The 70436-nt window shown below is 40.5% G+C and overlaps 7 protein-coding genes across 11 annotated transcripts in view; 5 read left to right on the top strand and 2 right to left on the bottom strand.

The window, feature by feature from the left end:
* Positions 1 to 3342, top strand: part of LOC137806827 (acetyl-CoA acetyltransferase 2-like) — a 5547-nt gene extending 2205 nt beyond the window's left edge. For 4 of the 5 annotated variants that reach the window (XM_068607128.1, XM_068607129.1, XM_068607130.1 and 1 more), the window contains 9 exons: positions 270 to 347; positions 441 to 506; positions 1012 to 1097; positions 1275 to 1374; positions 1458 to 1568; positions 1640 to 1681; positions 1833 to 1919; positions 2392 to 2477; positions 2621 to 2819. In XM_068607128.1, the coding sequence (XP_068463229.1) occupies positions 270 to 347; positions 441 to 506; positions 1012 to 1097; positions 1275 to 1374; positions 1458 to 1568; positions 1640 to 1681; positions 1833 to 1919; positions 2392 to 2477; positions 2621 to 2651 (687 nt within the window). In that variant the 3' untranslated portion in view covers positions 2652 to 2819. Of the gene's footprint in view, positions 1 to 269; positions 348 to 440; positions 507 to 1011; positions 1098 to 1274; positions 1375 to 1457; positions 1569 to 1639; positions 1682 to 1832; positions 1920 to 2391; positions 2478 to 2620; positions 2820 to 2944 lie in introns of those variants that run through there. The other variant, XR_011080425.1, reaches the window with a different exon arrangement.
* A 1381-nt stretch (positions 3343 to 4723) lies between these two features.
* LOC137806826 (WEB family protein At1g12150-like) lies at positions 4724 to 7380 on the top strand. Its single transcript, XM_068607127.1, has 3 exons — positions 4724 to 4882; positions 4993 to 5171; positions 5361 to 7380. The coding sequence occupies exons 2-3, from the start codon at positions 5019 to 5021 to the stop codon at positions 6936 to 6938; spliced, it is 1731 nt and encodes a 576-aa protein (XP_068463228.1). The 5' UTR covers positions 4724 to 4882; positions 4993 to 5018; the 3' UTR covers positions 6939 to 7380.
* Positions 7332 to 11540, bottom strand: LOC137806828 (phosphatidylinositol/phosphatidylcholine transfer protein SFH2-like). Its single transcript, XM_068607132.1, has 11 exons — positions 11251 to 11540; positions 11089 to 11117; positions 10395 to 10478; positions 10247 to 10300; positions 9997 to 10074; positions 9756 to 9809; positions 9570 to 9629; positions 9393 to 9488; positions 9039 to 9140; positions 8821 to 8901; positions 7332 to 7853 (listed from the first exon to the last, which is right to left on the bottom strand). Exons 1-11 carry the CDS (start codon positions 11303 to 11305, stop codon positions 7572 to 7574), a joined length of 975 nt encoding a protein of 324 aa, XP_068463233.1. The 5' UTR covers positions 11306 to 11540; the 3' UTR covers positions 7332 to 7571.
* A 23542-nt stretch (positions 11541 to 35082) lies between these two features.
* Positions 35083 to 36515, top strand: LOC137805828 (U-box domain-containing protein 35-like). Its single transcript, XM_068605738.1, has 4 exons — positions 35083 to 35411; positions 35666 to 35790; positions 35876 to 35991; positions 36073 to 36515. The coding sequence occupies exons 1-4, from the start codon at positions 35135 to 35137 to the stop codon at positions 36293 to 36295; spliced, it is 741 nt and encodes a 246-aa protein (XP_068461839.1). The 5' UTR covers positions 35083 to 35134; the 3' UTR covers positions 36296 to 36515.
* A 10135-nt stretch (positions 36516 to 46650) lies between these two features.
* Positions 46651 to 51546, top strand: LOC137806825 (U-box domain-containing protein 33-like). Its single transcript, XM_068607126.1, has 4 exons — positions 46651 to 47161; positions 47525 to 47643; positions 47776 to 47891; positions 47985 to 51546. Exons 1-4 carry the CDS (start codon positions 46705 to 46707, stop codon positions 48256 to 48258), a joined length of 966 nt encoding a protein of 321 aa, XP_068463227.1. The 5' UTR covers positions 46651 to 46704; the 3' UTR covers positions 48259 to 51546.
* Positions 48106 to 51546, top strand: LOC137806824 (DEAD-box ATP-dependent RNA helicase 21-like). Its single transcript, XM_068607125.1, has one exon. It carries the CDS (start codon positions 49131 to 49133, stop codon positions 51366 to 51368), a length of 2238 nt encoding a protein of 745 aa, XP_068463226.1. The 5' UTR covers positions 48106 to 49130; the 3' UTR covers positions 51369 to 51546.
* Positions 51547 to 63710: 12164 nt separating this feature from the next.
* Positions 63711 to 64835, bottom strand: LOC137839284 (uncharacterized). Its single transcript, XM_068648404.1, has one exon. It carries the CDS (start codon positions 64833 to 64835, stop codon positions 63711 to 63713), a length of 1125 nt encoding a protein of 374 aa, XP_068504505.1.
* Between the last annotated feature and the right edge of the window lie 5601 nt (positions 64836 to 70436).

Here is a 70436-nt window from a genome sequence, read left to right as displayed (position 1 = left end):
TGTCCTATGAAGGTGGTGGAGGAGGCCATGTTCCTTTCCTCCTCTACCCTCCTTTTAATTGTTCTTGGAAAACAAGAATCTTGTGGTTGTGATCTTCCTAATTTTGATTTGAAAATTATACCTTGTTGTCCCATAACATTAATGCCCCTTCTTGAACAGTTTTTGGAGCTGAAGCCTGAAGAATGTTTTATTTTTGAACTCCTTTCAGTCTTTAGTTGAATGAAGTATTTGTAATTTTGTTCTGTTTGGCAATGTATGTTATTTTCCAGGACTCTTACGCTATTCAAAGCTTTGAGAGAGGAATATCTGCACAAAAGGCTGGTCATTTTGCTTGGGAGATAGTTCCGGTGTCATAACAATTCCTACCTATATCTAATTCAGTTGATAACTTATGCAGTGATGTTGATTTGATTCTCAATTAATGTTTTTTGTACATTCAGGTTGAGATTTCCGGCGGAAGAGGGAAACCTTCCACGCTTGTTGATAAAGATGAAGGTTTGGGAAAGGTAAATAGACTAATTTACAAATCCTAACTAATAGAAATTGATCATGTGGTCTGTGGTGCATATTAGGAGATTTTGGGTTTAAGTTGTTATTCTGTGTGAGTGGGACTGGGTATGTGTATGCGAATAGTAAATGGACCTGAATTACTAAGAAATACAATTTTTTTAAGGTTCTTCTATCACATTTTTTGGCTACTGCTTTACTTGTATGGAGCTAGAAATTGGTTACGCAAATAGATTGAATCTGTATACACAAGCTTTTGGATTTCTTTTGTTGTCTAGTTAGAGGCAGGGAGTGTTTGTTAATTGGTTTTAGTGTCAGCCACTTCATTTAGCATTCCATTATTGTCATGGTTCTTGTCATGTTGAATACAAAACTTTAAGACATTCAAATATCTTTTGTCATTTTACAAGTTCCTGATCGAAATCTTACATGAAATTTGCGTGCTTCATTTGTATTATAGTTGAAATTCCTACATTTTCTTAATATTTGTGTTTGTGTTGTCAGTTTGATGCTGCAAAATTAAGGAAGCTTCGACCTAGCTTTAAACAGGTTGGGGGTTCTGTGACTGCTGGCAATGCTTCTAGCATAAGGTTCCTCCCTTCCCTTGTGTTCATTGATACCTGAATTCTAAGGGGGTTGTTCTTGCCCCTTCTTTCATTCACTAAAAAATTGATATCTGTGTCATTCAATATAGGGTACCGTAATCATAAGGTTCTAAACTGCTTAGTCTTCTGTTGATAATGGGATTGGTTTATTGATTTTGCCAGTGATGGTGCTGCTGCATTAGTTCTAGTGAGTGGAGAGAAGGCACGTGAGCTTGGACTGCATGTAATTGCAAAGATTAAAGGATATGGGGATGCAGCTAAGGTGCTGTAACAAGTTAATGTTAACCTGCTTTGGTCTTGATTAATATGAGCATATTTAAAGTTAAAGAATAAGTGTTTTTGCAGGCACCGGAATTATTTACAACAGCTCCTGCCCTTGCAATACCAAAAGCTATATCAAATGCTGGCCTTGAGGCTTCTCAAATAGATTATTATGAAATAAATGAAGCTTTTTCTGTAAGGAATACGACACATATCTTACTCATTCAAGTGAACACGCTAATGATGCCCCAACTTCTTCTGTGCAGGTTGTGGCTCTTGCAAATCAGAAGCTTCTTAGTCTTAATCCTGTGAGTGTTCAAGTGCCTCAATTCCTTGACACCTTTTATTTAATAAAATCATTTTCTGGCCATCTGACTGCTTCGGCATTTTGATTCCTCCATCCTATCCTATAACAATGCCTTAAGAATAGATAATTCATGTACTTCCTACCAAATGCAGGAAAAAGTTAATGTACATGGTGGAGCTGTATCATTGGGGCATCCCTTGGGTTGCAGTGGAGCTCGAATCTTAGTCACATTATTAGGGGTAAATTGTCACCTTGGTTACTTATCATTTTCTTTCACCCTTGGCACTTGTAAATCATGCACCTGTTATCCATTACATTTTATAATTCTGGTGTGGTCTACACTTCCCAAATTTTTGTGATTTGTAGATATCTATCTTGGAAGAGTTATATATATATATAGACTCAGCACAAGAAACATAAAGCTAAATAAGAGTTGAATCTCATCCTTGTTTAAATCACGAATTAGTTCCTCATAAACTTGAGTCAATGATTCTATACAAAATTAGAATTAGAATTTCAACACAATAACACATTACTAATCAGCTTGACCGAATCAAAATTCAAACGCAAGCTATTGAAATAAACTAAAGGATAAATTCTACAAAGTGTAAGCACAAGAAATACAAAATACAAAAAATAAGAAACCAATAACATCTTCTCTTGTCATATTTCCCGATACTCATTGGATATCTTATCCAAGTTGTATTTCAGGTATTGAGACACAAGAGAGGGAAGTATGGTGTTGCCGCCATCTGCAATGGGGGAGGAGGAGCATCTGCTCTTGTCCTTGAGCTCATGTAAGCCTTTTCAATTTGGTTAGCCATAGTTCAGTTCTCTAATACTCTGCAGTGCAGTTAATCCTGCTTAAATTACATGAGATCTGAGGTTTAAAAGTTGTAATTAACTAATTAATTATTCTGAGGTTTCTCCAATTTTTCAGGCCAGTTGCTGTGGGACGTTCTTTATTATGACAACGATCTCCATGCATCTTACTACTTTGCAACACCAGTACAACTATTTTCTCTTGAAAAGGACAAAACATGTAATAAGTTTGGTCAATGAAAGAGACGGTTTCAGTGTGTTTGCTGTTATCATGTTAATTTTAATAAAAAAAATCATTTTAAATTTGATTTATTAAATAGTTTTGAAAATTAGCAAACTTGGTACACATACATACTGTAAGTGTATTATAATTAGTTATTTTGATACTTGATTGATTCTGCATGGTAGTTAATATATGAATTTTTGTGAGCTTTACTTGTAGGTCCTGCGCATATGTTTGATGGGAAAAGATCTTTGAAAAGTAGAACAAGATGAAATAGAGGCAAAGTGTGTACAAAGTCTTTAAGGAGTGGATTTACACTTTCCTTTAGATTAAATTCACACCCATTAAAACAAAGACTTAGCTGCAACTGGGGTTTGATAACTAGTTTCCTTCTAATGAAGAACCAAGTATGTCTTGCACTTTCAAAGCTCAAGCTGTTATAAAAATGTTATTTATATAATTTTTTGTTTTGCCTTTTGTGCACTAAAGGCAAAACGCAATTGAATTTTTAATGAATGTAGAGAATGCTTCATTGATAAACACTGTGTCTATTAGATGGACTAACTTTTAAGGTGGTGTTCAGTTAATACAATCTCATACTTTTTTTTACTGTCTAATGAGTTATTCTTATTTTTACTTGTTTATGAATACACACATCTTCCCAAATTAATTAAAAACAATGGTAACTCTTCAATTCTTGATATTAAATGTTATAGCATTGTTTGTTTCATCATATCGATTGGTTAATGGCTTCATCATTTTACGTGTGTAAATAGAAAGGGTTGTACCTTAATTAATAGTTTTCAGTTTTTATATTTAACTGTAAATTTCAAAATAAAATATTTTTGGTTAAGATTGAGTTGATTTTTTTTTTAATTTTAAAGAAATGGTAATTTTAGTTTTAATTCTAGAAATAAGTTATTCAACAATTTCATCTTTCTTCTAAGATACAATTTTATTCAATAATAATGATAACTTATTGTTATCATTTTTATTACCATTTATTATATCTTATGTTTCGAAAATTAGTTCAAAGGTTTATTGGTCAAATCACGAATGAATTAATATTAATAAAATAATACCAATAATTAAATTATGGATAAAATAATATTAAAAAGTTATAATTTCATGAACCAAACTGCAACATGGGAAAGTAACTGGGATCTTGTACAAATGGTGTAGGATAAGAAGATATGTTGTAGGATGATTAATAATAGAGCAAACAGAACAAATATACCAAATATTGCATTAGTTTACCCATTTTCCAGTTAAAAGGGAAGCCTTTATCTTAATTTATGCAATATTCATAGGATCACTTTCATTGTTATTACTTTGAAACTAAAATGCAACAAAACATAAATAAAAGAATAACAATGAAGGTAATTTTATGAAAATGAGACCTCTATTTAACTAAAGCGCCTGAAACATGTTGGCTTCCTACAAATAACAGTTTCTTCCAGCATCTCTATATATTATTTTGGTACCCTATATAAAATATGAAAATATTTTTTATCCTTATTGTGACACCTCTATATTTTGGATTATATAATCCAGAATGTTATTTCGAAATAACTTTTACAATTTAATTTATATATAAATTATTTTTTTTAAATATTTTATTTTATTTTTTTCTTAAAAAGAAAAACTTGTGCAAAAATAGTCGTTGATAACATAATATGTGCAAAATTTAGCAGGGTTGATGATAGTCCTAGAAAGTGAGATACAGAGGCAGCAATAACTAACTAACTAACCAACATCTAAGAAAACATCATGGAATAATGTTTCTGGTGTTCCGCGTGTAGCCTAAATCTAATGTTTTTTTTTTTCATAATTACAAAGAGGAAAAGGTCCTTTTTGTATTTGATCACCCTGTTTGGTTGGTAATTCGAATGGTGCATACTGTGAGCCTCACCAGAAACCTCTCTGTACCTAATCTAAAATAGGAAAACTAATTCTGCATCCACCAGATTTATTCAACCATTATCCCGGATGTTCTTTTCAAAGGGACAGACTTTTCAAATGGAAAAAGTTGGACTCAGGGAACCTTTGGTTTCATCAGGGTTCTTTTGAGTTCCAACACCTTTCCTTTGGAATATTATTATATGACTTTTACCTGTTTTACACGCCCTCCTCTGGCTTCATCTTTGTTTCTATCACGTAACACCTTTCCTCCCCGTTTTTGTATCATAAAATATCACCATCTTTATTGAGTTTCGCATATGCCCTTCATTCATACAATTTGATCTCATTGCAATCTATCTTTGCAGAAACCATCTAGTTTAGATCAAAGAAAATGACTGGCATGAAGAAGTTGAATTCTCCAAGGGGAGAGGTTGGAGAAATTGACACAAGGGCACCATTCCAATCTGTCAAAGCTGCTGTCAGTTTATTTGGGGAGGTAGCCAACCCAAGAGACAGATTTTCTGTCAAGAGGAGATCATCAGAGGTATGCATCCAACATTAGTTTTTTATATCCTTGAATCGGGAGATTGATGTCACCACGTTAATGTATGAGAAAGTTAATAAAATTCCAGTCAATGTAATAGGGAAAATAAGATGCCAATGGCATTGCATGAGACACGTTTGCATGTTGTCGTAGAAAATGGTTTTCATGTTTTTATTTCAAAATTTGCAGAATGTATTTGAAAAGGAGACGCAGCTTATATTGGCCCAAAAGGAACTAGACAAGATAAAGAAACATGTGGATAATGCTGAGGCCGTGAAAGCCAAAGCACTTTCTGACCTTGAGAATGCCAAGGAGATACTTCAGAATTTGACAACCAGGCTGACCAACGTAAGAGAATCCAAGCAATCCGCAATGGAAGCTGCTGAAGTCGTGAAAACCCAGAGCAAGCGATTTGAAAAGACGCTATCCCTAAAAGCCGTGGGATATGAAGCCTGGAGACAAGAACTAGAACATGCAAGAAAGGAGTACATCACCACTATAACTGAACTTGATTCTTCCAAGCAAGAACTAACCAAAATAAGGCAGGATTTTGATGCAGTTATGGGGGCAAAGCTGGCAGCATTGCAAGCAACAGGAGAGGCTCAACGTTCAGCAAAATTAAACTCAGAAAGAATCGGTGAACTCTCATTTGAAATCGAGACCATGAAAGCATCAATTGAACAATTGAAACTCGCCGCTGAACAATCCCAAGAAGAAAGTGAAGCCCAACTTATGAGTTATTACAAAAATGCCAAGGAAGAAGTACAAAAGAATTTGGACTCCTTGAAGAATGAATATGAACCAGAGCTCATGCAAAATCTAGATGTCAAACTTTCCGAAACTAGTGCAGAGATCGAGGCTCTTCAAGAACACATTAAGAAGCTGCATGCTTCTAAGATGGATTCTGTGAAGCTTCTAATTTCAGAGCTTAAAGAAGCCACAAAGACACTTGAGGACGTTGCTGAAGAAAAGAACTCCCTTAACAAACTGGTGTTTTTTCTCAGAACAGAATTGAAGCAAGTGAGGAATGAGCAAGATGGAGTGAAGGAGAAGGAACATGCAGCGGTAGCTCTCGCTGCTAACCTCACTGGTGAACTGCAAGGGAGAATGGGAGAGGCAAAACCTGCACCAAGCACGGTAGAGGACTTGGAAGCTGATATCTTCTATGTACAGAGTAAGAAAATTGAGAAGCTACAGTTGGAGACGGAAGGTGCAAGAAGAGAAGCTGAAGAGATGAGGAGAAAAGCCCAAGAGCTGAAGCAAGAAGCGGAAAAGTCCCGGGCTGTGGCTAAAGAAGCAGAGCAAAAACTTGAGCTAGTTCTGGTGGAGGCTAGAGAGGCAAAAGCTGCAGAACAAAGAGCCTTTAAGGAGATCAAGATTTTATCTGAAGTGGCTAAAGTTCCGAACTCAAAATTCAGTGGTAAAATCAAGATTTCAAATGAAGAGTTTGAGGCAATGAGAGCAAAGGCCAAGGAGTGTGAGGATTTGGTTGAAAAGAAAGACGCAATTGTGATGGCAGAGCTTCAACAAATCTATAAAAGAAAGCATGAAGTGGACAGAAAGGTGGAAACTAATCTAAAGGCCATTGAAGAAACAAAGGCTGCTACAGAGACGGCCCTGTGGAGTGCAGAGTTGGCAGATTCATTTAAGGTGGCAATTGAGATTGAGCTGAAGAGGTCGCGTCAACAACGACAAAAAGGGATATCCGATGATGCTTCTCAGAAATTGGAGCATTCTGTAACACCAATCTCGTTGACCACAGAATAGAAGTCAAAATCTTGGACATGTACATGGGAAAGGAAAAGGAAGTACTTGTTATTGTGTTGCCTTTTTCTACTTATATCTTGGAAGCCGGGCCATATCATCAACTCTTTCAGTACGCCGGATACTGTGTTGATGTTTCCATCTTTCGAAAACAAATTGAATGCGCAAATGCAATTTCTTATTGTCAACAACCTGCATTTTTTTCTTGTCCCTAGGGCCCTTCATAAACAACTTTCTGGCTCCTATACATTCAAGGAAAAACTAAGAAGAAGCTTTTCTTTGTGCAGAATAACTCGGTTGAACAATGTTTTCAAGTGCGGGACATAAATCATACGATGTTTCACTTAAGCCGCTCAATAATGCTTTGAATACAAATTAGTATGAAGACCAAAAATGTAAAAGAAACACGAGGATATATTATATTTGATATTGATGCCTTGCATTATGACACGATGTAAAGCTGGGATTTGCAATTAACATACCCCTTAATTTCTCTTAACATACGTAAACAACACTAACTAATTAGGCCGATTCCTGATAGAAGTAATTCTGATGTAGAGTACTTCTACATTGGTTGTACAGGCAAAAGATCTCTGATTTAGAGGTCTCAACAGTTATCTAAAAGAGAGTATTGTATTAGACACCATTGCCGTTCTCAAACTTGTGTAACTCTGACTCTATAGTCTTGGCGATCTCAGATTCATCATCAGGAGGTTCGGGAAAATCCACGTGAAACGAGCCGTGTTTGATGGGTTCAACAGTTTCACGTTGCCTGGCTTGCTGCTTGATGTGGTTATAGAGCTCTTGATGGAAGGGGTGATCCAAGGAATAACAATTTTCACTTCCCGTTTCTGAATGTTTGGATGATCCGGAGCCTTCTCTTTTACAGAAATGTGGTAGCGACGAGTAATCCATGACCTGCACACGAAATTTAATTAGTTAAATTCATTAATACAAAGTAAAGAGATAACAGATACCAGACAAGCCTTCAATTTTCCAAATCACGAACATAATAAAAGGAATGAATATAAAAGTGTTACTCGTTAGGAAATTGATTTTTATTAAATCCATCAATTTAAGTATAACAGATATTATGCAAATAATGCTTGTAAAATTGTAGGAAATTTAAACAAAAATAAGTAGGATATGAAGTGATGATATTTTCTTTTAAAATCATTTTCTACATAAGATATTTTGATAGGTACAACAATAATTTAATGCGTAGATAAGATGCAATAATACTTTTATTAAAAAAATCATCCTATAAAATATAATTTCTTAGAGAGATTGATTTATATACAGACAGCAAGTTGCGTTAGGGATCCGCAGACAGAACTCTTCCCTAGTCTTTTGTTATGCCCTGCAATTCTGCATATGCAATAAATTTATTTATATATTTTTTAACCGCTGTTGGTGTTTCAAGTGGTAGGAAGTTGGAAATATTCCGTTCCAACTAGTTTCAGAGGCATTGTGAATGTGTAACTGTGTAATGTGGTCGAAAGAAAGGCCAGAATTTCAAAGATAAGTTTATGGCACAGCAAAAAATGCCTACATGGCATATTTGTTGTTCTGCTAATGTTCTTTGTAGACGGGTCTCTTGTCTGATAAACAACCACCTGGGTTTTTTTTCCTAATGCATTTTTCTGTTCGTAATTGTGTATTTCATTCTTTCTTGTTACCTTTAAAAGGAAAAGCAATTGTCTACTTTTGCAACTCTCTCCCTTATTAAATTAGTAGATGGTCCTGGAATATATGGTACCACGACTGAGATCATGATAATTGGCATTTTTTTTTCTTCATCATGGCATAATTTAAGTTGATGGGCGTATGCACTCCAGCAATCTTGTTCAAAGAAATAAGGACAGAACCAAACAAAAGAACTTACATTCAACAGCTCATCTCGACCACAACCGGGTAAAACCTGTATTTTTCTTCTTGTTCTCTCTTGTAAAAGTGGCTTCACAACCTGCTAATGCTGAGTGTTTAAACATCATGCTGAGGTCTCAATAGGAACTCAACAGAAACTGCTATATTAAATAAAGATATCATACGGGAAGCGAAATCATGAGGAACAATATCTTTATTTAATGGTAGAAATCTCACCTTCCAACAAGCTGAAAATATGTATGGAGCATTTGCAATGTAATAAGTATTTGTCTTCTCGGGGTAATTCAGATCATCAATGGATGATATAATAGTTAACAACTGCATCAGTAGGAGCAAGTTATATAGAATATATATGAAGCAGATGGGAAACAAGTGAACCTCTTCCGCTTTTAAGTTTGGTTTCATGAAGCAATAATAATAACAAATATTGACCTAAACAAGTAAAACGACAAATTGGAGTACCATTTTCAGTTTTGTGTATGTTTACAGATTATCAATACATTAACTTCACAATTAATCATGGGAATGGCGATGCTGCTGGATCAAATAGCACAATGAACTAAAAGGTACCTTAATCTGATTCAGGGCTGATAACTTCAGACCGGTCATGTCTAAAACCTTTATACATGTGGTAATAGTCCGCTTATGCTTCTTTGATGCAGAAGGCTACAGATATGTATGTGTCAAAACAAATGAACAAAAAAGTTCAAGTGGTTAATGAAGATGACTCTAACGGCTAATACTCACCAAGATTATACGGTCACGATATTCATTAATTTGAATGTGTGACTGCACGTAATAATGGACCTGCAATCATAAAAAAACACAAAAATGTAAGAAGGATATCAGAGTACACAGCTTTAAGAAAAAGAAACAGATGGTGCTCCAAAGAGACAACAATCCTTTTTCCTCTTTTCCAATAATTAAACTTACAGATGCTTTGTCAAATGTGCTAAGCCCAACACCGATTGCAAAGACAGGCAGACCCTGGAAGGAAGACAGAGCAAGAAGAATAGAATTAAAAAAAAAAGATAAAAAGGAAAAAATCATCTAAGAGCTAAAATTCTCAGCAATATAATTAAAAATGCAGTTGCATTTCCTAATAAACAAACACTTATCATGCATAACTACAATGAAATGGAATGAGGAGAGTATTATGTGGGAGAATGAGCACCTCTTTGGAGTAACCAGACAATCCTATGAGCTGTGAATCACGCACTGCTGTATATAAATCAGCGGGAACAATTGGTTTCTGAAAACAGATCACCGAACGGACATATTTCATAAGATACAATATGTTGCCATTATTTTCAAAATAACAAATCTCAAAAGGAGCAAGTCTCTTAAATTATAGACAAGAACCAAGCATAAAAAAATGTATTGACAAAGAAATCATGCAAAGGATCGGCATAATAAAAACTCACAGATAATATATGGTCAATCTCATTTTGCACTCTCCAATTTAAACAGTCAACCAACTGAAACATAATACAGGCGTCAGTTAGCGAGTAACAGTGAATATAGCGAGCAAAACCTTAAACAAAAGGCCACTTGCATGATATATATCTTTACCATTTTATAGGCCTTGGAAGGATCCCAGTCCCTTGCTTTTAGGAACCGCATTAAAGTTTCGGTGACATATCCTTGATGAACATTCTGGCAATTAAAGTTATGGAATCCAAAGGAGAAGAAAGATATCAGTTTTAGGAATCAGAATGCAAAAAGGTAAATGGAATCCACATAAATTCAGTACTTAGAATTTGGGCAGAAGAGTTATTAACGTTTGTAGTTAATAATTATATTCAACAATTAAATTTAGTAGCAAGAACTTATCACCACGGTTGTGCTGAGATACTCTAGTTTACAAAATAGGTGAAAGCGTGAAACACAAGAAAGATTATATGGTTAAAACAATTTGATAAAGAGAAATGAAATCAGATCTCCATTGAGAGACATTACGTGTAAAATATCCCGAAACATTAGAAGTGCGGAGTCCATAAAATGAGTCAAATATTTAGAAATAGAAGTTAGGAGAAGTTGAAGGTTATTGCAAAGGCCACGGTACCAAAAAAGTCCATTGAAACGTGAAATGAATACATTGGAGGTTCCCCACAAGGCATCCCAAGTCATAACCCTACCTACCCATACATACACGAACCAAATAATAGAATAGAAGGGAATTGAAGCAGATCAAAGCGGTGAAATGCAGGAGCAAGAGTGAAATGTGTTTGAGGCGAGATGTAATGAGATCAACGAAAATGCTAACCTGAAACGTTCTTCGCAAAGGCTCCTCGACTACCATTGTTGGAAATTCAAAAACAAGAAACAAAAAACAGTGAGAAAAAACAGCAAAAGAGAGAGATGAAGAATATATATTTATATATATATATATATATATAGAGAGAGAGAGAGAGGGGGGGGGAGAGACCTTGGTCAATGAATGCCTGGAACTGCTTGATAGCATCCTGGGAACCAACCCCCATTTGTTGCTGTTGTTGTTCTGCAACTCTTAACTTCACTTTCCTTTCTTTCTAGTTTTACTACAATACAATACAATACACACACCTTGAAGCAAAAGGAAGATGAAGGAGGAGAAGGCTTAACCATATAAATATTCAACAAAAAAGAGCAAGTAAGAGTATTCAACAAAGACGGGCCTATCATCACCAAGTTCTTCCCAACTACAATTTCCACCCTTTCTCTCCTCTCCTTCTAAATTTTCTTTCCCTTATTTATTATTTATATTAATATTAATTTAAATTACATTACTTTTTCTTTTTCTTTTTCTTTTTTTATAATTACCATATCATACAGAAACGCAGTATTATTTAGTAAAAAAAAGGAGTGCTTTATTAAAAATTAAAATGAAAAGGCAAAAATGGAAGCTTCACAGACAGTTCAGAATCTGAGGAGAATTTGAAAATTGAGATACCCAAACATACACTTTTCAAACAGTAAAACCATTTCTTATTTTTTATACCATTTGTCTGTTTTTGGTAAGACGTTTTTATATTAGTTAGTTATAATAACTATTTTATGATTATTGAGGAGTCAGTGCACCATTATTTTCGGGGATCCACTGCCGCGATCTATTTTCAGCCGTCAGATTTTAATCTCAATTGTTTTTTTTTTCTTGGCTCAGAGTTTGTGCCAAAATGGATTAGGCTTGTTAGACTGATTTAAACTTTTATAATCCTATCCTCCTCCACTGTTATGAGATAATTTTTTTTGTTTTTCCTCTTATAATTTTGGGTTGGAAAATTTTATTAATAAATATATTTTTCGTTTATATAATATAATAAGAAGGAAACTATCAATTATTATCACTAATTTTTTATATAATAAATAAATTTGTAGTGTTAATTTTACTATAATCTTATAATATTTATGTTAGTTATAGATTAATATAAAATATTTTGATATTTTGATTTATGTTAAAAATATGTTTGTTACGTAAAAAAGCTGATAAAGATTTATTTCAACAATTTTCTTATTATAAATAATTAAAAGAAAATATTTTTGAACTAAAATTAAATAAATTTAACATAAAATAAAATGATGGAAAATATATTTAACTCAAATTTTAAAGCATTAAAGAGATAAGAAATAGAAGAAGTTAAAGGTGTTTTTGTTGTAATATACATGTTTGTTGCAAATTGGATGGTTGGTGGACATGGTTCCAACAGTGGCTAGTAAAGAAGAAGCGATGGCAGGATGAGGCCCCAACAACTTCTTGAGTGACACTAATCCGAATCATGCACTATTGTGAAATTAACATCACAAGGTGGGCAAAAGAAAACAAAGAAAAAGGTTATAGAACGCATGCACCTAAAAAGAAAAAAGGCAACTAAAACATGCACCTTATTAGATATCTAATCTAACACTGCCTTTATATTTGGGGAAAAACTCTATTTTGGTTGCCAAAGAGAATAGTTTCTTTAAAAATGATCTTTGATGGAAAGATAAGTAAAATTCAAACACATTGGTCCTTACCTATCTCTTTCTGCCCCCCCACACACACCAACGTACACGCACAATAATACTTACCATCACTACGTGTTTGCTTAGGAATTCATGGTTGTTGATCATAATTCGTCATAGCTTTGGGTACCCTACGACTCTACCACGCGTTAACATGCTCACCTTCTTGCACTAATTTAATGATGTTCAAATAAATACTTGCCATTTATTAGTAACAACTGCTATACAAATTTAATAATAGTGTGGATATAGTTGCACGTTTTATAGAATTACTTCATATTTAATATGTGGAATGAGTCAGAGAAAAAGTAAGTCAAATAACAGAGGATTTGGAACCAAGGAAACTAGCTTGTAACCTTCCAACAAATTACAAGCTTTGTTTTCATTCACATTTTGCATCCAAAACATTGACGAATCCCGAAAATAAGAGATGTATTTAGGACATACAAAATTCACCTCAAAATATATTTAGGTATTTTTAACAAAAAAAAAAAACTTCATTTTCACCTTGTTTTTTCTTTTCTTTTATTATTTTTTTAAATTTTGTTGGTACAATACAAAAGAACGACCGTAGATTTTTATAGTGTGGAAATTAGTTGAGTTTGATATTATTTTTGTGATAATAGAAAGGAATGGTAGAAGGAAATGGGTGTGGATGGGAATTTTGAATGGAATACATTTTGACTTTTCATAATTTTTTCCATGAATTATGCCACAACTTGTTTTATCATTCAACAAACTGATGCAAGAAAAACAATACAGCAGAACCCCATGTCATGCCACACACCTCTACAGAAAAAATTACACATGTATATAAAATATTTGTTTAGACCAAGTATTACTTTTATTTATAATTTAATATAAAATATATTTTTATTGAGGCCACCTCATTTCCAACTCTACATTAATTTGATTAAAAGTATTATTACTTTTTAGTATACTAAATGACACCAAGGTAGTTAAATTATTCGTATATTTTTTAAAAAATATATTACTTTAATACTCATTAACAAATTAGGCATCGAATTATTTACAATAAGAACTTGATCTGTTACAACTAAAAATTAATTAATGATTGCACAACAACTCAAAAAATTATGTGAATACATCACTGCAGAGATTCATCATTGACTGAAACCAAACACTTATAATTAATGCCGATAGAATAAAAGAAAAGTAAAATATTGAAGAGACATTTACACAATGTTTAGGACATAACGTTATAATCGTTTTTTAGTTTATATAATCACTTTTTTCTTTGTTTTCGATGGTCAATCCATTCTTAAACGGTATATTACATTTTTTTTTTGTCTTATATATAAAAAAGTTAGTAATTTAATATTCTTCTAGTGTCTTTTTATTTGTTTAGTTTTAATTATTTAAATATGATTCAATGATCTATGAACAGAAAAAAATGCATAAATTTAAGTGTGAAGGGAAGGTTTAGGGTTTCAATAAAAACGGAAAAAAATAAATTACATATAAATCATAAAACCTTCAAATTATAATATTATAAATGCAAACTCGCCGTGGATGAGTCGTCAACCCATTTGATAATTTTTTTTATCTTAAGTAATTATGATATATAATATAATATATTAATAATATTATTAATATTTTATTGAGAAAAAAATGAATGAAGATTGATCCTACCGACAACTCAAACGTGGAGGAATCGCTTTGTAGCACTCTCTGTCCCGTCTACGCGACTGTGTTCTCTGCAAAGTCACCCTCAGAACCTTCTCTTGGATCTCCAAACGCGACCTGCAAAACACACAGACGGCGCCTCTAGCGGCCGTTTGCACTCCGACGATCAAGTTAGACCACAGAACCACCAAATGAGAAAAACTAGTAGTGCGTGTGAAAAACTCTTGCTCTCTCTGTTCTCTCTCACCCTGATTCTGTTTTATGGCACCGCCTGCATCTGGGCCTAACAGAATTCTGTTATGCTTTCTGGCATGTGTCAGAACCCTGTTATGCTTTTCTGCGACAACGTACCTCCAGAATCAGTAGAGTGTGAGTGTCTGTGCGTGTCCGCGCGTCTCTGCGCTTTGACTGCGCTTGTCTGTACCTTTAGTGGTACGGAGTACACCTTTATCTGGGCCGCGCCCCTCTCAGATGGTGACACGTGGAGGTATGTAACTCACATCTAACCATCCACGTGTCACTACTCAAAGGGCTCTAGCGCTTCTCTTTGTGCGCCTAAGTTATTCCCTTGCGGAGTAACTTAGGATATTTCTTCCACCTGGGTAAATCGCATACTCTCAGGAGAACGCCGGGTGTGGCTGGTCTAGGCACACTCACCAAGCGTGGCTCTCTGCGTAGACGGCTTACCCTTCACGCACGTAATGGGTTGAGGGAATCACCAATCACTGATCGGTTTACTAGCTCCCTCAGGCCACTCTCGTGCGCGATTCCCTGACATGTGCTCATGCGCGGTCCGTGTGTAACGCTCTCGCTGGGAACCTCAGTCCCAGTTTAACTGTGTGTAACACGAGACCCCGATGTCCATGCTCTATTGCTTCCCGCGTTCTGCTCCCAGGCGTTCATCTGGGAACTGGTCTGTTGGTGGCCACTTGGTTACTGACCACCGATCACCGTTCTGGGTGATCTGTCCCCTGACTTCGCTGCCGCCTGATCTGTCGGTGGTCATTTGGTTAGTGACAACCGATCTACCTGTCACCTGGTCCGCGTGTCACCTCGTGAGTGGTCCACGTGGTTCTCTGCTGCTGACGTCATCGACTACCGATGACCGATCGGATCAAAGATGAATTTAAAATTAGCTTGAAATTGTGTATTTTTATTTAGCCACTTAGTAAATTGTATTAAATGATTGAAAATTTATAGGTATGTTAAAGGTTTTTTTGTACTCATTTATAACAGATTTTTTTTGTATATAAAAATAGTAACGAGAGGATTAATCCTTTTTATTGGTAAACGAGAGGATTAATCTGCATTGTCATCTTTTAATTAATAGTTATTTCTATTTTTAAAATAAAATAAAAATATAAAGTTTAAATAAAAAAATTAAATACGTACCATTTATTTAAAAATTCGAGGTTTTATATATTAAAATACAATAATAATACAATTTTAATTAGTTAAGAAGTAAAATAGTTTTCCTAAAATAAAGAAGTAAATAATTAAAAAAATATGGAGACAAATATAAATACCATCTTTATAATTAATAGTTATAGATATGAATTGAATACGGTAATAAGAAAAAACTATGAATATCTTAATTTATAGGTTTTATATAGCGATGCACTTCGTTTAATTAGTGAAGTTAACCCGTCATTAAAGATTAGGTAATGTAACCCTAAACGAGATCTACTCCGCTAATCAGGTCTAATAAAGTAAGTCTATTAAAATAAGATAAATAGCACACATCCCAAGGAGAAAGGTACGTCATTTATTACTGTACACCTACCTGAGTATCTATCACCCGCTTTACTGACTTGAGCGTCGGAGTGCCTTCCGCAAGTACCTCCGCATTCGGTGTTCGCCTGAGACCGAGTGCCGAAGGAGAAGCACAAAGACGAGAAGGATCCCAGTTCATCACCCAGTAACCTACTCGACCGAAGGAAGAAGACGAAGACTTCAATAGTTTTCTATGTCCCATCTCTCTAGCAGGAACAATTGGCGCCCATCGTGGGGCCGAGAGAAACCAGCTGAAGAGAGAGAGTAGATGGTCTCAACCAGAAGTATGGAGAGAATGACTGAAGCCGACCAGACGATGTTGTTGTTGTCTCTCTAGAGAGAGATGAACGAGATGAAGAGAAAGACTGAGGAGACTGCTCAGAAGAACGAGCAAGAGCTGCAGGTTCTCCGTAGGGAGAACAAAGAGATGAAAAAGAAGCTGGGGGAGGGAGGACCTTCTGTCATACCGACAAACGTTTTCAGTAAGTCTTACACCTCCCCCCCAACCCAGATATGACCGAGGGGACGAGAGGTCGACCCCTTCCACGGGAGATCGAGATGGACGACGAGTCATGCCTGGTCAGATCCGCCTGGACAACCGTGACGGCCGACTCGACTTGCCAACATCCTTTCACTAACACCATCTTTGAAGTCCCACTGCCTGAGAAGTGGAAGGGTTTCAACCGAGACCGTTATGATGGGTCTATCGATCCGGACTAGCATATGGACGCTTACACCACCCATATGAGTCTCTACACCTCAGACGATGCAGTGTTATGCCAAGTGTTTCCCACATCACTGAAGGGAGCAGCCCTTAGCTGGTTCACCAAGCTCCCACCCAACTCCATTGACAGCTTCGCCACCCTCATGATGAAGTTCGAGACCCAGTTTGCCACTAGTAGGCCACACCACCTGGCATCCATCGCCCTGGTAGGCATCAGCCAAGAGAACGGAGAGTCCCTGAGAACCTTTGTTGATAGATTCAGCAAGGTGGCTATGAGCATCCGGAACTTGAGCTCGGACGTTGTCATGCATCACATGCTGACAGCCCTACGTCCATGGCTCTTTGCTGACAACCTATGCATGTAGCCGACTGACAGCCTGGATGAGCTGAGGAAGAGAACTACTAAGTACATGCAGCTGGAAGAACTCAAAGAGTTCTGTAACCAGGCTCGTGTAGAGGCCACTAGGAGAAGAACAAGGAAGAGAAAGACCGCCAAGGCCGGCCGAGTCAAAGAAATGACCGGCGTCGGGACAACCGGGACCAATCAATCCGATTCTTGAGATACACACCCCTGACGACCGAGAGGGGAAGGATTCTGGACGAGGCCCTCAACGCCAAATTAATCCCTCCTCCAAGGAAAGTGGCCAACCCAAACAATACCGACCGAAGGAAGCAGTGTCGATACCACCAAAACAGCGGGCACTCGACCGAGGAGTGTCAGGCTCTGAAGGATAAGATCGAGGAACTTATCCAAGCTGGACATCTCCGCCAATTCGTTAGGAACAACCGAGATCCGCCCCGCCGGGCGGAGCCACCCAAGCGAATGAGGTCACCCCAGCGCGGTCGAAATGACCGAGATCACAGAGACGATCGACAGCCTACAAGGGACGATCCTCCCCAAAGGGACGACCCTCCCAGGGACGCCGACAAAAGAGGTAACCGGGAGGTTATCAACACCATCGCCGGCAGCTTCGCCGGGGGAGGAAGCATCAACAACGCCCGGAAGAAGCACCTGCGGGCGATGCACCAGGTAAACACGATGGTGTTTCGACCGAGGATGCCACCCATCACCTTTACGAATGAGGACTTTAAGGGCGTAGATTATCGCCAATAGAACGACCCGATGGTAATAGCAGTCGATATAGACCGATTCACCATCCGGAAGACCCTCGTGGACCAAGGAAGTTCAGTAGACATCCTCTACTGGAAAACTTTCAAGGCCATGAGGATAACCGAGACCGAGATGATGCCCTACGACGATCATGTAGTAGGGTTCTCTCGGATGAGAGGGTAGGTACCAAAGGCTACATTGAGCTCTATACCACTTTCGGCGAGGGGAAGAATACTAGGACCATCAAAATCTGGTACCTGGTCATCGACGCCAACACCTCCTACAACATCATCCTCGGCCGACCGTCCATCAACCGACTGATGACCATCGTATCAACCCCTCACCTGGCAATGAAGTTCCCTTCGAGGACGGGAGACATTCTCACGATCCACGTGGACCAGAAGGAGGCACGAGAGTGCTATGCCGAGAGCCTCCAGGTGAAACCCTTAAGGAACGAAACCTCTCTCGTCCGGGTGAGAAAGTCCTCTCGAAAGGACCGCTCACCCAGGAAGGCCCGACCGATGTCAGTCGAACCAACCGTTGCGTTGGTGGACCTCGATCCTCGGGCGACCGAGGATAGACTAGAGGCAAGAGAAGAGTTGAGGAGGGCACCCCTCCTCGACGAAGAGCACATCTCCGCTGTAGGAACGACCATGGCAGCTGCCAAGGCCGAGATCATGCACGCTGCGCTGAAGAAGAATATGGACATGTTCGCATGGACACCGACTGACATGCCAGGGGTGAACCCGGATGTCATCACCCATCGACTGTCGATATTTAAAGAAGCCCGACCGATCTCCCAAAAGAAGAGGGATCTGGGTGATGAAAAACGCCTAGCGGCGAAGGAAGAGGTTGAGAAGCTTCTGTCAGTCGGATTCATACGGGAGGCTCGATACGCGACTTGGCTGGCCAATGTCGTCATGGTCACCAAGCTGAACGACAACTGGAGGATGTGCATCGACTACAGAAACATCAACAGTGCATGTCCGAAGGATACCTATCCCCTCCCAAACATTGACCGCCTGGTGGATGGGGCGGCCGACCACAAAATTATGAGCTTCCTGGACGCTTACTTTGGCTATAACCAGATAAGAATGCACCCTAGGAACAAGGAGAAGACGACCTTCATGACGACCGATGCCAACTACTATTACGAGGTCATGTCGTTCGGCCTCAAGAACGCGGGGGTGACCTACCAGCGCCTCATGGACAAAATCTTCAAAGGCCTAATTAGTCGGGCGGTAGAGGTATACGTGGACGACATAGACTCTTTCGAACAACATCTGAAGGACCTAGACGAGGTCTTCAAGGTCCTCAGAGGGGTCAACATGAAGCTCAACCCCGAGAAGTGCACATTCGGGGTTGAGGGGGGGGAGTTTCTAGGCTTCATGCTCACCCACCGGGGGATAGAGGCCAACCCCGACAAATGTCAGGCCATACTTGACATGAGAAGTCTGAATAGCATCAAAGAGGTACAACAACTCCTAGGGTGCCTAACCGCCCTCTACAAGTTCATCCCCTGCCTGGCCGAGAGGATGAGACTGATGGTCCAGCTGCTCCGAAAGGACACCAAGTTCATTTGGGATGACCAGTGTGAAGAAATCTTCAAACGGCTCAAAGAGTTCCTGACATCCCCCGCTGTCATCCAGAAATCGAGACCCGACCACCCAATCCTGGTGTATCTGGCAGTCTCGGAGGAAGCAGTCAGTGCTGCTTTGGTGTAGGAGTTTGAGGGCGAGGAACGACCGGTGTACTTCATCAGTCGGACCCTCCACTCGGCCGAGACGAGATACTAGATGATCAAGAAGGTGGCTCTCGCCCTAGTCCTCACAGCGAGACAGATGCGCCCCTACTTCCAAAATCACTCAATAATTGTAAGGACCGACTATCACATTTTTTAAATTTTATCTAAGTCAGACCTTGTAGGGAGAATGATAAGCTGGTCGGTCGAACTGTCCGAGTTCTAGATACGCTATGAATCGAGGGGCGCCATCAAATCTCAATGTCTGGCTGACTTTTCGACCGAGTTGACACTGTTGTCCACCCTCTCGGGCGGGTGTACACTCTATGTGGATGGCTCCTCAAACAAAACGGCCTGTGGAGCAGGAGTCGTCCTGGAGGGGCAGGGCGACCTCCTCCTAGAGCAAGCACTCCAGTTCAGATTTCGGGTGACCAACAACCAGGCCAAGTACGAGGCTTTGCTCGCCGGGTTGAACCTAGCCTACGACATGGGAGCACACGAGGTTACATGCAAAAGCGACTCCCATGTGATGGTCGACCAACTCAATGGAGAATTTGAAGTGAAGGAACCTTTGCTGCAACGGTACTTCCACGCGGCCAAAAACAGTATTGCCCGTTTCAGCAAAGCACCCTTGGAACACATACCGAGGGAGGACAACAAAAGGGCTGACATCTTGTCTAAGCTGTCGGTCACCAAGAAGAAGAGCCACCAGAGATCAGTCATACAGATATGGTTGAGACACCCCAGTGTGACCGAGGCCGAGTGTCTGGCAATAGACGAGGCCGAGGCCGAGACCGACAACTAAATGACACCCGTCATCCAGTACCTAAGGGACGACACATGCAAGACGAAGCAAGAAAAGGCGATGAAGCAACATTCCGCCCAATACACCTTGATCAACGAAGACTTGTACCGGAGAGGGTACTCGACCCCCCTACTGAAATGCATCACCAGCAAACGGGCTGAGTACATTCTGGTCGAAATCCACGAGGGGGTCTGTGGAAATCACTCTAGGGCGAGGACGATGGCCGCTAAGGTCCTGAGGGCCGACTACTACTGGCTGACTGTCCAGGGCGACTGTGCCGAATACGTGAAAAAATGTGTCAAGTGCTAAGAGTTCGACCCTCTCCATCACACAAGGCCGGAAGAGCTGCACAACATTATCTCCTCATGGCCTTTCGCCATTTGGGGGATGGACATTATCGGTCCCTTCTCGCCAGGGAAAGGGCAGACCAAATTTCTCATGGTGGGAGTCGACTACTTCACCAAGTGGATCAAGGCCGAACCCCTCGCATCCATGTTGGCTAAAAATGTGCAAAATTTCGTATGGAAGAGCATTGTTTGTCGATTTGGCGTCCCACACACAATAATAACTGACAATGGCTGACAATTTATTGATCGAGGCCTACAGTCCTTTTATGACGATCTGGGCATCAAGTTTGTCACAACCTCGCTAGGACACCCGCAAACCAACGGCCAGGCCGAGGCCGCCAACAAGGTCATACTCAACGAGTTGAAAAAGTGCTTGGGCAAGGCAAAAGGCCGATGGACCAAGGAGCTGATAGAGGTACTCTGGGCCTACAGATGCACTACCCAAACTACTACGTATGAGACACCCTACAGCTTGACATACGGGGCTGAGGCCATGATCCCGGTCGAGGTGGCCGAGCCCACCATACGGAGGCAGATGTTCGACCTCACCCTAAACGAGGAAAGCCTGGCGGTCAACCTCGATTTGGTAAGTGAGTTTCGTGACAAAAGCAGGATTCGAGAGGCCGCCTGCAAGATTCGGGCGTCAAGACAGTACAACACAAATGTCCGACTGAGGAGTTTCTAGAAGGGCGACCTCGTCTGGAAGATGCGCAGCGATGCGAGAAAAAATGAAGGGAAGTTTTCGTCCAACTGGGAGGGACCTTTCCGAGTCCAAGAAGTCGCAAAGGGGGGAACTTATCACTTAGAATGGCTTTCGGGCAAAATTGTACTGAGGACGTGGAATGTCACACACCTCATGTTCTACTACAGCTGAATCTAATAAAGTCATGCACTCTTTCCTCACCCTACTAGGGAGGTTTTAACGAGACATTTTCATCAAAGTACTAGCACTGTTCTCCTGCAACCACTCGGCTCGGTCTGGATGAAGCCTTAACCGACATACCCTGCCAAGACCGATCAACCAGGTTTGGTCTGGATGAAGCCTTAACCGGCACATCCTGCCAACACCTCTCTCGGCTCGGTCTGGACGAAGCCTTAACCAGCATACCCTGCTGAGACCGACCCATTGAGTTTGGTCTGGATGAAGCCTTAACCAGCATACCCTACCGAGATCGATCCATCAGGTTTGGTCTAGATGAAGCCTCAACAGGCATACCCTGTCAACACCTCTCTCTCGACTCAGCCTGGTTGAGGCCTTAATCGGCATACCCTGACCGAGACCGATCGACACACGCCCAAGTTAACATCACGATTAATGGCCGAACGCCCATTTTAAGTGATTCGATCAACACAATCAATCAATGGCGTCCAAACTTATGGCCGACCACTTAAATAATTCACACGTTAATGGTCGACCGCCCATTTAACTTGTTCGACTAAATAACTCACATGTTGATGGTCGACCGTGCATTTAATTTGTTCGATTTATCACAATTAATGGCCGATCGCCCATTTAACTTGTTTGACTAAATAACTCACATGTTGATGACCGACCGCCCATTTAATTCGTTCGATTTATCACAATTAATGGTCAACCACCCTTTTAACTTGTTCGATCAACGCATTCTCAAATGATGGTCGACTGCCCATTTAATTCGTTCGATTTATCACAAATTAATGGTCGATCGCCCATTTTAACTTGTTCGATTAACACAATCTTAATTGATGGCCGACCGCCCATTTAATTCGTTCGATTTAGCATAATAATGGTCGACCGCCCATTTAAATAAAAACTGATACCTCTAACTTGCAAAAATTCTTCTTAAATAAAAAGGAAGGGCGATACATTGCAAAAAGGGGAGGCCACACCCCGGTCTTGGAGGAGAGAGAAAATATGAAAGCAAGAGAAGGCCACATCCCGGCCAATGACTAACCTACTATGGATTGACTTCAACACATTCACCCTCCTCGACCTCGGCACCACCCTCCTGTGCGGCCAAAGCAACCACCTCAGCACTCGACACCAACCGACCCTGGTAAACCTCACAATCAAGGTCAAAGTTACCAGTGGCCGTCGGGCCCCCATAAAGCACGTGGGCTTGGCGCACGGCTCGGTCAAAGCATTGCTTCAACAGCTCCTCCGATTCTTCGAAGTTCTGATCAAGCTCAGCCTTGCCCTCATCCTTTGCAGCTTGAACGGCGGCCAGTTCAATGGCCGAGGACGAGAGTTTCTCATCCCTCTCCTCGACCATTCTCTTCAACGCAGCGCTCTCAGCCACCACCCTCAGCGCTTTGGCCTTCTTCGCTACCAAAAGCTGTCTCGCCTCGGCAGCTTCTTTCTATGCGATCTCCCTCTTAGCCCCCTCCTTCAGCCCTCTCCTGAGCAATCTTGGCCGAGAGCTCACTGTTAGCAGCCAATGACTGCTTCAAGTCTTCAAAAGTCTCAGCCAGCTGATGCTCCAGTAAAGGCACGTCCTCGGCATGACGGTCTCGACCTTGAATGTCATGCTCAATAAGAACGATCGAGCGGCACATGAGCTCTAGGCCGCTCCTCAGCAAGTCCGGGGGGGAGACGCCTCAGATCAACTCCCGAGTCTCCTGCGGGAGGGTCACGCAAACTCTTCGCGTAAACTGGAGGCCACCCCCTAGGAGATCGAGGGCCGACGGCCTAGCACCGGCCTCGGTGGGCCCGAACACGTTCTCCACGTGCCTAGGTGAGGTCTCGCCCACCTCGATTGCTTCTCGGCGAGGGGAAGGCGCCGGCAGGGACCCATGGGAGCGGGTAGTGGTTGCAATGTTCCCGCTATCCCTCGAGCATTTCCTGGATTTTTGGGAAGGGCCGGTCGAGCTCTTCTCAGATCGAGATGCCGAGCCCTTTTGCGCAGGCATCACTTTGATGTTGCGACGCCCCTTTCGCTCAGCTGCCTGCTGCCTGTGCTTGTCGAGGGCACTCACACCAGCCGATCGGTCTTGCACCATGATTTATGCAAAACAAAACAAAAAGCAAGTGTTAGAAACACTATAAGACCAACCGAGACAACGTAATGATCGACTGACAAAATGTAAAACAAAGACCCATACCCCTGACAACCGCCCAACGCGCAGACTTGGCGTAGGCACCGATTAGCCTCCAGCATGGAAGCCTCCTTAGGAGGGCATCAAAGAGCGAGAGGATCTCCAGCTCATCAGCGCCCTCTGTCGGCCTCAGCCACACCTTGAAGTCACAAGACTTACGAGTCCAGTAGAGGGGAAACCTCGACCGACCGGACTCGTAAAAAAAATATGGTTGTCGCCTCCGACCGAATGTTGACCTTGATAAACATCTCTTTAAACCTCTTATAAGAGACAACAAAAGAGTCAAATAACATGTTGCCCGACCGATCGACCAACGAGTGCCAAGAGGCCTTTCGGGCGGGGTGCGAAGCATAGTAAGAAAGAAAAGAAAAGGGGGTAGGATGAAGACGCATTACGTCACACAACAGGCGAAAGGCCTGAAGGGACGCCTAGGTGTTCGGATGAGCTTGGGTGAGAGCCACGTTGAGCGCCCGAAGGACACCCATCGTGAACTTGCCAAAAGGGAGAGACACGTGAAGGTCAGAAAAAAGGCATGTATACATATAAAAGAAGGAGGGACCAGTGCCCGGTCGCCCCATACACACTGATGGCAAATTCATGAAGCTCTTCTTAGAATCATGTGAAAAATGGTGCGGAAGCCATGGATGTAAATGTGCAAGATCCTCCTAGGAGCTATGATGATCTTGAAGGTACATGATATGTATGGAAGTAGGCAGGTTCGGCCAACCTTATGGTAAGTGAGGAAGATGAAGATTAGAGCCTAGAAACTAGGTAGAAGCAAAGTATGGCACAATGTTGGCAACATTACTTTACTCTCATTAATCTTGCAAAATACAAGCGATGGCCTTCCTTTTTATAGGCTAATGGGCCGTAAAAGCTAAGCTAATTACACATGAAATGTGAGCAAAATGAAATGCAAATGAGAGGACACATGGCACTTGGACCACATGGCCGGTCATGTGTGCTAAGGTTCTAGAATATGCACAAAATCTAGGGTAAATCACAAATAAGACAAGTTTGTGCTTTCTAACACTACACTAATTACTTAGCCACCCCTAATGGGCCTCCATTTAACATATTAATGACTTTTTACGGCAAGTGCACCGCGTTTGTCAAAAGTAATAATTGTCCCTAAGGACGGATATCGATCCCACAAGGAACAGTGTATCATCGAGTACAATATTCGCTAAATATAACAACAAAACAATAAAAAAGAGTGTGAAGTGATTATGTTGGCACTGATCAATAAGAAAACAAACAAAGAATTAGTTGCTTCAATTGGAAAAATTGGGATTAAGTTTCATCTCTCTCACTCTCATGTATTTTGATTAGCATGTTAATATTAAGTTCTTTAATTGAAATTGATGCCCATATAAAAATCATTTATATCGATTCCTCGCATATAAAATCCTTAAGAATGTTCCCTAACTATCGATCCCTCGCATACTTATAAGAACAACTTAGAACGAAGCTCAGACGTTTAATAGCAATTAACATTTCAAGTCTATTCCTAGCACTCAAATATGTTAAGTATTGTTGTTTAGGTCCGAACCCTAAAAATACCTCCCGGTCAGATTTAAGATTCTCAATTTGTCACGGAGAATTAAAAGTAAAACAACAATACCAATAATCAATCAAGAACTGAATATTAATATATAAAATATCACCTCAATACATAAGAGTTTGAGCAGATTACTCCCAATCCCAAAGGGTAGAATTAGCCACGCATACTTCTATCACCTTCCATTCTCCCAATTGGGTTACAATTCACTCTATGGTGTTTTCCTCTCAATCTGGCACACTAAGGTTGAGCCTCTAGCCCTCTATTTATCCTAGTTTTCTAGGGTTAGGTTGTTTATTGTGTCGTGCTAATGGGCTAAATGATAAAACATAAAAAAAGGCCCAATCTTTCTTTGCATCTTTTCCATTCTGGGACCTTCTATCTTTATCTTTTTAGCTCAAATCATTAATCTTTAATCCAAATCTCCAATCTTCCTTAGAAATTTGCAATTAACACCAAATTTGGGAATAAAATACTCTTATTCAAATAAAGATCATAAAAAATGTAAAAAGGTATAAATTCATAAATTAGGGATTATTTTATATGTAAATTAGCAATAAATCCTCATAAGTGCCTATATTTTAATATGAAATATTACTGAAATTAGACACTTATCACATATACAAGGTCTTCTCTCTTCCATCCGTGGCTAGGTCCATTTGGGCGTGAATATGCTTAGCCATTGACCTTGTAATAGGGCCTAGACGGTCTAGGCCTCCTCCTAGACGCTCCATGTGTAGCCTTCCCTCATCATGTCCAAGACGCTCTCTCCTTGAGTCTAGACGCTCATCACGGTCTAGTCTTGGGTCTTGGCCTCCATGGTGAGGTGTGCTCGACCCTCCTCCATCATCCCCTCCCCCTTGGAAAGGATTTGTCCTCAAATCCAGCTCGTCATCGTCATTGGTACCTACAAATGGAGAGAGATCAATTACATTAAAAGTGTCATGTACTCCATATTCAAGAGGTAGGTCCAATTTATATGCATTGTTATTGACTCGCTTGAGGACTTGAAAGGGTCCATCACCTCGGGGACTTAGTTTGGACTTTCTTTGAGTTGGAAATCTATCTTTGCGAAGGTGAAGCCAAACTAAGTCTCCTTCCTCAAAAATTATTTCTTTCTTCCCTTTATTGTTGTATTTTGTGTACTTCTCATTTTGTTGTTGTATTTGGAGTTTAATCTTCTCATGCATTTTCTTCACAAAGTCGGCTTTGATTACTCCTTCCTTATGCACAAATTCTTGTGGATTAGGAAGAGGCAACAAATCCATGGGTGTGAGAGGATTAAAACCATATACTACTTCAAAAGGAGAAGCATTAGTAGTCTTGTGAACTACTCGATTGTAAGCAAACTCAATGTGGGGAAGATACTCATCTCAAGATTTATGGTTGCCCTTCATGATAGCCCTAAGCATAGTCCCAAGAGATCTATTGACTACTTCGGTTTGGCCATCCGTTTGAGGATGACAAAAAGTTGAAAATTGTAGTCTTGTTCCAAGTTTGCCCCAAAGAGTTTTCCAAAAGTGGCTTACAAACTTGGGATCTCTATCGAATACTATACTTCTAGGGAGACCATGAAGTCTCACCACTTCTCTAAAGAAGAGTCTAGAAATATTTTGAGCATCATCTACCTTGTGGCAAGGAATAAAATGGGACATTTTGCTAAAACGGTCCACTACCACAAAGATAGAGTCATGGCCTTTTGCAGTCCTAGGAAGTCCTAAATGAAATCCATGCTAATGTCTTCCCAAGGAGCATTTGCAATCGACAAAGGGGTGTAGAGTCCATGAGACATTGTTCTAGACTTTGCTTTTAAACATGATATGCATCTAGAACAATGTCTTTGGACGTCTTTCCTCATGTGTGGCCAACAAAATTTTGCTTTTAAAAGGTCTAGAGTCTTATCAACTCCAAAATGGCCCATGAGTCCCCCCTCATATGATTCCTTGACAAGGAGTTTCCTATGTGTGCCTTGGGGAATGCAAAGTTTTCCTTCTTTAAAAAGATATCCCTCGGACACATAGTAACCTCTTTGCGCTCTATGTTGACATTGGGCATAGATGGATGAGAGTTCTTGATCTTCTTGATAAAGCTCTCTTATATGATCAAATCCAAGAATTTGGGCACCCAATTTTGAAAAGAGTGTATGCCGCCTTGAAAGAGCATCGACCACTATATTGGTGCTTCCTTTCTTGTATTTGATTACATAAGGAAATTGTTCAAGAAATTCCATCCATTTAACATGTCTCTTGTTGAGCTTGTGTTGGCCCTTTAAATATTTTAAAGACTTGTGATCACTATGGATGACAAATTCTTTGGACACAAGATAATGTTCCCAAGTCTTTAGGGCTCGCACAAGTGCATAGAGCTCTTTGTCATAGGTGAGATAGTTGAGGGTGGCACCATGGAGTTTTTCACTAAAATATGCAATGGGGTGTCCACCTTGCAACAAAAACACACCTATGCCTACCCCCGATGCATCACATTCTATCTCAAAAGTTTTGGAAAAATTTGGAAGAGATAGAATTGGTGCATTGGTGAGTTAAGCTTTTAGCCTTTGGAAGGCTTGCTCATGCTTTTCATTCCAACAAAATGCAACATCTTTTTTAACAAGTTCATTCAAAGGAGAAGCTAGACTAGAAAAATTAGGCACAAACCTTCTATAGGAGCTAGCTAACCCATGAAAACTTCTTACATCACTTACATTTGTGGAGTGGGCCACTCTCGGATGGCTTTGATTTTCTCGGGGTCTACATGCACCCCCCTTTTGTTGACAATGAAACCTAAGAAAACTACACTATCTACACAAAAGGTACACTTATCCCTATTGGCAAAAAGACTATTTTTCCTAAGCACTAGAAGAACTTCCCTAAGGTGACTTAGATGGTCTTCTAGGGTTTTACTATACACTAGGATATCATCAAAATAAACTACTACATATTTACCTATGCAATCTCTCAAGGTGTGATTCATAAGCCTCATGAATGTACTTGGGGCATTAGTGAGCCCAAAGGGCATCACCAACCACTCATATAATCCAAATTTGGTCTTAAAAGCGGTTTTCCACTCATCACCTTCTTTGATTCGAATTTGGTGATATCCACTTTTAAGGTCAATTTTGGAGAATATGGTTGACCCATGTAATTCATCAAGCATATCATCAAGCCTTGGGATTGGATGCCTATACTTGATGGTGATGTTGTTGATTGCTCGACAATCACAACACATGCGCCATTTTCCATCCTTTTTGGGCACCAACAAGACAGGTACAACACAAGGGCTTAGGCTCTTTTGAACCCAACCCTTCTCCAACAAGTCTTGAACTTGTGATTCTATCTCCTTGGTTTCCTCGGGGTTTGTTCTATAAGCGGGCCTATTTGGTAGGCTTGCCCCCGGAATGAAGTCAATTTGATGTTCTATACCTCTAATGGGAGGGAGTCCAATGGGCCCCTCATTAGAGAATATATCTTCAAATTCACTTAAAAGTTTTTCTATTGGAGGAGGTAGATTCATGAGTTCACTACTTGTGGCAGTGCATGCAAGTGCTCCTTTACAAAAGACAAGGCTTGGTTGTTCAACAAGAAGCAAATTTTCAAAAACGTTTTCAAAAGGCTTTTCTTGTTGAGCAACCTTGTGGGAAGGAACACTCTTCTCCCACGCCTTCCTATCCCTAAGGATTTTCTCTTTTTCTAGCGCTCTTTTTTTTTTTGTTTTCCTCATCCCTCTTATGTTTCATTTGTATTTGGTCTTTCACCACTTGAGAATGTGGTAAAGGACTAAGTACAAATTTCTTATGCTTGTGGGTGAAGGAAATCTCGTTAGTGAGACCATCATGCAAGGTTTTCTTGTCAAATTGCCATGGTCTCCCTAATAAGATGTGGAAAGCTTCCATAGGCACTACATCACATAAAACTTTATCTTTGTAGTTCCCTATGGAAAACTTGATTTCCACTTGCTTGTCTACACTTAGTTCTCCATATTCATTAAGCCATTGAAGTTTGTAAGGTTTTGGGTGAGGAACTAATTGTAGATTAAGCTTTTCCACCATTCTAGCACTACAACAATTACAACTAGATCCATTATCCACAATGAGGGAACATATGTTTTCTAAAACATTGCATCTTGTATGAAATATGTTCTCTCTTTGTGTTCCCATGGATGTGCTAGGGTGATTGTTGAGGGTTCTCCTAATCATAAGCAATTCTCCCTCTAGTGGAGCTACCCTCTCATCCTCTCCCCCCTCCTCTCTCTCACTAGGCTTATCCTCGCCACTAGTGTATTCATCTACACCCTTAAGAAACAAAGTCCTTTGGTTTGGGCATTGTGCTTGCACATGCCCTCTACCATAGCACTTGAAACACTTAACATCTCTAGCTCGGATGGGTGGGGTGGAGGTTTCCTTGGTTAAGGGTTTGGTAGGTTCTTTTTTTTTTCCTTTGATGTACTACCCTCCCTTCTAAACTCTTTCTTGGGATAAAAGCTAGAGTAGGAACTCACCTTTTGACTTGAAGTTTTGCGCAAGATTTGTTGTTCAACTTTAATGCAAAGTTGAACCAAGTCATTCAAGTCTTGGTAAGGTAGGAGTTCTACCCTATCTCTTATCTCAAGTGATAGGCCACTAAGGAACCTAGCAATGGTGGTGTCCTCCTCTTCCCTAATGGATGCTCTCATCATGTAGAGCTCCATTTTTTGCCTATACTCTTCCACACTCATGTTTTTTTGTTGGAGTCTTTGGAGCTTGTCCATCAACTTCCTATGGTAATAGGAAGGTATGTGGCGACGTCTTAGGGCTCCCCTAAGGTCATTCCAATATGCAATGGGAGGTTCCCTATGAAGACGTCTTTCTCTTTCGAGAGAGGTCCACCAATACATGGCGTTCCCTTGGAAACTAAGGGCGGCTAGGGGTACCTTTCGTTCCTCACTCACCCTATGGCAAGCAAATAGTTGTTCTACTTTCATCTCCCAATCTAGGTAGATTTCTACATTTTCTTTTCCATGGAAGTGAGGTAGATCTACTCTAACCTCCCTTGGCCCCTCTTGTTCCCTTTGCCTATTTCTTCTAGGGGGTGGTTGGTAATAGTCATTGATTCTAAGGCTTCCCTCCCCTAGAGAATCATTACTCCTAGATGCATGAGTATGAGATTTCTTTGATTTTTGTGATTTTTGTGATTTCTCTTCTTGGGCTTTAGCCAACTCATTAATTTTAGTCTCATTCCTAATTGTCTAAAAGAAATCATTTGCACAGCTTGTGAAACTTCTTTCAAAAGAGTTTTTATAGATTTTACTTCACTTTCAATAGACTTTGGAGAGTGTGGAGGAGAAGACATGGCTAAAGTTTTGTGTATACAAGTATTTTACCTTGAGAAAATTTAGGAAAGTCAAAGAAGGTAGTTTTCCAGGTAAGGGAGGTGAGTCATAAAGGACTACTTAAGTACCAAGCCTTTGCCTTAGCCAAAAACTATCCCTCAATGTCTTCACACAAAGCTTTCTCTTAGTAAACTACTTAGAACACAATAAAGTTGAGAAATCAAATTTTAATGCAAGAAAACAATGCAAGCTAACTAATTAACCAAGCTAGACGAAATAACAAAGCTTAAACAAGGCAACCACACATGCAAAGCGTAACTAATTAAGCAAGTAATGTAATTAAAAACAATTAACAATTGCTAATTAAAACTCTACACTAGTCGGCCCTAGGTGAGGCTTCTTGGACACTTGGAGCCCCTGAAGACACACTCACCGTCTAATCACGTAATTAAAGAAGTAATTAACACAAATTAAGTTGCAAAGAAATTAATAAAACTCCCTTTGTTGCTCTTTTTGCTATTAGCACTTCCTTGGTTGTCTTTTCTTGTTGGGCCCTCCAAGTGTTTGTGGTGTTTTGAGAAGTGTTTGATTTTGCCTTTGCCTTTGTTTCCCCTTAGAATTAAGGACTTTAATTCTCCAATTCCAGCACCTATCAAGAAGACTAGACCTTACCCAAGTCAAATTTCCACTCAAATAAGCACCAAAAGAGACTAAATTCCAGCACCAAATTTAGAGGTCAAAGAATAAAAGCAAGAAACAATTTAATTGAAGAAAACAGTACCACACAAATGGAGTTAGATTATGACAACTAGAAAGAGTTCCAAGAATATTAGACAAGCAAATAAAGGTACTCAAATAAAGGTAGGCACACAAAAAGAATCCTAAGAATAGCACTAGAATTAGATTACAAAATAAAAAACAGCACCACTGGAAAATTGTTGTGGGCCAGAGAACGTATTTTTCCCCAATTTATGCTGAGCTGCCCTTTTGGAATTTGCCTATGAAAATTGATATGCAAAATATTCAAGATCTTAACTAAAATCTGGCTTTGGAATAACTCCAAACGCATGAGCCATTTTTTTTAATAAATTTTTCAATTTCAGTGTTCAGTTACGCCAACTGTAACGCCCAGATTTGCACACTGTTTTTAAAATATTTATCATTTTTTTTCTATTGACTCTTTTGAGCTGATTTTTTTTTCTCTTCTTTAACAGCCCAATCTTGCATATTCCAGAGAATAAAAAATTTCCTATGAGTGAAAATAATTTTCTGGAACAGAACAGCCAGCACATAGAATGTAAAACAGGGGATTCTGGAAAAAAATTGGAAACAAAAACAACAAGAGACGAAAATATAAACACAAAGGAATTGATGAAAAAGGAATTTGTGTAAGATCTAAACACAAATATGAACTCAAACTAAAAATAAAAGGCACCAAAAGATCAATATCACAGCAATTTCAAAGTAAGCAAAAAATACCCAAAATCAATAAACAATCAAGCCAAACAAAGGACTACTATGAATTGATGACATTGTGGATGAACATGACTTGACAAAACATATATGGATTCAGAAATTAAAACACTCAAAGAGCATAATATGAACCAAAATAAAAGTGCAATAAAGACTCAAAAACCTAAAAGAAAAACAGCAACTCAAAGGTGTATGGAATCCTATCACAAATTGCACAAGGATTGTTCAAGATCAATTGAACAAAGTGCACCGGTTGGATCTTCCAAATAGCACACCAAAACAAATTAAAATTTAAAAAACAGCAAGACAATTATGGAAACAAGATGAACAACATGAAATAAAGAAGAACTCAAAATGAAAAGACCAAGAACAACTCATCTTTGAAGAACCTATGCTCATGATACCAAATGATGGCAAATTCATGAAGCTCTTCTTAGAATCATGTGAAAAATGGTGCGGAAGCCATGGATGTAAATGTGCAAGATCCTCCTAGGAGCTATGGTGATCTTGAAGGTGCATGATATGTATGGAAGTAGGGAGGTTCGGCGAGCCCTATGGTAAGTGAGGAAGATGAAGATTAGAGCCTAGAAACTAGGTAGAAGCAAAGTATGGCACAATGTTGGCAGCATAACTTTACTCTCATTAAACTTGCAAAATACAAGCGATGGCCTTCCCTTTTATAGGCTAATAGGGCATAAAAGCTAAGCTAATTACACATGAAATGTGAGCAAAATGAAATGCAAATGAGAGGACACATGGCACTTGGACCACATGGCCGGTCATGTGTGCTAAGGTTCTAGAATATGCACAAAATCTAAGGTAAATCACAAATAAGACAAGTTTGTGCTTTCTAACACTACACTAATTACTTAGCCACCCCTAATGGGCCTCCATGTAACATATACAAGGTCTTCTCTCTTCCATTCGTGGCTAGGTCCATTTGGGCGTGAATATGCTTAGCCATTGACCTTGTAATAGGGCCTAGACGGTCTAGGCCTCCTCCTAGACGCTCCATGTGTAGCCTTCCCTCATCATGTCCAAGACGCTCTCTCCTTGAGTCTAGACGCTCATCACGGTCTAGTCTTGGATTTTGGCCTCCATGGTGAGGTGTGCTCGGCCCTCCTCCATCACACACCCTCTCGGTCGACCCACAAGGAAAAACACTGAAATAGTGAGAATGACTGCCCGACTTTATAACCGGGTGCTTGACCAAGAATTCAGTCACAACAACCTCTGTGTTATAGTTGGACGACATCTCAACTTCCTTAGGGTCCACCCAGCTAAGGTCTACGAGAGGGATGGTCGTCGGGGGAGAGTCCGACCGGTCAATGGCAGTGGCCAGGTCATCCCCCCTCACGACCTCTACCTGGGGTGGGGCCTCGGCCACCCCGACTGAGAGGAGAAGAAGGGTGACCGGAGGAGGAAAATGTAGGCCGAGACAAACTCGACATTACTAACCTTAGAGAAAAAGAGAGGAGAGACTGTGGGCGAGAGATCACTCGGTTCTCAGAGCAATGGGCGAGGGAACACTCGGCTATCAGACAACCCACCTGGCTGCCGAGACCTGGTCTACCTGACCGAGACCAGGGGAACCTGGCCGAGACCTAAGAGACTTGGTCGAGGCGATTGAGACCATGGAAGCCTGGCCGAGACCTGAGAGACTCGGCTGAGACCACGGAAGATTGACCGAAACAAAGGGAATCGCCACGGTCGGTCTGGCTGACCGACCCATACTACTGTTAACGCTCAAACTAAGGTCAGTGAAGCTAACCCATCATTAAGGATTAGGTAATGCAACCCTAAGCGAAATCCACTCCACTAATCAGGCCCAATAAGGTAAGCCCATTAAAATAATATAAATAGCACACATCCTAAGGAGAAAGGTACGTCATTTATTACTGTACACCTACCTGAGTATCTATCACCCACTTTACTGATTTGAGCGTCGGAGTGTCTTCCGCAGGTACCCCGCATTCGGTGTTCGCCTGAGACCGAGTGCCAAAGGAGAAGCACGAAGACGAGAAGGATCTCAGTTCATCACCCAGTAACCTGCTCGACCGAAGAAAGAAGACGAAGACTTCAACCGTTCTCTAGATCCCATCTTCCTAACAGGAACTTATCAATCCATAATTTGGAATTAATTTTGTAATATGGTCAGTAATGATTTTTTTCATAAAGAAATTTAAAATAATTTTATTTTATAACTATGTAGCATTCAAACTTATAACCACTTAAATGTACACAATTTGTTACGTCGACTAATGTTTCTTAATTTAATATGCTAATTAAATGTCAGGCTTAAATATATTTTATAGTTTAATAAATATGTAATTTTGGTCTCTGTTGCAACTCCACTCTTTCAAAATTAAACAATTTTGATATAATTTTAATATGTTATTTAATTGCTAAAAAAACCGTTTATATATGAAAACATTATTTTAATGTGGATTTTACAAACTTGAATCACTTAAAATTATAGAAAATTATCAATCAGTAAGTTATCTTTAATTTATTGGATTAGAGAAACGATTTCTTTCATTGATTGGTCTTTTATATTTTTGAACATTAGTGTGACCCCCCATTCTTGACAAGTCACTGCTAAAGAAGGTAAAAAAAGTTTATCTCTGATCATTGTTTGTTTATTACCTTATCGTATCGAGCATGTGATAATTACTCTTCTTTTATACCCAACTACTAATTTGTCCTTCAATTATGAACACATGGGGATGTTAAATTACACCATCCCAGTGAAGGTGTGTGGTTGCTGGAGATGGAGTACCCCGAAAACAACTTCTATAGAAGCAGCAGCGTGTGTGAGATAGAGGAGGAAGAGGACCACAACCAAACTCAACACCATCTTGGGCCTATAGCCACTATTCACGGGAAAGAAGAAGAAGAACATGAACAAGACTGTGTTTATGTTGCAGTGGGTAAGAGCAACACAAGCATGTACGCTCTCTCATGGACACTTAACAACTTGGTTACTCAATCTACCATCATTTATCTCATTCATGTATTCCCTCAGATCAAACACATTCCAAATCCAAGTAAGTTATCACATCTTCCTTCCATCTCTCTTTTCTTGCTTTCTCAGTCTCAAATTAATGTAGGGTTCACTTGCTCAAACCCACCTATGATGTTCTTTCATTTTTTCAACTTGGACCAACTATATACTGGTGATAAAAGAACAAAACTAGTTTTTCTAGATTTGCCAAGTTTGTACTAAAAAATCTGATATTCGAATGTAAATAGGTTCTTATTAGCCAGAGTCTTGTCACTCGATGTTTTTGTGTAATGACAGTGGGAACAGGAATGGTTCCAAGGAATCAAGTGAGTGCTAAGCAGGTGGAGAGTTATATTGACAAAGAAAGAGGCAAGAGGAGAGAGCTCCTTCAGAAATTCCTACAATCATGCTCTTCTTCTAAGGTACTAATTCTATAAATCCAATGGAACAAACCTCATTCTATTCCAATGAAGTCAAGAGACAAATGAACAAAATTATACAAAACAGGTTAAGGTAGATACCATCCTGATTGAGAGTGACATAGTTGCAAAGGCTATCCTCGACCTCATTCCCATTCTTCAAATAAAAAGTCTTGTCATTGGAGCCAACAAATTCTATCTAAGGTACACCACTAAGACCATAGCAGCATGCTTATGTTATTTTATAACCATTTTGCACTAACTACATTTAATTTGGACCAACAGAAAATCAAAATCAAGGAAAGGGAATAGTGTTGCCGATAAGATACTGCAGAATTCACCAGAAAGTTGCAAGGTGAGAATTATATGTGAAGGGAAGGAAGTAAATGAGCAGATGATGATGTCACCCCCTCCTCCCACCTCTGCTAACGATACTTCCATGACCAGCCAAAAGGAAGATCATCATGATTCAGTTTCATGCATTTGTTTCATACCCAAGTTCAAATGATTACGGTGTTTGCTTGAATTTGAATTGCAGCAAAGGTCATAAGGGTATAGATGTAGCTGAGTAAGTTCTTTGACTCCTAATGTAGCTCGTGAATAATTCATTACTTTGAATAATTCAATTACTTTGTAATTCATTATCATTTTCCAGTTTGTGACAAGATGAACAGAAATTTGTATTATCATTGTAGTTAAGTAATTTTGTTAAAATATTGTTTAGTGTCACGTAGTGCCCCCATATCATATCGAATGCATCCACATAAAATATTGTTCATATCAAACTAAGCATTTGATTTGACTTTATTAGAGGTGTCGCGTGCCTGGTTACCTCACCACAAAAGGCATATTCCTTCATGCTTCTCACCTGTGAATATACACAACATACGCATGGATGCACGACTTTAATATAGTCAACTCTAATAATTTACAAACGACCAGGTCAACATTAACGAATTCATCTCAAACAACCTCAAAGATTTCCTCATATATGTGTTCATTCTACGTAACCAGTTTAGGTTATCACGTTTTGGAATCCTCACCATGAGTACCAAGTACATAATGTAATGTTTGAGATTAACTTTTTTTGTTGATTTCATTGCTTATAATTTTTGCTTAGCTAATCAAGTCACATCAGAAGAGCTTGAGCTCTATTCCGACAGTAATAATGGGCCACGTAAGCTGGGCCTCACAAATAGTATGAGTTAACACCCAAATATCAGAAAGACCTAAATCACGAGAGGATCATTCATGGGGTGTGTATAGTACATTCGGGTACGACACAAGCAAGTGTTCCCTGGAGGCACTAAGGCCCGTAAGGGTTAGGGTTTCCAGGGAAAGACTGCATGCATGGCAGGTGAATAATTAGGGCACCCACAGAACATATGGCGCCGCAGCGCTGATACATGAGTTGGTACCCTGACAGCCATACTGTTAAAAAGATTGCACTCCAGAAGAGGCAAGTTTTGTGTCGCGGCTGCGCTAAGCTTGTGCAACGCGTCACAGGATGCCTCACCAATAACCCTACTTCCACTAAAGGAAAGATCCCCGTGGGATAGGGAGTTGACCTAGATACAACCTATATAAAGGGTGGTAAGAACCCTAGAAAAGGTACATCGTTTCTAAGACTGAAACTGCTTTACATATTTACTGTTTCTTAGCCCAATACTGACTTGATCATCAGAGTGCAATCAACAGGTAGAGTCCCCTCTGTTTCAACGGATCCACTCTCAGCTACACAAGGAGAGAGCGGAAACCACCAGGTGATAGGAGGAGTCACTATCTGCCTTTGAAGTCAACGATGGCTGAGTCAACCGGCGAGAACACATGTCATAAAGTTTTATTAATTGTTTTCATGATGATGTAGAAGTCAGTGACAATTACTTATGTTATCTGTAAATGATAACACTGTTGTTTGGTTCTGTTCATTTGCACAAGAAGCCACCCACAAATCTCAAGCAAATAGTGAACGGGTAATTATATTATCAACTTACTTGTGTATAATACTTAAATGTCTTATAACAAGGTTTTCTTATTAATTAGCTCATACCATGGATTTAACATACTGCGAGGTCGACACAGTTCAAAGTGTCATAAGCTTACATGGTTGATCCTAAATATTTATAATTTTCATTAATTAATTTTTTGTCTTCCTCTCTTCATTGTTTGTCAAAATATCAATATTAACTTTTGATTAATATTGAATTGTAGTATAATAAACAATCATGAGCATAGAGTGTGACTACTATATTCTCCAATGATTGTCATTATAAGACTTGACATTAAGAGAGGTTGAGAGCGGGTAATGATATTTAAATTATGGTTTATAACAAAATGTGTACTTTAAACACAAATTTCAACTTATTATGTGTTGTAATGTTTTATGGATGTTGAACCACTAAATTCGGCCACATTGGACTATGTGAGAAATGCTTGAGCCACGTATGTCATTAGGTTCTATAACACTGTATGATAAACAATGAATATGTTTATATCTTCTTTAGTGCTATGTTATTTTACATGTTTCTAATGTATAAGAAATTAGCCAAATAGATAGATTGTTACCTGACAACGACGCCAAAAACTTGATGACTATTTTATGGCAAGTGCATCGTATTGTTATAAGTAATAATTTGTCCATAAGGACGAATATCGAACCCACAATGAATAGTTGAATAATCAAGTATAAGATTCACTGAATAGAAAACAAAATAATAAAGTTTGTTGGGAGTTTGTTATGATTGCAATAATTAAAAAGAAAGTGAGTCAAAGAGTTTGTTGGTTCAATTGGGATTGGGATTCATCCTTCCTACTCTTTTGTATTTTGATTAGCATAATAATATTCTATCATTTGATTAATGTTGATGTTCGTATAAAAGTCATTTATATTGATTCCTCGCATATAAAATTATTAAGAGAGTCTCCTACATATCCATTCCTCGCATATTTATAAAAACTTCTTAACAATATGATTAAATGTTAATAGCAATTAACATTTCAGATTTATTCCTAACATTAAAATATGTTAAGCATTATCATTTGGGTTAGAAACTTAGAAGTACTTTCTAGTCAAATCTAAGGATCTTGATCATGGTAAACAAGCATTAGAAATAAAATGACAATATCAATCATCAATCAAGAACAAAATATTATATTTAAATATCACCTCAATACATAATAGTTTTAACATATTACTCCCAATCCCAAAGGGTAGAGTTAGCCACTCATGTTAGCTATTACAAGCATGGAGAGCAAGAAAAACAGATCCAAGATGTTTTCTCCTTAACGACTGCCTCCTCTAGGGTTTCTAACAACTTCTATTCTCCCAATTGATTTTCCAATCCACTTCATCATGTGTAGGGTTGTGGCTCACGCCTTTTATTTAACCTAGTTGGGCTTCAACTAAGTGACTTCTCGCCTGGACGTTATTAAGCTCATCTCAGGGAGTTGGACGAAAATAGTCCCAACGTCACTGAAGTGATCTCGCCGGGGCGAGATCGTTTGAGAGCTTCTGGCTTGGGCGAGCTTGGGTGAGTGTTGGTGCGTTCCAGCTTTCCCTTTTTAGGTTTGTTTATTCTTCTTTTGCCTTTTCATCTCAATTCTTCTCTAGAATAATTAACACAAATTTGGGAATAAATCATTCTTATTCATAAATTTGTAAAAAGGGTTTAAATTCATAAATTAGGGGCTATATCATAGTTATTTTATCAATTAATATTCATAATGTATTTTAATATGAAATATTACTAAAATCTAACACTTAAAACATGCATCTTTTTATACTTCTGTACCGACCAGTCCTCGGTCATCGACTTAGTGACTGGTCTCAGACATCGCACACCGGTGCCTGATAGTAAAGATGGGTCACGTAAGGTTGGCCCCAGATACACATATCAGGGCGTTGGTCAATATTCGGACATCGGTGCCATAGACATCGACATCAGAGAGAGACATCAGACATCGAACATCAGTGTCTGATAGCAATAGTGGGTCACATAAGATGGGCCCTAGAATTATACTAAGTTACCAGTTAAACATCAGATATGAGGAAAGCCTAAGTCACGAGGGATCCATGCAGGTGGTGTGTATAGCACATTAAGGCGCGACACGAGTGAGTAGTCCTTGGAGGCGCTAATGCCCATTAGGTGATGGAAACCAAGTAGAGGATGCTCTAGGCCATGAAGCCCAAGCCCAACAAGGGGCCCAAGCCCAACAAGGGGCCCAAGCCCATCAAGGGGTCCAAGCCCAACAAGGGGCCCAAGCCCAACGAATTACTAGGAGCATGGCAAGAGCTTTGGGACAAGAGTATAATAAAATGGCTCTTCTTATTTCTTTTGTAGAATAGGGGTGTGAATGTAATAAAAAGGTGTAAGTAGTAAGGGAGTCTAGGGGGGAGTGTAGATAGGAGCCTAGGGGGTGCCAAACCGAATTTCATTGCATTTGTGTGCCATTTAGCTTGCATTTTCAGAACCTCTGGGCTATAAATAAAGGTGCTTAGCTTGTACAATTCAGATTGGAATTTTATAGTAGAGAGACTATACTCAATTTTGGAGAGAATTTGTGAGTTTTGAGTCTTCCTCTTCTTTGCCTTATCTTGTGAGCTATGGTGAGCTTCAAGTGGTGGCACTCCATCACTTATCTTGGTTCAAGGTTCCAAGTGGCGTGAATGGCTTCTTCCAATTCTCAAAATCCAGCAAGCATCTTATTCTATAAGTGTTCTTCTTCCCTTTTCTTCAATTTTCCATTCGGTAGTTTTGATTCCTAGAGTTTACTTCTTTTTCTACCGTTTATTTTTGTGTTTCCAGCATTGTGTTCTTAATTCTATTTTGGTTCAGTAGCTATCATTTAAATTCTGTCCAGTTTTAATTCTTGTTCTTCTTTCCTTTTTGTTTTGATTCAATTTGACAATACATGGACTTCAATATGAGTCTTGGTTGGTGCTTAGTTTTGGTGAGTTCTTGAATTTAGAACATTGATCCAATTCTAAAGTAAAGTGCCTTTCAAATCCAGCTCAAGTTGTTCCTAAGAATGTCAAGAATCATGTGTTCTTGTAGTTACATTCACATCATTAGGGTTAGGGTTTCCAAGGGAAGCTGCATGCATGCCACGTGAATACTTAGGGCACCCGCAAAACGGATGGCGCCAGAGATTAGGTGCACAAGTTGGTACCCAGGAGGCCACTCTATTAGTCGTTGCACTCCAGTTAAGGGAAGTTCTATGTGCTAAATTATGCTAAGATTGTGTAATGGCGGCGCAAGGACATTCTCCAAGGAACCCTAGACATGGGTAACAGAACAAAGGTAAACCCTAGTTTCAACCTATATAAAGGGTGCTAAAACCCTAGCAAGGTACAAAGTTTCTAAGACTGAAGCTACTTTATACACTTGGTGTTTCTTTGCCCTAATACTGACTTGAGCGTCGGAGTGCAAACGACCGTCAAGGCGCCCTTTGTCTTTGCAGGTGAGAGATTCTTCAACCAAGGGAGTTTGATTCTTAAGCGGAGATAGGAGGGACAGAGATTGTCGTTCGAGTCAACGGCGAGCGAGTCAACCGACGAGAACAACTTCATACCCATTAGACAAATAATCTTTTTGGCCTCATAATTACGATTAGGTAGAGTACTTCCCTTTGGAAGCATTTCCTTCAACAATAGAAGTCGTTATGTGAAGTTTTCATTTGTCCATCCATTTATTATCTTCAAATTTATTAATCTTAACATCGCTAACAACCGTGTGAATTTAGTTGATCCAAGATACAATGAATTCTCCGCATCGGCTGACATACTTTTTTTTTTATCTCTATGACTTCTACAAAAGATTCAGCTCCAACATCACAAATCATGTCTTTTAATCGGTCATGATCCACTGTATCATCCATGGTGGCTAAATATATTCTTGGAATACAGACACACTTGGTAAATGTAATAATTCACCACCATGCCATGTCCAAGTTGTATAAGATTGTAGAAACTCATCACATATAAGGTGTTATCTGATTTTGTTGACATCCAATTTTCTCTCGTTCAAACAATTAATGCACGAACACCTAAACTTTACTCCATCGCCACTAATGTTGGCCTTACATTGCGCAAATTGTATAAATTATTCCACTCCTCTTTTGTATAACTTATGCGGGTTGAATTATAATTCAATCTCAATCCATATGTATATTCTGTAATGGTCATTGAGATGTTGACTAATGCATGTAAAATGTTTTTTTTATTAAATGTGTAAACTTATCCCATTCAAGAAGTTCCACTTTTTATTATAATTCAATAGTACAATTGGAGAAGTAGTAGACAATTACTAAGGGTCTCTCATTAAACTTAAACCTAACAAAATTTGGGCAGTATAACGCTTAAAACACAAACTTTCCAAAATAGAATAATATTTGTTGGGGATCAAACACCCCAAAACCCAATACCAAAACGTATCACACAATTCATTAAAATACATCAAATCCAATGTAAATAAATTAATTATAATTTACAAATATAACTAATAATCTAACTAATTAATAATTCTAACCTAACAATTCCAATTTAACAATTTAAACTAAAATAAATTATACTTATAATTTAAAATATAATAATCTTGTGGAAAATAATAACTTTACATCAAATTCAATATAAATTAATAATTAAAAACATATAAATTAAAATAATCTTGAAAAATAATTATTAGAAAAATATATAATAATATAAAATAAAAAACTTTACTAACCCTGATGGGGGTGGGCAACGACAACGCGAGAGGGACAATGCAAGGCATGGAGGAGCAAAGCGAAGGACACTAAAACGCAGTAACAAACGTACCCTAGCGGTAGTGGAGAAACCCTGGAAATGGAAGCCCAAGAAGAAAGCAATGGAACAAATGGAAGAGCAATGGAGAAAGAAAAACAAGACAACAACGGAGCAGGGAAGAAGGAAGAGTGAGGAAGAGAACAAAAATGAATGCGTAATGAGGCATGTATTGCCTAGGTTAAAATAAACTACACATAGACGACGATTTTACCTAATAACTGTAGTTTATGTCCAATATTTGAACAATAGACTTTTCTTGTCCAAAACTATAGTTTATGTCAAGCTTATAGACTACGATTCATATGAACAACCATAGTTTATGTCTAAAATTTGAACAATAGACTACATTTTTACCTTCAATTGTAGTTTATATGATAATGTTAATTTCAACATTATCATCACATTTATTAGACGACGCTCTTGATTGAACCGACATCTATAGACATCGTTAAATGCTCTTTTTGCACTAATGTCCTTGTAATATGTGTGCAATTACAACCTAAACACTCACAAGTCACATCTGGTGCCAACCAAAGGATCCATATATATTTGAAGGAAACTTCTTAAATAAGTTGTTTTACATTCACATATGAAGATAAATAGAATGATATGTATTCAAATGTTTGGTCTCATATATGCTTTTGGATGAAGAATTTAAGAGAGTAGTTTATTTTTTTTAATAGAGAATTTAAAATGTTTTATAAAAATTATGTTACTAGGGTAAGAAATTTTAAAAGAAATCAAAATTATAAAATTTTATGAGAGTAATATTGAATTATTTAAAATTAAAATATTTTAAATTTCATAAAAGTAAGAATTTGAAGTTTTTTATGTTTTCAAATTTATATTTTTATATTTGTAATATATATTTAACTTAATTTTGATTGAAATATAAGCTAATTTACTAAATCAATGCATTCTATTTAGAATGTGTTCAGTTGAGGTTGATTAGGCTTTTTTTTTAATTGATGTTGATATGCTTTATTTATTTTTTATTTAAATTTTTAAGATTGTTGTTTTTTTTTTTTTTTACCTTTGTTCTAAATCGCTATTACTTTTTATTTGATATTAAGATGAGTGTTTTTAATCAACGTCAAATAGATTATCTTTTTATTGAGTTTTTATAATGAACATTTTTTACTATTTGTAATGATTTTTTTTATAGTGAACACCAATATTATTTTTTTGTCCATAGTTTGTTATAATTTTTTTAAAATTAAAAAATTTCAACAAATATTAATTAGGAGGTTTTTTCTTCCTGCAACTCTATATTTTTTTTCACGCCATAGGATATTAGTTATGTGGTGGAAAATGTTGGTTTTTCACTGGAATTTGACTTATTCTTTCACTGGTTTTTCACTGATTTAACCTTCTATCATATTTTTCGTTTAGTTATTCTTGGATTCGAAGATTCTAGAATCTCGAATATATACTTTTAACAAATAAATTTCAAATCTAGAAATACATTTTAAATTTTGTAATTCGAAATGCATTTTTTTAAAATACATTAGAAATTGCAGGATCCAAAATTTCTGGATTCTAAGAATAAGATTGGAAAATCCAAAATGTATTATTTTTAATCAAAAGTACACCAGAACTTATATTAGAAAAAAAAAAATCACCAAAAACCAAAAAACTTACCATAAACGCGCACCTCTAACAATCATCACCACAACAAAAAATGGCAAATTTTTCCTGCACCATATCAATTTTAACCTCCACCATATCAATTTTTTAAATTTTCAAAACTACCCTCTTGCACTATATTAATTTTTTAAATTTCCAAAACTACCCTTATTCCAAATTTAAAAATCTAAAATAATAATTATAATTGAGAAATAAAAAAATACATTATGGAAAAAAAATTCTGAACACAAAACTAAAAATACATTTTAGATAAAAAATTTCAGAATTAAAAAATATGTTCCGAAAATTGAAATCCAAAATATTTCAGATAAAAGTTTCAAAAATAATTTTTTCCATTTTTGTGTTAGATTATTTTCGTCATTTAAGGAGGGGTATTTTTGTTATTTTCTAGAACTGATTGGGTGTATGATATGGTAAAGAGAGAAATTGCCACAAACATTCACAAAATGTCAGGAACCGGCTTGCAACTCACAAGCAACCACCATTGTGACCTTCTTTAAACTTTTCAAGCACTTACTTAGTCCACTCACATCCACAAAGAAAACTCCATGAAATTTAATTATTTTATATAAAAGTGTATTTTGAAATTAAATAAGTTATGAGATTCCAGAGAATGTATGCAGGTATAGGAAATGGTTTTAGCAAACATCGGTTGAAAAATCTAAAAAAAGCCCAACCTACAACATTTTAACAATAACATAAGTGTCATATATATTTAAAGGATTATCTTTTTTTAACTACTCTATTTTTTTTATTTTTATATTAATATTTCATTGCACTATTTGCATTGCGTTCTTTTTTATTTTTTCTAAAATATATTAAAATATTTATTAGAAACAGTTTTGATTGTAAAACAACTTTTTTTTAATTTAATATTTTAAAATATATTTTCATTTCTTTTTCAATTTTTACGGACAATTACTATTTTCTAATTTAAAATTTTTGAGATTTTATTAATGTTTTATTCACTCTTTCTCACTTTATCTATTTTCTTTCTCAAATATCTTGAAACTCAATAACATGATTCTCATATGCTTTGTGTCCATCATGTTCTTGTCTCTCATATATACAGATACACATAAATCTATGTTTCATTTAAATAAATATAAATATACATATAATAATAATAAACATATATATAATAATAGTAAAAAAATAAAATAAAAAATTCGTGTGTTCCTAATAGTACTAAATAATTATAGTTGAGAATTAATTGAAAATAATATTAACTGAAAATCAAGAAATTGTTTTCGTCAATAATATCATTTAAACAAATCTTCACAAATTTTGACTGGAAACTAGCACTATAAGAAAATCATGAAATAGAAACCAATTTTTAGAGACCAAAATAATTAGTTGCAATAGTAACTAAATTAGAGACCATTTTATAAACTAAAAAAATGGTTTTTAAATTAGTTTCTATTATAGTTAAATAGTTTCTAAATTGGTATCTAATTAGCAACCAAAGTTTTAGAAACCAAATTTAAATAATTGGTAGTTAAAACCTTGGTTGCTAATTGGATACCAATTTAGAAACTATTTAACAATAATAGAAACCAATTTTTCTTTTAGTTTTTAAAATGGTCTCTAATTTAGTTACTATTGCAACTAATTATTTTGGTCTCTAAAAATTGGTGGTTTCTATTTCATGATTGTCCTCTAGTGTAATATCAACAAGAGCATGATGTGATTTAATTATTAATATTTTTTTATAACTAATTAAATAATTTGTTTTATTTTATAGTAACTGAAATACTTCATTTAAACAAAAAAAAATCCATACATTTAAATTGTTTAACAAAATGAAATGTGTTATAAATTATGAAAATTTCTTATTCAAACTCATGGTTATTGTTTAAACTTTAAAGTTAAACAACTTTGAATTAATACTTGAATATTTGGTATTATTACTTTTTTGAAAACGGTGAATTGCCTTTTGAAAATAGTATATATAGTGCTTTCATAAGAGTTTTATTAATATTTATTGCAAATCTCATTTTGTTTCTTTATAAATAGTATACTTTTAATTATTAAAATACAGTGGTTGTCTACATCATGTCATTAGTATGTATTTTCCATTAAAACTACTGTACATTTTTTAATCAATTGTTTTTCATTACAATTTATCCTAAAATTACATTATACGGTTATGTGCATCATATAATCTACCGTCAACGTAAAGGTCCTTAGCATGGTAATTGTGGGAAGACTATAGTTATATGGTATATATTACAACATAAGCAAGGTGTACTATATTTTATGAGATAAAAATTTGGCCTATCCCTTTCAATAGTTTTGTCCAAATTAATCATAGCCAACTACATACATATATATATATATATATACATACATATATATATATGTATATATATATATATATGTATATATATATATTAATAATATATATTGATGCATCGTCAGAACAACCCAACCAATTAGTTGAAAAATTGGACAAAGCGATAGCGAACATGATGGGATCAACAAGGTCATGGGAAAAGGAGGAGCAGGATGAGTGCATGCCCTGCGATACGCATGAAGAAAGCTCCAGTTGCTTTGGATGTGGTTTGATAGGGTTCAAGAGAAACCAAGTCATAGATTGCAGTCTTAGCCGCAGAAGCAGCAGCAGCAACAAGAGCGAGATAGGAGATTCAGATTCGGAGGAGCTGTTTGAGATCAATCTGAAGGAGTCTTTGGTCTTGGATTCCATAAGAGAAGACTGCGAGAGCACTGTGTTCTCTCTTGATATCCACGACTGCAATAATGATGATGATGATGATGTTGTTTATGTGGCAGTAGGCAAGGATGAAGATTCCAGTCCAAGCATGGAAGCTCTTTCATGGGCCTTGAAGCACGCCGTGACACCCTCTGCCACCGTAGTCTGTCTTCTACACGTTTTCCCTCAAGTCAAGCTCATTCCAAGTCCACGTAATTAATTCTTCTACACTTCTCCTCCTCTTTTTTTCCATGCTACATATGTTTATAGTCAAATAAGTCCCTTTCCCCGTATAACATGGGTTACTTGACAAGGTTTAGTCTCACGTTACGCGTGAACTCATCTTTCAATTTTTAGTGTGTTTGATCATGTCTATGACTGGAGAAGAATACATATCTGTTTTTTTACTTGTTAGTCCCTCACTAAAATTAACACGGGAAACAGATATGTCAAGAGTTTTGATTTGTTGCTTTATAATTTCATAATATTCAACTTGTTTAATGTTAGCAAATATATTCTAGCATGTCCTTGTGTTTGGAAATATAATATCATGCTTTTAATATGTTTAACAACAGTAGGAAAAATTCCAAGGAGTCACGTAAATCTAGAGTATACTAACATGCACTTGACACAAGAGAGAGCCAAGAGGAAACTGCTTCTTCAAAAGTTCATTGACCTCTGCGTTCATTCTAAGGTAAATAAATCCTTTGCTTGGAAAACGTAACATAAAAGATGGGTTCTTAGGAATACTTCACTTTATGTATTGAGTGAAGATATATACGCTTTGATGATATATTTATATATATGGCATTACTATTATGTACAGGTTAAGGTGGAGATAATGCTGATTGAGGGTGACAACGTTGGTAGAGCTATCGTGGACCTTGTTCGAAATCTTAATATAAGAAAACTGGTTATCGGAATTTCCAGATCTAATTTAAGGTACTGTGTCTGAGATGCCTATATATAGTGACACTAAATAAATTCATATCAATTAACAGCATTTTCTAACTGTTTTATTATTTGGATTATTAGAAAATGTGAATCTGGAAGGAAGAATGGCACAGCGGCCGAAGTAGTAAAATATGCACAGGAGAGTTGTGATATAAAAATCATATGTGAAGGAAGAGAAGTGATAGAGCAGATGAGTGAGTGCACTTCACCACGTTTCACAGACAGTGGGAGTTCAACAGCTTCACAGGAAATGAAAGAATTCCGTGGATTTGTCCCACTTAAGCATTTTATGTCCAATTGGCTATGGTTATTTAGGTCCATCATCACCAAAGATAAGATGAGTAAATATGCATAATTCAGAAGCACCAAAGGCAGAATCATATACTAACTCAAAAGTAGTGAGCGATTGATCGTGTTTGCATCAGTATATTAATATAAAAATTGTGTTATTAACAACATATAACCATATATACGTATGAGAAATGGTAGATGTGCATGGAAAGGAAGTTTGATAAGTTTTTACGATATATATAGTAAGAGTAGTGCATGGACTTGATTTCGGATGTTGGATATTTATTTACTTGACAGTGGATGTATGAAGCATTTACGTTGAACTTGGTTTAATGTTTCTTTTTGTGAACAAAGGTGAAAAAAGGCCCGAATTAACATAAACTAAAAATATAGCAGAAGAGGTATTGGAATATAATCTCCAGAACATACTTAGCAAAGCATATCAGCTGCACTCCTTTACCTTTACGAATAGTAACAGTGAAAGATAAGAAGAATGATCTGGAACACATCCTGCAGAGGAGGTATACAGCAGTTACGGAATCAGAGTAAAGTTTGATACTCGGATATTCACTCAAGCTTATATTTACATTGTGAAGTTGTGAGGGAGGGAGACATGAATCATGCTTCAGGGTGGTGTTAGTCTTGAATTGGAAGAAAAATAAAATAAAATCTGTAAAGATAAAATAGTTGGGCCTGAAATATGGGGTGCAGAAAGCAAAAGCCGTGAAATTTGAAAAGGGAAAAAATAAAAAATAAAGGTGGTGTTGGAGCTAAAGGAAAGAGAGAGGGAGAAAAACAGGGGAGGGTCGATAGAAGTGTCTGGAATTCCATTCGTGGTGGTTTTGCAGTTTGTGCCCTCACTCCTCAGCCCTCCCCTCCCCTCCTGCAATCACCCAAGCGATCTCTCTCACTCAGTATTTCAGAACCGTTGCCACCATGAAGCGCCCAAATGACGACGTCGCCAACACCTCAACGGCGAAGCCAACTTTCCTAACCAAATCCCAACGCGAGCAATTGGCCCTCCAACGCCGCCAGGATGAAGTCGCGGAGCAGAAGCGGCGCCAGGAGCAGCTCCTCTCCCGCAACCACTCCTCTGATCCCAAACCCTCCTCCGACCGCGAAAGAGACAGAGACAGAGACAGAGAAAGGGACAGAGACCGTGACAACAGGGAGCGAGAGCGCGACAGAGATAGGGACAGAGACCGCGAGAGGGCACGTGACCGGGACCGGGACCGCGAACCCGAACGCCGCAACAGAGAGAGGGAACGCGAAGAGGAGACCCGGGCCAGAGAGCGAGCTCGGTCGGATAAACTGGCGGAGCGCGAAAGGACACGTGACCGGGACCGCGAAGCCGAACGCCGCAACAGAGAGAGGGAGCGTGAAGAGGAGACCCGGGCACGCGAGCGAGCTCGCTTGGAGAAACTAGCGGAGCGCGAGCGCGAGAAGGAGCTTGAGTCTATCAAGGAGCAGTACCTGGGTTCGAAAAAGCCGAAGAAACGCGTGATCAAGCCCAGCGAGAAGTTCCGGTTCTCCTTCGACTGGGAGAACACGGAAGACACCTCGCGCGACATGAACGTTCTTTACCAGAACCCCCACGAGGCTCAGCTACTCTTCGGGCGCGGCTTCCGCGCCGGCATGGATCGCCGCGAGCAGAAGAAGCTAGCCGCGAAGAACGAGAAGGACATGCGCGAGCAAATCCGCAAGAAGGACGGCCTCGAGGAGAAGCCCGAGGAGGCAGACGCCCAGCGCCGCAAGGAGGCCGCCGCCGATCTCTACGACACCTTCGACATGCGCGTGGACCGCCACTGGAGCGAGAAGAAGCTCGAGGAGATGACTGAGAGGGATTGGCGCATCTTCAGAGAAGACTACAACATCTCCTACAAGGGTTCCAAGATTCCTCGCCCCATGAGGAGCTGGATTGAGAGCAAGTTGAGCCTGGAGCTGTTGAAGGCTGTGGAGAAGGCTGGCTATAAAACCCCTTCTCCTATTCAGATGGCAGCCATTCCCCTTGGCTTGCAGCAGCGTGATGTCATTGGCATTGCCGAGACTGGTTCCGGGAAAACCGCGGCGTTTGTGCTTCCCATGTTGAGCTATATCACCAGGCTTCCTCCCATGAGTGAGGACAACGAGGCTGAGGGTCCCTATGCTGTTGTCATGGCCCCCACTCGCGAGCTCGCACAGCAGATTGAGGATGAGACAGTTAAGTTTGCGCAGTATTTGGGCATCAAGGTGGTGTCCATTGTTGGTGGACAGTCCATTGAGGAGCAAGGGTTTAAGATCAGGCAGGGCTGTGAGATTGTCATTGCCACTCCTGGACGTTTGATTGATTGCTTGGAGCGGCGCTATGCTGTTCTCAACCAGTGCAATTATGTCGTTCTTGATGAGGCGGATCGCATGATTGACATGGGGTTTGAGCCCCAGGTAATGGGTGTCCTTGATGCCATGCCTTCCAGCAATCTGAAACCGGAGAATGAGGATGAGGAACTTGATGAGAAGAAGATTTACCGGACCACTTATATGTTTAGTGCCACCATGCCCCCTGCTGTGGAGAGGCTTGCCAGGAAATATTTGAGGAACCCTGTTGTGGTCACCATTGGCACTGCTGGAAAGACAACTGATTTGATCAGCCAGCATGTGATCATGATGAAAGAGTCTGAGAAATTTTACAAGCTTCAGAGATTGCTTGACGAGCTTAACGACAAGACTGCGATTGTGTTTGTCAACACCAAAAAGAATGCGGATATGGTTGCCAAGAATTTGGATAAGGAAGGGTATCGCGTGACCACTTTGCATGGAGGGAAGTCGCAGGAGCAGAGAGAGATTAGTCTTGAAGGGTTTAGGACCAAGAGATATAATGTTCTTGTTGCCACTGATGTTGCCGGACGTGGGATTGACATACCTGATGTCGCTCATGTTATTAACTATGATATGCCTGGGAATATTGAAACGTACACTCATCGTATTGGGCGTACTGGTCGTGCAGGAAAGACGGGTGTGGCTACAACATTCTTGACTCTTCAGGACAGTGATGTCTTTTATGACCTCAAGCAGATGCTCGTTCAAAGTAACAGTCCTGTTCCACCGGAACTCGCAAGGCATGAAGCTTCGAAATTCAAGCCAGGATCGATTCCTGACAGACCACCTAGACGAAATGACACTGTTTTTGCGCATTAGAAAACTTTTTTTTTTTGAGGTAGCCACTTCTTTAGACGACATCAATATTGCAGGTAATATGAAAATTTCTGGTTGGGGTAATGAACATTTTGCCAGTGAGACACTAGCAGCCTGATCTGCTTATTATGGTTATATGATATCCTGTATAAAATTTATTTACAGCAGTCCTTCTATTCTAGTATCGCTGTCCTTGCTTGTATTCTGTTAAGCTATAGCTACTATTCTGCTTATTAATTATTTCTAACTGGATTGATAGTTTTTAGGTGAGGATATCTAATTAAATTTGTAATGTGACTTGATCAGTCAGTTAGGCATATAAACAGAGATTTCTTAGGGTATACAATCTGTCTTCAATATAAAGCTGATGAGAAAATGGTGGAAGTTGTATGAAGTTTAGTGCAATGTCTAAATTTGATACTTCATCATATTAAATTGATTTTAGGAATTGGATTACCTGGATTGGATGATCACAGGGATGTTATCCTAGAATCATGATATATAAAAATCCTGGATAGTAAGCCTATGTTTGGAAACCCGTTAGTCAAGCCTCTGAAAATATGTAGAGTCTCATTTACAAACGGTTTAAGATAAAGAAATGCCAGGGCCAAGAGGTTTTAACCAATGTTGATAAATGGCGGCCATTGATGACACTGGCTCTAACCTGCTTGTAATTCGAGATGCCAAAAGCATTTCCCTATTAAGGAAAAACAACTAATAAAAGAAACCAGTAAAATATTTTACTGTATTGCTTTTGTCTTTCCGTTAATAATCACACAAGCAAAATAACTAGTTGTTCTTTTTAACGTTTGCCTATTTACCCCTTTAGCTACACAGATTCACAGTTAGCTAGGACACTAGTCACTCTATTGGCATTTTCAATCAGTTTTGACAAGTTAAAGCGTTTCCCAATGTTTTAAGTACTGCCTGGAGGGTACTCTTGAATAAAATGCCAACTTGAAGCAGTCTGATCAGGAGAGGAGTGATAGTCGGTTCCACTGTATGTGAGATGTGCCAAAGATACGGAAGAGTCGGCTCAACACTTGTTCTTAGAATGCATTGTTGCACAGAGGGTTTGGTCTCTGTGTTTTAGATGGTTAGGAATTCTGTTCGTCCAAAATAAGGATTTAAAGAATCACTTTGAAAACTTCCATCTGGTTCATATGAATACTAAACAGAACATGGTATGGAAGGGTGTGTGGGTGGCAGTTGTAAGAGGCATTTGGGAGCAAAGAAATTCTATCATCTTTAAGCAAGGGAAACCTGATGCGGAAGAAGTCTTTCATTTAGCACAACTTCGATCGTGGTTATGATTGAAACATAGGGTGCACAATTTCTCTTTCTCGTTCTTGGATTGGTATTTGAATCCGGACTTATGTATTAAAAGCTATAAGTGGCAAGGTTTGTTTTTATGTCTGTTTTTTGATCTGGTTGTGCTCTTTTATCCAGTATCTAGTAAGTGCTGCTGGTGAGGGGTTTGTTCTGCCTTGAGAGGGAGACTCTACCCTGTGCCTTAAGAGCCAAAACAGATTTGTTGTTTGCATTAGTCTGCGGCAACAGCTTGTTCTCAGGTACAGCTTCATCATACGGTGGAACAGCTTGTTCTGAGGAATCTAGCTCTAAGTCATAAGCATGTTTTGGCCTTATTGACGCTGGAGTTTATGTTTGAAGAGATGAAGACAATTGGTGTAATAGAACAGTTTGGAAGGTGTATATATATACTCCATATTTGGCTGATGGTGGTTTATGGAGTTGTGTCGCATTGGAGTTGGAGGATGGGAGATGTAGGAGAATCTATCAGAAGTTTTGTTTTTCTGAATTTGTGTTAGTTTGGTATCTTGATGCAGATAGATTTGGGCTTGAAAATCTGAATTGATTCTGTGTCCCTGTGATGTTTGGTTTTGGATGTTTGGAGTGTGGGAATGGGATGGTGTTACTGGAGATGGTTTGCATCTGTATGAGGAAAGTAGGTGGCTTTTGTAGGTGCTGAATGCTTGGTTTCCTTCAGCGGATAGGGTGTCTGCATCTGACCAAAAGTCTGCTCTTGTAAATACTAAGACAAGTCCAAGCGGCAGTATGGTTTATTGGGGAAAACACAATTATGTTTTGGTATTGCGTGATGATGTTAGATGCTGATAAATTGGTAGCTGCTGCTTGTTCTGGTAAAACTAATGTAGCTGGTGCTTTGAATGAGGCTCCAGAGTTGTTCATTCTTTGGCAGCTGGGAGATTAAAATTAATGCTGCTCAGGCTTACACATTTTTTTTCTGAATATGTGCTAGTTTGATGCCCTGATGCAGATAGTATTGGTCTTGGAAAATCTGAACTGTTTCCCTGTTATCTTGTGAACATTGGTCTATGGATGATTGGAGTGTGGGAGCGGGATGGTTTTGCTGGAGGTTGATGAGCAAAACAGGTGCCTTCTACAAATATGCAGTGTTGGTAGATGCTGAACCTGGTTTTAAAGCAGGGAATAATTGCTGCAGATGGCTAGAAGTGGTTTGGTGTAGTTTGTGTGGTGTAAGGATGCTATTGTGCAGGGGAATTGGCCAATTCTGTAGGTGCTGGTTTTGTGCAGGTTTTTGAGGCAGGGATTGATCACCAATTAAGCAGGTGTTGTTTCGGGGAAGGACTTGATGGTGTGGTGTTTCGGTTCTATTTTTTTTTATCATCATAATGTGCTCGACGTGTGCATTCATCAACCAGCCAGGCACTGAAAGTCAAGCTACAGAATCTGCCACATCTCTGCACTATCTAAGAATGCTGCATAATTCATAGCAGCAGCCGCAGTATTCTTTGGTGTAACTCTAAATTTTGAGGAAGCCAAAGCTTGATCCTAGTTGTTAGACTCTGGTTTCGCTTTTGTAAAAGGGTTGGGAAGGGTGTCCTCTAATTTAATTTAATTATTCTTTGCTGATAAAAAAAATATCCCTGTTATCTGGGAAGGCTTTCAGAATATTTTCTTAATGGTATTATTAAGGTACTAAACCAGTGCCTCACTTGAACCAGAAAGGTGCTGCTAAGGTGTCAAGAATGAGCTGACATTTTTTTGTCTCAGCGCCTTAGTCACCTTTCGGCAATGGTATTTGATCATACAGAAATAATGCAAGACTTATCAGTTATCAAATGACAATTAGTTTAGCTACCAGAGAGATCATTGAAGTGGTATAAAGAAGTGCTTATTTAGCTTTGTCATGTACAGTTGCATAACTCTAGTTAATATCTAATTCTAGTTATTATTGTTTGCATATTTCAAGCGTTTTCCTATTTTCTCTCCCTTTTTTTCACTGTCATTCGTCTCTAGCAATGGTCTAAAGGAAAATAGTTATCGCTCATGAAAGTGTAACCTCTTTTACAGGATAGAAAATTTCAAAACAATACTAGTTCAGTATTTTCATGAAAATAGAGTTTAAATTTTAAAAAATATTGTATCTTGTACCGATCAGGTAGTCGGAAGTGATGACGTGGCAGCAAGCGATAATATGGGCGTGTTGAGCGGAACACTTGGCTGACAGAAGGGAAGCACATCGGGAAGTTTGTGTAGTCGTCAATTGTTAGCTTGGTGTTCTCCGATCTCTGGTGTGTATAACCGGCGGTCACCAGGCTCGCGTCATAGTCACCGTATACGAGTTTTAGGCGACCAAGTGGTTAGAGACCGTCGAAAGGGGCACATCGTCGAAAGATCAAGAAGGCTTGCTTTTAGCTTTCATGAAGTACGAGCACGAAGGATGAGGTTGTCAGATGATCATTCCCTAGCCAGAGGTCGAGGCAAGGGAACAGTTTCCCAGAACATGCATGATGCGCAAGTGAAATAGATCGTGATAGTGGCAAGCGAGACCACAGAGAAGGTGTGCATGGTGACACCCCGTACTCGCCACTTAGAAGAATCGCGCTCCAAGGAAGCTACGCACCGAGTTACTCCTTGCATGGGTAACTTAGTCGAATAACTTGAAGAGTAGAGGCGACGCTCAAGTAGAAGGGGGCTCCAGATGGTGACACGTGTACAGCTGGATGCGAGCCACGTGTCCAGAGGTGTAACCGTCAGGAGAGAGAAAGTGCTCAGGTATATAAGGAACTCTAACGAACTTCTGAGGTACGCACGTTTAGAACACTTCTTTACGCTTTTGAGAACACTAGAATACGCTGAGAGAATACTTGCACGGTTCCTTGAGTTTAGCTTTTCTCCCTTAGTATTTGGTGATTCCATCACTGACTTGAGCGTCGGAGCGCGATCGGCCAGCGGCGCCATTCTATGTCTTTGTTTTCTTCAGGTTCTCGCGAAGAATTGAGACGTGAAGATCGAAGGCTAGCGTGGTGCGAAGCTGATCGAGAGAAGATACCTTTGACGTGGCAAGACTCTTGCACTCGAGTCAACCGGCAGGATCATGAGGCGCCCACCGTGGGGCCGTGTAAAGCGTGTTTCCCATCCACAACGTGAGTTCTTGAAGTTTCTGAGATTCTTGTGTGGTTGTGTGCTGGTGCAACCATTTTCGGCGCTTTTCACCGTTGGTTTGAGTTTTCGATCGATAATTTGACGTTTTTCACCGTTCGCTGGAGCTTTTGTTCGGTGAATTGAGGTTTTTTCCCCGTTTGTTTGTGTTCTTGTTCGGTGAGGTGAAGTTTTTCGGCGTTTTCCACCGTTCGTTTGGGTTTTCATTTGGTGTATCGGCGTTTTTCACCGTTCGTTCAAAGTTTTGATCGGTAGTTTGAAGTTTTTCACCGCTTGTTTGAGCTTTCGATTGGTGGATTGAGGTTTCTTACCGCTTGTGTGAGTTTCAATCGGTGAATTGAAGTTTTTACCGTTCGTTCGTGTTTCTGACCGATGAATTGGGAGTTCTGGAGGAGAAGCGGTAGTTTCGTGTCAAGGTTGCAAGTTTTTGTGGAGGTTTTTGCTGTTGTGATTGCGTTTTTGGAAGTTCTTTGGAGTTTGAGAGTTTTTGACTGATTGATTACTGGATCGATCGTTTCGCTGGTGAAGGTTTTGTTTGCTGAGGTTTGGTTTGTTGATTTTTCATGAGAAAGATGAGAAGCACACGTTCGAGTCCCCTTGTGCCAGTTGCTGCAGAAAGCGCCATGACCATGGCACAAATGATGGAGATCATGCGCGCATTGCAAGAAAATGTGGAGGCATCGCGCATAGAGCAGGCGAAGATGCATGAAGACCCGGTCGCCTCTCAGGCCAGGAATGAGGAGCTCAGCAAGGTCACGGAGGAATTGTGTCAAGCTCTTCAGGAGCAGAGAGGACGCACAATTGTTGAAGAAGTTGCGTCGTCATCACCACCGCGCGTTTTCCCAATGTCGTTTGCTCAGGCGATCACGAACACGCCGATCCCTGCGAGCGTGGTGCCCTGAAAGCCTATTTCACCGGCGTGGAGGATCCTGAAGCACACCTCACTACGTTCCACACGCAGATGATGCTGTCAGGAGGATCAGATGTTGTCTATTGCAAGATGTTTGTGAGCACGCTCCAGGGAACAACGCTGGAATGGTTTGTTGGCCTGCCTACAGGTCACATAACCAATTTCTAGCAGTTTTCGAAGCTTTTTGTCGACCAGTACATTGTGAACAAGGCGCCACCTAGGGTGTTTTATGATTTGTTCGACGTAAGGCAGTATCAGGGAGAGTCCCTCAGGGACTATCTGAATCGTTTTGGGGCACAGATGGTCCGCTCGCCTGCCAAAGACGAGGAGATGTTGGTATACGCCTTCAAAAAGGGCGTGCTGCCGGGACCTTTCTGTGAGGCGCTGATTAGGGCCCACCCCGCCACGTTTGCTGAGGTTCGGCGACTTGATGTGGCCCACATGGCCGACGAAAGTGAGGTCGCCGAGAAGAGAGGGAGCGTGGCTCCTGCTAGGCCACGAGCCCAGACTAGAACCCAGGCGCAGAGGGTGCTGGAGATGATGGCGGCCAAGAAGGATCAAAGGACCCGCCATCCTTAAGATCCAAAAAAAAACAAGGGAAGGGGCCCAGGGCGCCCTAGGGAGTTCAATCGCCCACCCAGGTACAAGTTTGTCATGGGGTTGGCGGATTTGATCGCCATTCCCAACATAGCAGCCAGGCTTAAAGCGCCTGAGAAAGTTGGCGACAAGGTGTTAGGGCCAAAATCAAACGCATGGTGCGAATTCCACCAGAGTTTTGGTCACACCCTTGATTCATGTTTGGCCCTGGGTTACCAACTCGACGATCTGGTCAAGAGCGGCTTCTTGAATGATTACCTGCTGGACAAGAGGACGGGGGGTGCGTCGAGCTCTCAGCCGGCGAGCGGTGAAGGCCAGCAGCATGAAGTGCCCACCCATGGCAAGATCCACACCATCGCTGGAGGCTTCTCAGGTGGTGGATGCACTGCGTCACAGCAAAAGAAGTATGCAAGGTCTGTGATGGCAGTGGATGTTTCCGAAGATCACTCGCCAGATGTGGACATTAACTTCACAAAGGAGGATCTCAGGGACGTTGTGCCTCATGACAACGATCCCATAGTTGTCTCGCTGATCACGGCGGGAAGGAAGGTCCACCGAGTACTGGTGGACCAAGGAAGCTCGGCAGATATAATGTTCTGGCCGACTTTCACCAAGCTGCAACTACCCCTTGACCAGCTAAGGCCTTATGGAGGATGCTTATATAGGTTTGCTGGCGACCAGGTGGAGGTCAGGGGGTACATTGAGTTGAGAACTACGTTCACAGACGAGGCGGCCTCGAGGACGGAGAAAATCAAGTATCTCGTCGTGAATGCCCCCTCAGCGTATAACATTCTGTTGGGAAGGCCGACCCTCAACAGAATAGGAGCTGTGCCCTCAACCAGGCACATGAAGGTTAAGTTGCCATCGATGGAGAGGGTGGTGATCACCATTAGATCTGACCAGAAGGAGGCAAAGAAGTGCTACGAGAATAGCCTCAAGAATAAGAGGTCAGTAAGCTACATCACAACGACGCCGCCTCCCGGTGTGAAGCCCAGGCCAGCAGAGAGACGAGTTGTTGATTCGGCGATGGAGGTGACCGCCGACGGCGACTTCGTCATGATAGACGCCGAAGCGGGTGGAGAAAACGCAGATCGGGAAGAAGAGGCGAGAAACCGCCTAGAGGAAGCGAGGGAGTTGGGAATCGCCAGGGCGATGATCACCAGGGAAACTATACCCAAACCCGTCGAGGAGTGGCTCGAGAGGGAGATCGGGGGCAAGGTCTTCAAGTTGGGAAGATCTTTGGAGGGTGAGCTCCAAGATCAGATCACCTAGGTGATAGAACGACATCTGGATGCTTTTGCATGGTCTGCTTCAGACATGCCGGGAATCGACCCCGATTTCTTGTGTCACCATCTGGCAATGAACACACAGGTTAGACCAGTGTGACAAAGAAGAAGGAAGTTTAATAAGGAGAGGAGACAGGCGATTAGGGATGAAACGCAAAAGCTCCTCGTCGCAGGCCATATCAGGGAGGTCCAGTACCCTGAGTGGTTAGCTAATGTCGTGCTGGTAAAGAAGAGCAACGGGAAGTGGCGCATGTGCGTCGACTTCACAGACCTGAACAAGGCTTGTCCAAAGGATTCATACCCTTTGCCTAGCATAGATGCCCTAGTCGACAGCGCAGCAGGGTGCAAGTTGCTGAGTTTTCTAGACGCCTTCTCGGGGTATAACTAGATAAAGATGCATCCCATGGATGAAGAGAAGACCGCCTTCATGACTGAGAGATCGTGCTACTGTTACAAGGTGATGCCCTTCGGGCTGAAGAACGCTGGGGCCACGTACCAAAGGCTGATGGATAAGGTACTTGCACCGATGCTGGGAAGGAATGTGCAAGCGTACGTAGATGATATGGTCGTGATCTCGTTAGAGAAAAGCAAGCACGTCTCAGATCTGGAGGAGCTGTTTACCACGATTGCCAAGTTCAGATTAAAGCTAAACTCCGAGAAGTGCATTTTTGGCGTGGAGGCGGGGAAGTTCTTAGGTTTCCTCTTAACCGAAAGGGGAATAGAGGCAAATCCTGATAAGTGTGCTGCCATCTTGGCGATGAGGAGCCCGACTACCGTGAAGGAGGTGCAACAACTTACAGGTCGGATGACCGCCCTGTCTCGTTTCGTATCAGCTAGTGGAGAGAAAGGCCATCCGTACTTCCAATGCTTAAGGCGAAACAACAAGTTTGTCTGGTCGAAGGAATGGGAAGAAGCCTTCGTGAAGCTTAAAGAATACCTGGCAAGCTCGCCGGTTTTGTGCAAACCTTTGGTGGGAACCCCTCTCAGGTTGTATTTTGCTGTAACTGAGAGGGCGGTGAGTGTGGTGCTCGCCCAAGATCAAGATCAGGCCCAAAAGCCTATTTATTTCGTCAACAAGGTGTTGCAAGGCCCAGAAGTAAGGTATCAGGCCTTGGAGAAAGCTGCGCTGGCTGTAGTATTTTCGGCGAGGAGGTTGCGCCACTATTTTCACAGTTTTACAGTGCTGGTGATGACCGACCTGCCCATCCAGAAAGTCTTGAAGAAGCCTGATGTAGCTGGGAGAATGGTGAAGTGGGCAGTGGAGCTGTCGGAGTTCGACATCAAATATGAGCCCCGAGGACCGATCAAGGGGCAGAATTTCGCTGATTTCGTGGTCGAGCTCTCGTCAGAAGCGGCGCGAGTTGAGGGGGACGATTTTCGCTGGGTGCTTTTGGTGGACGGATCGTCTAACCAGCAGGGTAGCGGTGCTGGAGTCATTCTAGAAGGGCCCAACGGCGTGCTGATAGAACAGTCCCTGAGGTTTGCCTTTAAAGCTAGCAACAATCAAGCAGAATATGAGGCGTTGATTGCCGGAATCTTATTGGCTAAGGAGATGGGGGTTACGGTGTTGATGGCTAAGAGTGACTCATTGTTAGTCACGGGACAAGTAATAGGTGAGTTCCAGGCCAAGGATCCACAAATGGCGGCTTACTTGGAGTATGTGCAGGAGTTGAAGAGTTCCTTTGTCTCATTTGAAGTAGTGCATGTGCCCAGAGAACAAAATGCCCGAGCTGACTTGCTAGCCAAGCTCGCCAGTTCGGGCAAGGGGGGTAGGCAGAGGTCAGTTATCCAAGAAACTCTGAAAACGCCTAGAGCGTTTGTGGCAGACCACCTGGTTCTTCAGATAAGCAAGTCGACGGAGAAAGCGGCGAGGAGTCACAGGTCCTTGACCTAGGAGACCTTGAGATCGCCGAGAATAAGAGCATGTCGGGGGGAGAGGGTGAACATGACGCAGGTCTGCGCTACGCATAAGCCAGACACATGGATAACGCAATACCAGCGCGGCCTGGCAGATGGCCTTCTCCCGCTGGATCCGACGGAGGCTAGGAAGATAAAGAAGAACTCCAGCAAGTTCACCATGATCGATGGCGAGTTGTACAGGTTTGGGTTTACACACCCACTCCTAGAATGTGTGCACGGAGAAAAATGCACTAGAATTATGGCCGAGCTCCATGAAGGTATATGTGGGAGTCATGTCGGGGGACGAGCTCTGGCTGCAAGAACTCTCCGTGCAGGTTATTACTGGCCAATGATGAGGGAGGACTGCAAGAAGTATGCACAGTGTTGCAAACAATGTCAACAGCACGCCGATTGGCACAAGGCGCCTCCAAAAGAGCTGAAGTCAATTCACAGCCCTTGGCCGTTTCATACTTGGGGAATTGACATTCTGGGACCTTTCCCATTGGCGGTCAAGCAGATGAAGTACTTGGTGGTGGCGATTGAATACTTCACCAAGTGGATCGAAGTGGAGCCAGTAGCCCAATTCACCGCACATAAGATTAAAGGTTTTGTGTGGAAGAATCTCGTGTGCCGATTTGGTGTGCCTAAGCGCCTGGTGTCGGACAATGGAACTCAGTTTGCAAGTCACTTGTTGAAGAAGCTATGCGAAGAGGTGGGAATACAACAGGTGTTTGCATCCGTCGAGCACCCACAGATAAATGGCCAAGTAGAGTCTGCCAATCGGGTGTTGCTGAGAGGCTTGAAGAGAAGACTGGAGAAAGTTAAGGGATCGTGGGCTGAAGAGGTACCCCGCATATTTTGGGCGTACCATACCACTGAGCATTCAGGAACCCACGAGACCCCGTTTAGCTTGGTTTATGGATGTGATGCAATGATTCCAGTTGAAATCCAGGAGAGCTCGCCGAGATTCCAGAACTTTGTGGCGGAAGACTCGAATGAAGAAAGAAGGTTGAATCTGGATTTACTGGATGAGGTCAGGGAGGAGGCAAGAGTAAAAGCCGAGGCAGTAAAAAGGAGGATTGAGCGAAGATACAACTCCAGGGTAATGCCAAGGCAGTTTAGAGAGGGCGACCTGGTGATGAGGAAGGCCCATCAGTACGAGATGGAGAGCAAGTTATCGCCTAAGTGGATGAGATCGTTCATAATAACCGAGGTGCTCGGGAACGGCGCCTACCGCTTAGAGACGTTAGAAGGAGGGGCGATTCCTTGCACCTGGAACGCCACACACCTCAAGTTATATTACAGTTAAAGCTTTGTAAGTAAAAATGAACATGAAGAGATTTACAAGCTTTCTGTTAAAACAGTTTTGAAGGGGGCACTCTTTTTTCCCTAAGGAGGGTTTTTAATGAGGCCACCCAATAAAGAAGAGTTTCCAAGCTTAAGTTTCTGAGTTTGCATGCCTTTTATGTTGAAAGTTTTTAGAATCGAAAAAAAGACCTTATCACTCGTGCGTGATTTAAGGCAAGCTCAAAGTTATATCGCATGCTCTCAGTTAAAAGTTTTAAATGTCCCCATCGTTTTTCGGCGATTGGCGGCATCAGTTAAAAGTTTTAAAGTCCCCATTATTTTTCGGCGATTGGCGGCATCAGTTAAAAGTTTTAAAGTTCCCATCGTCTTTCGGCGATTGGCGACATCAGTTAAAAGTTTTAAAGTCCCCATCGTCTTTCGGCGATTGACGGCACCAGTTAAAAGTTTTAAAATCCCCATCGTCTTTCGGCGATTGGCGGCACCAGTTAAAGGTTTTAAAGTCCCCATCGTTTTTTGGCGATCGGCGGCAGTAGTTAAAGTTTTAAAGTCCTCATCGTCTTTCGGCGATCGGAGGCACCAGTGATAATTAAAGACCTCAACGCTCTCGTGCGTCTTGAGGCAAGAAGAGAAAAATACCTCCTTGCCCTCGAGCGAGTGCAGGCGAGAAAGAGAAAAAGACCTCCTCGCCCTCGAGCGAGTGCAGGCGAGAAAGGGAAAAAGACCTCCTCGCCCTCGAGCGAGTGCAGGCAAGAAAGGGAAAAAGTCCTCCTCGCCCTCGAGCGAGTGCAGGCAAGAGAAAGTCCTCATCGACTTTGAGCGAGTGCAGGCAAGAAAAAGTCCTCCTCGACTTTGAGCAAGTGCAGGCAAGAGAAAGTCCTCCTCGACTTTGAGCGAGTGCAGGCCAGAAAAAGTCCTCATCGCCTTTGAGCGAGTGCAGACAAGAACAAATTGGAAGACCGCTCTGCACCAGCAGATAGAGGCAAGATTAAAAGTCCTCAGTGCATCCAGGGGGAGGAGATGTACACCCTGGGCAAGTTGAGGCACCAGAAAAGTCCTTCTCACCTCAGAGTGAGTTTAGGCAAGATGAACTGAAAAGTCAGGGGTGTTCGTGACCTTAAACGGTGGGGAAGGAAGGAAAACGCCTTTCCCCCTTTAAGTGAAACATCAATATTGACCTAGTAAGACCAGGGAAGGCTTCCACGCTTGTAGGCGGTGCGGAGACAGATAAAATCCTTCTCGTCTTGAACGAGCTTAGGTACGACGTGAAGGGTGAAATAAGTTAAAAGATAGCTAAGGTAGGTTCAAAGAGAACACCTCACTATCCAGCTCATTGCTCTGAAACTCAGGGAGGTAGAGAAGGATCCGAGAGGCGCCTCTACCCCTCAGATGAGGGAACAATGGTCAAATTATGAAGGCAAGAGAGTTCACATCGCCAGAACCCTACGACGATCAGAAGAATTCCAGGTGATGATAGGAATAAGGGCTCACCTTGCTGGGCAGATCAGGTAAACTGTATTGTGATACTAGTTTAAGTTAAAACCTGCTGCCTAGTAAGTAACTTATGTTAAAGTTTGTTGCCTTAAGTTCACAAGTTATATTAAATGTCATCGCTTGAAAGTTAATAGTTGCTCAAGTTCTACTTTGAGTTAATCGTTTGATAAATTGTTATGAAGTTAACAGTTTATTCAAGTTTGAAGCAGTGTGTGAAAGCAAGTAAAAGTAAGAAGCATTCAAAGAGAAGTATTAGAAAACAACTTTTCAGCATTGAAAGATATACAAAAGTGGTTATTCAAGTTTGAACACGAATGTGATCAAGTACATAAACAGTTACGTAAACGAAAATACAAACAAAAGATGAGCGCCAAGTTTCAAAAACAAGGTGATGGAGGGAGGCAACTAGTCTTCAGAGGGTACGATCTTCCCATCCACCACCTCGTTGCAGATTGACACCATAGAGAGGTCGAGCTCGGGGTATTGGTATGTAACCTGCTCCAGAGCGGCGGTGAGGACTTGGGCGGTGCTTTGCTCGAGCTCTTGTGCTTGTTTCTTCAGCTCTTCCTTTTCCTCACGAGCTCGAGCCAGGTCTTCAGCAGCCTTTTTGCCCTCGTCCCGAGCCTGAGCCAACTCTGCAGCAATCTTTGCGGCCTCCTCTCGAGCTTTGGCGAGCTCAGCAATGGCATCGTCCCTCTCTTTTTCAACTTTCCCAAGGAGCACCTCCCGATCCGCTGACCTTTTCTCAAGGTTTTCCATCTTGGTCGCATCCGCCTTCTTTGCAGCCTCCAAGTCCGCCACCTTGAGCCTGTAAGGGACAAGTTTGCTTTCCAAGTCGATCTTCTCTTGGACTTGGAGGTGCAGTTTCTGGCGCAGGTCGGAGGCCTCCTTGCGCGTGCTTCTTAGCTCCGCGTCCATGGCATCCTCCAGCCTTGAGTGGTCCAGCTCGGTCATTAGCAGGTTGCACGAGAGCTTTTCAGCTTCAGCCCTCATAATCAGATTTGACTCCTTGAGCGCTGAGTTCTCCTCTTGGAGCTTCTTGAGGGAGTCCTTCACGGCTTTCGATACAATCAAGGGGAGATCCTCCGCCATCATCTTCAGTTTAACTGTGAAGGGCCCTAAGATCTCTTCGAGAGAGGTTGGGAGGCTTGAGGTTGTTGTTGGTGGAGGTGCTAGAGGAGTTTGGTGCTGACTTTCACCACCACCCTCTTGAGTTTGAAGGGCAAGGGGGGCTTCTTGGCGTGGTGGTGAGGTCGGAGATTCTGTTATGAGTATCAGCGAGTTATGAGCGCCCTCATCTCCTCCTGGTGCGGCCCCAACAATAGAAGTGGTTGAAGGAGGACCCTCTCCGGCAGAAACGAATGGCGTGGAGGCGCTTGGAGGGTTCTCTATGAAGTTGGGGTCGCTGCTTTCAACCAGAAGGGTGTTGCTTGGACTGGTGGTATTAGAGCTGGAGGTGAGGGCAGTGTTGGTGTTTGGATTGCAGGTGGTGAAGAGGGGGCCACCCTTGTCCTCTTGGTAACAGGCCATCCTCGGTGGTCTCTTCATCCTCTTTTTCCTCTTGCACCACTTGAGGAGCTTTCCTTTTTTATTTTCTCAAGATTAGCTTTTTCCTTTGAGGGGCGGGTAGTACCCCGGAAGAGGTTGCACCTCGGGGAGGAGTTTTGCCTTGAGCGGTGGCGATCTCCACCACCGAGTTGGACACGGTTTGGGAGCCTGCCGCTAGCTTGTAGGATCGGGCGATCGCCCTCAGTTCTTCCAGTTTCCCTTTGCCCAACATATTATCTGCACAAGATAAGGGATAGGTAAGCAACCAAAACAGAAGCAAAAGACACAAGCGCATTCATATAGAGATAACGCAAGCAGTACATGGATGAAAGATCGGAGTCAACATAGAATAATGAAATGCCAAAATATAGTGGTGAAGGCGCTAAGTTAATGTTAACTCGAAGTGAAAGACTTGGTGCTGGGGCAGGAGCTAGCCTATGTGAGCTTCGAGTTGGTCCTCAAGGAACTCGAAGGTGATTATTGAGGCGGTGGGGAAGGTGATGTTGGCAGCAGCCACACTCTTCCAGAAGAGGCAGAGATCTTTGTCTAACTCTCCCATATTGTCAGGACTCCTTGGCCTCCTGAAGCTTTCTTTCGAGTCTTTGTTCCCCTTGTGTACTCAGTACAAAGGGAAGCCGTCGAGTAAGGAAGGGTCTTGGTCGTTTTGGCACACCTTGATGAACTTCCCCTTCCAGTCTTTGTAAGATTGCTGGAAGATCGAGAGGATTGACCTCCCAGCAATCCCGTTCAAGCTAATCCAGAGGCGATCTCCGGGATTCTTGGCCTCGAACAGGAAAAGAAAGACATCCACTGAAGCCGGCAGCCCCAAGTGTGCGCAGATGATTTGGAACGCCCTCACGAATGCCCAGCTGTTGGGATGAAGCTGGGCAGGGGCGACGTTGAGCTCGGTCAGTAGCTCTCTCTCGAAGCGGGTAAAAGGAAGCCTAAGCTTCACTTTCTTGAAGAATGTCGTGTAGATAAAGCAGAACAACTCGTCGTTGTTCCCCTTATTATCTACGCAGATCGGTTCCCCCGGGAGGCAGGGCAGCACGGTCATTTTGCTATCGTGCTCTTTATGGAAGGAGAGGTCGGATTGGTCTCCTTTCCTCAATCGGTGCACGCCAAACTCAGTATTTATCGAAGAAGTCTCTTTTAGCAAGGTTGTAGTCTCGTGGAGGAAGGGAGGCTCCTCCGACGACTGGTGGAGTTGCCTGAGTAGGATTGGCGTGAGAAGAAGTAGGCCTCTCAGCCTGATAGAAGGAGCACCAGAGGCTCGTGGTGGGTTGCGCGCTGGTGGAGGATTTGCCCCAAGAGCAACCGTACGAGCTTGGGGTGGAGGGTTTCGCGATGAAGGAGGAGGGTTCGCGGTGGACTTCGTGTGAGGCATCGCAGGAACTGCAAAGGAAAGAGAAAGGGATGAAATGAGGATTACAGAGAACGACTCGATTGGGGACGAAGAAGACAGAGCGAACGAACAAGGGTTCGCTGAGATAAACGTTATGAAGGACGAAGCCCTAGGTTACGGGAAAAGGAAAAAACAGCCCACAACGTATGCTTCAGACAAATAATGGATGATGCAAACCGATTAAAATGCAGCTAGTATCCATAGAAGGAGTAAAAGGGTTACCTTTTTGTGATCGGATGAGCGTTGAAGAAAGTTGAAGATTGAGAGAGACGAGAAGCTTCGTGGTTCGTAGAGAAAACGCTTGGAATGCTTGAGAGTGAAGAAAGATGATGGAACAGTGGAAGCGCAAAGGGTTTAAGGGTTTTTCGAACGTTTTCGGAAGCGCAAACGACAGTTGAAGACGACCGTTGATGAAGCCACGTGTCGAGTGATGGAAAAAGAGGTTGGTGGAGCGTCAGAAAAGTAGAGGGTACGGACGTACGGAAATCTGCACCAGTGCCACGTAGATCGACGATGACGTGACCTCTTAGTCTTTTCGCTGGTCAAGTCTCAGCTTAAGACTGGGGGCTTGTGTACCGATCAGGTAGTCGGAAGTAATGACGTGGCAACAAGCGATAATATGGGCGTGTTGAGCGGAACACTTGGCTGACAGAAGGGAAGCACATCGGGAAGTTTGTGTAGTCGCCTATTGTTAGCTTGACGTTCTCCGATCTCTGGTGTGTATAACCAGCGGTCACCAGGCTCGCGTCATAGTCGCCGTATACGAGTTTTAGGCGACCAAGTGGTTAGAGACCGCCGAAAGAGGCACATCGCCGAAAGATCAAGAAGGCTTGCTTTTAGCTTTCATGAAGTACGAGCACGAAGGATGAGGTTGTCAGATGATCATTCCCTAGCCAGAGGTTGAGGCAAGGGAACAGTTTCCCAGAACATGCATGATGCGCAAGTGAAATAGATCGTGATAGCGGCAAGCGAGACCACAGAGAAGGTGTGCATGGTGACACCCCGTACTCGCCACTTAGAAGAGATCGCGCTCCAAGGAAGCTACGCACCGAGTTACTCCTTGCATGGGTAACTTAGTCGAATAGCTTGAAGAGTAGAGGCGACGCTCAAGTAGAAGGGGGCTCCAGATGGTGACACGTGTACAGCTGGATGCGAGCCACGTGTCCAGAGGTGTAACCGTCAGGAGAGAGAAAGTGCTCAGGTATATAAGGAACTCTAACGAACTTCTGAGGTACGCGCGTTTAGAACACTTCTTTACGTTTTTGAGAACATAGAGTACGCTGAGAGAATACTTGTACGGTTCCTTGAGTTTAGCTTTTCTCTCTTAGTATTTGGTGATTCCGTCACTGACTTGAGCGTCGGAGCGTGATCGGCCGCAGCGGCGCCATTTTGTGTCTTTGTTTTCTTCAGGTTCTCGCGAAGAATTGAGACGTGAAGATTGAAGGCTAGCGTGGTGCGAAGCTGATCGAGAGAAGATACCTTTGACGTGGTAAGACTCTTGCACTCGAGTCAACCGGCAGGACCATATCTTGATTTATTTTAACTTGTAGCATCTTAGCCAGAAGGGGATTGACACTTAGGACTATTGGAGATTGGAGGGTTGGGTATTTTTCCAAGGTTTAAATCAACTCTTGATAGCAGAGAGGGGGTTGAGGTATCCAAGATGAGCATAGGATGATGACAAGGAGGGAAACAAAATGTAAAACCCGAGTGATATGAGGGACAAGGGAGTGATGTGAGGGTTATGCTTACAATAGGGTTCCTTGCCCAGAAAAACGCACCTCAATGGCTTCCCATGCCTGATATCTCCTCGTCTGCAATCCAAGACCGGACAAAATGTTTCCTCCTAAGTTCAGTTATTTTTACTGGTTAAGATTTTGCCTCTCATGCATTGTTTGGTATGCTTTTATGCTGTAGGTCATAAAAGACAATAGGTATTTAATTATAGCAATCCATAGAAGATCTATTTTCAATCAAATACAAATATACAAATTATATGTATAATAAATGGAATATTGACTAATGTCATCGGGAAGATTTGTTAAATATATTTTATCAAAAGACTAACATCTTATTCAATCTAAAACTTAAATATATAAGTGATTTCAAGAATAATGAATTAAGGTAATTTTAATACTGAGTCCCATACATGTTAGAGTGTGTAACAGCTCTTCATTAATTTCTCACAACATACATGTGTCTTTACTTAATACTAAAATCAAATAGTTTACATATAATTAGAAATTTATGACTACAACTTCATAATTATTCTTATCACTATCAACAATCTTTTTCATATAACATACATCTTTTAAACAAAATCACAAATCAATTAAATATGTAAATAATATTCATTTTATATTTAGAATAAACATTCATATACTATACATTGAAGAGGCAACAAGAAAAAATAATTAGTTTGAGCAAAATTGTTCCGCTCGAGAAAAAAATTTTTCAAGAAGAAAAGTTTAGTTGCAATTTGTTTTCGCTTGAACAAAAATTGGATTAAAAGCAAGGTTGATTTTTAGCTCTATTTTTCTTTAACGAAAAATTCTTCGCTTAAATGAAAATATAACCAAGAGTAAGTCTTGGATTTTTTTTTTTTTTCTCTGGAGCAAAAATCCTTCACTTGTAAAAGATATAAAAGAAATTAAATCCCATGCAACATAACAAATCTATTTCCACTAAATAAACTTCTCGTTAAGAGTGTTTAATTCAAACATTCTAAACACAATTATGTTTTAACCAAACTCAAATAACATTCAATTACTAACATTCGAATCTTGTGACCAAATTACTTTTACATCTAAAATATTTATCTTAAGGTTTTATAAAAAAAATAAAATATATTTTCTTATTTGTAATTCTTTATTTCAAAAAAGTTTCGACTCAAGCAAGATGACCACTCAAAATCTAAATATTTAAAGTAAAATATTTAAACATAGCTAAATTTTATAATAGTTTAACTAAGTTGAGAGGATAATTTTTTTTCAATTGAAAAACAAATTCAAAAATTAGATAACCTTTGGTTAAAACAAATATTTACTTTATTTGAAAATTTGATTGATTTAAAATGATTCATAGTTTCTCATATGAGACTCTAATTGGAGAGAAAAAATTAAAGAAAAGATATATTTTTTTGTTTAGAAAGAGAGGGCTAGAAAAATATGAAATTGAAGGTGGGTTTTTTATAATTGATTTGAGATCATTTGTAATTTGGTGTGTATTTGATTTTAATGATTTGTAAAGAAATTTTTGAAAAAACAATGGAGTATGGAATTTGATAAAATACTAATTTATTTCTATATTCAAATTTTGGTTTTTAAAATAACTTTAATTATTGACTTCAAAATAATTTCACACCTTAAAAAAAATTCTTTTTAAGTAGTGACTTCAAAGAAAATCCTTAAAAATATATAGAAATTGTTTAAATTTTCTTTAATTTAAGCTCTTTTTACGAAAAAAGTTGTTTGATAAAGAAGTTTTAAAAAGTTTAAATTTATCTATAAATAACTACCATCCTCAAGAGAATAATATTGATCCTGCCGACAACTCGAGCGTGGAGGAATCGCTTCGTAGCTCTCTCTGCCCCGTCTACGCGATTGTGCTATCTGCAAAATCACCCTCAGAACCTTCTCTAGGATCTCCAAACGCGACCCTGCAAAACACACAGACGGCGCCTCTAGCGGCCGTTTGCACTCCGACGATCAAGTTAGATCACAGAACCACCAATGAGAAAAACTAGTAGTGTGTGTGAAAACTCTTGATCTCTTTTTTTCTATCTCCCCTGAATCTCACCCTGATTCTCTTTATGCCTCTCTCTGTATCTGGGCCTAACAGAATTCTGTTATGCCTCTCTGGCATGTGCCAGAACCCTGTTATGCTTTTCTGCGACAACGTACCTCCAGAATCAGTAGAGTGTGAGTGTCTATGCCTGTCTGCGCGTCTCTGCGCTTGGCTGCGCTTGTCTGTACCCTTAGCGGTACGGAGTGCACCTTTATCTGGACCGCGCCCTTCTCAGATGATGACACGTGGAGGCATGCAACTCACATCTAACCATACACGTGTCACTACTTGAAGGGCTCTAGCGTTTCTCTTTGTGCGCCTAAGTTATTCCCTTGCGGAGTAACTTAGCATATTTCTTCCATCTGGGTAAATCGCATACTCTCAGGAGAACG

This window comes from Phaseolus vulgaris, chromosome 3 (genome assembly GCF_000499845.2).
Source record: "Phaseolus vulgaris cultivar G19833 chromosome 3, P. vulgaris v2.0, whole genome shotgun sequence".
Taxonomy (NCBI): domain Eukaryota; kingdom Viridiplantae; phylum Streptophyta; class Magnoliopsida; order Fabales; family Fabaceae; genus Phaseolus; species Phaseolus vulgaris.
Note: the sequence above shows the minus strand (reverse complement) of the source record. Positions and strands in the feature narration are given on the sequence as shown.

Excerpts from the sequence above, each read along its gene's own strand:
- LOC137806828 (XM_068607132.1), bottom strand. The coding sequence starts at position 11,305 with ATGGGGGTTGGTTCCCAGGATGCTATCAAGCAGTTCCAGGCATTCATT. Across the intron at positions 11,118-11,250 it reads CCAGGCATTCATTGACCAAG|TCGAGGAGCCTTTGCGAAGA; the intron begins GTCTCTCCCCCC and ends CAACAATGGTAG. Across the intron at positions 9,141-9,392 it reads CAGCCCTGAATCAGATTAAG|TTGTTAACTATTATATCATC; the intron begins GTACCTTTTAGT and ends CTACTGATGCAG.
- LOC137805828 (XM_068605738.1), top strand. The coding sequence starts at position 35,135 with ATGGAGTACCCCGAAAACAACTTCTATAGAAGCAGCAGCGTGTGTGAG. Across the intron at positions 35,412-35,665 it reads CAAACACATTCCAAATCCAA|TGGGAACAGGAATGGTTCCA; the intron begins GTAAGTTATCAC and ends GTGTAATGACAG. Across the intron at positions 35,992-36,072 it reads GCCAACAAATTCTATCTAAG|AAAATCAAAATCAAGGAAAG; the intron begins GTACACCACTAA and ends TTGGACCAACAG.
- LOC137806825 (XM_068607126.1), top strand. The coding sequence starts at position 46,705 with ATGATGGGATCAACAAGGTCATGGGAAAAGGAGGAGCAGGATGAGTGC. Across the intron at positions 47,162-47,524 it reads CAAGCTCATTCCAAGTCCAC|TAGGAAAAATTCCAAGGAGT; the intron begins GTAATTAATTCT and ends GTTTAACAACAG. Across the intron at positions 47,892-47,984 it reads ATTTCCAGATCTAATTTAAG|AAAATGTGAATCTGGAAGGA; the intron begins GTACTGTGTCTG and ends TTGGATTATTAG.
- LOC137839284 (XM_068648404.1), bottom strand. The coding sequence starts at position 64,835 with ATGGCCTGTTACCAAGAGGACAAGGGTGGCCCCCTCTTCACCACCTGC.
- LOC137806826 (XM_068607127.1), top strand. The coding sequence starts at position 5,019 with ATGACTGGCATGAAGAAGTTGAATTCTCCAAGGGGAGAGGTTGGAGAA. Across the intron at positions 5,172-5,360 it reads TCAAGAGGAGATCATCAGAG|AATGTATTTGAAAAGGAGAC; the intron begins GTATGCATCCAA and ends CAAAATTTGCAG.
- LOC137806824 (XM_068607125.1), top strand. The coding sequence starts at position 49,131 with ATGAAGCGCCCAAATGACGACGTCGCCAACACCTCAACGGCGAAGCCA.